The sequence below is a fragment of the Sceloporus undulatus genome, chromosome 4 (assembly GCF_019175285.1).
Source record: "Sceloporus undulatus isolate JIND9_A2432 ecotype Alabama chromosome 4, SceUnd_v1.1, whole genome shotgun sequence".
Taxonomy (NCBI): Eukaryota; Metazoa; Chordata; class Lepidosauria; order Squamata; family Phrynosomatidae; genus Sceloporus; species Sceloporus undulatus.
This window is the reverse complement of record NC_056525.1, coordinates 181,899,268-181,971,356: the sequence shown is the minus strand read 5'-3', so window position 1 is coordinate 181,971,356 and position 72,089 is coordinate 181,899,268. Positions and strand designations below refer to the sequence as shown.

The 72,089-nt window shown below is 41.5% G+C and overlaps 2 protein-coding genes across 2 annotated transcripts in view; one reads left to right on the top strand and one right to left on the bottom strand.

Annotated features, from left to right (window-relative positions):
- Positions 1 to 19,271: 19,271 nt before the first annotated feature.
- On the bottom strand, positions 19,272 to 45,643 carry DIPK1C (divergent protein kinase domain 1C). Its single transcript, XM_042461427.1, has 5 exons — positions 45,416 to 45,643; positions 43,213 to 43,342; positions 29,131 to 29,808; positions 21,585 to 21,749; positions 19,272 to 19,652 (listed from the first exon to the last, which is right to left on the bottom strand). Exons 2-5 carry the CDS (start codon positions 43,333 to 43,335, stop codon positions 19,410 to 19,412), a joined length of 1,209 nt encoding a protein of 402 aa, XP_042317361.1. The 5' UTR covers positions 43,336 to 43,342; positions 45,416 to 45,643; the 3' UTR covers positions 19,272 to 19,409.
- A 23,954-nt stretch (positions 45,644 to 69,597) lies between these two features.
- LOC121929703 (cytosolic non-specific dipeptidase-like) overlaps positions 69,598 to 72,089 on the top strand; it is a 24,065-nt gene continuing 21,573 nt past the window's right edge. Inside the window, 1 exon segment of the mRNA XM_042465543.1 lies at positions 69,598 to 69,774. Coding sequence (XP_042321477.1) covers positions 69,676 to 69,774 — 99 coding nt within the window. The 5' untranslated portion in view covers positions 69,598 to 69,675.

Here is a 72,089-nt window from a genome sequence, read left to right as displayed (position 1 = left end):
TCAAAAATAGGCCGGCTGAGCAAGGCTTTGATGTGGGATGCATCCAGGTGGTGGCATCCTGGATCCTGAATTCAAGCTGGAAGAGGTAAGCCATTTTATTTGTTAATGAGATATGATCCTGGGTGTGACATTGTGCAAAAATACATTCCAGCTGCCCTTGAACATCCAGCAAAAAAAGAACAGTCTTAACATTGAGGACAGAGGCTGTTCCTTCCCCAGCCGGATAGCAGGTGGAACATGCTTGGGAAAAGTTTCATCTATTCAATGGCTAGGATAATGCAGCCACACCTGGTGAATCCTGGCTGTTCTTACACACTGGCTACAAGGGAGTTGCTCCACCTCTTCAAACAAGTATGAGTATTGCAGAGTTTGCAGAATGTAGGCCTGTGTCATATTCTCATGCTGCAAGTGAATAATCTCTTGGGGTTTCATTAAATCATGACAAGCTGTCTCACCATGTTGAGACACCCTGTCTTATTGAGAGCACATAATTTAACAACATGTCTTCATATCCCCAGGGCAGGGCACTATTTAGGGAAGACCAGAAGGAAAGTAATGCCTCCAGCTGTGTTTCAGATTAAGAGTGCCTCTCAGAAAATTATTTCCCTTTAATTATGATGTGTTATAAAAAGCAACCACACAACCAGTAGTCTCAAAGGGCATTTAATCTTGAATATACCCAGAGCCAAGCAGCAGAAGCATGGTAAGCAGAAGGGACTGATTGGCAAAAAATATGCATCTATATATGGTAGATGTTCCCTAACCTATGGGAAGGCAGATTTTGAATGAACATTGGAAAATCTTGATGGTAAGAGTAGTTTGGAAATTAAACCAATTACCTAGAGAGGCTGTGGGCTTTCCCGCACTGGAGTTCTTCCAGCAGAGACTGGGCAACCAATCTGTCAGAGATGCTCTTAACTCCCGATTTCCTGCATCAAGCAGGTTATTGGACTTAGTTCATAGAGATGGGAAAGGAATTTGTTGGATTTGCATTTTAGAATGCAAATACTCATTTCTCACCTCTAAGACTGCCAACAGAATGCAACACATCTTGCCTTGGAGATCTGTGTTTTTCCAAGGCTTGCAATGCTATTTGGAGAAATCACTTGTGCACAAAGATGTAAATATTTGCATGTACTTGAAAAGTCAATACAAAACAAGTGCATAAAAAAATAAGACAAACATAATACACGTTCGTTACAAGAATGTACATAAAACCCTGACTACTTTTCCATCAGGAGAATGAAATTATAAATAAAATAAAACAAAACAAACAAAAACAATAAAATAAAATAAAAACAACTACAACACAACAATAATCAATTTTATTTCCTTCCCACCTCTCTTCAACATTTGAGGCTGGGTACAACATGATAAAATACATATCACAATTCAAAAGAAAACGCATAAAACCAGCAATTAAAATACAATACTAAAGACAGATGGGCCGAAAGGTGTGTGGCAGTGGCGATACTAGGGTTCCGGACCATGCAGCAACTGCACGGTCCACAACCCTAGTATGTAATCACAGCAGCTTGATGGTGGTGTCCCATCCGCATGGCCACCACCATTTTCATGTAATGGACACATAGTGTCCACACGTCACAGCACATCCATTACGTAACCCAGGCGCTGCTAAAAGAACCCAGAGAAACTGGGTTCTTGTTATTCTGGAGGGTCGTCATACGGTCTAGTGGCTGCACCGTCCCTCTAGAGTTAAAATGGGTGCCTTCAGACTGCTGTTTTCGAGTGGTCTGTACTGCACCTATAAAACCATTAAAATACATTCATATAATTCACTCACTAAAATATAACAATTAAAGATCATGATTTAAATTTGACTGGGTAGACCTCCCAATGTGAGAACCAGCATAGTGTAGTGGTCTGAGCACTGGATTAGGACTCTGGGGACCAGAGTTCAAATCCCAGCTTGGCTATGGAAACCCACTGGGTGACTCTGGGCAAGTTACACTCTCTCAGCCTCAGAGGATGGCCATGGCAAACCCCCTCTGAAGAAACTTGGCAAGAAAATCCCATGATAGGTTCATCACATTAGGGTTGCCATAAATCCGAAATGACTTGAAGGCACAAAACAACAGCAACAGCCTTGCCAAAACAGATAGGTCTTTTGTGCAGTTTTAAAAGCAGTCAGCATACTCTCCAACACTTCACAGATGAAAACTAGGAAATGGGGCCAAGAAATAAAGAATGTGGTCAAGATGGCAAATATTATTAATGAGGAAGATGATACAAGCTAGGCTGCAACAGTTTGCTTTTTCCTAATGCTACTGGGGAGGGCAAGATACCATCCCCTCACCTCCTCTCCACTAAGTTTTCACTTTTAACTGAGTTTTCAGCAATTGAAGCAAGGCAGAATGAAGTGGGAGGAGAGGAGAAAAACTGACCTTTCAAAAGCAGTTGGGAAATAGGAAGATGGAAGATTAATCAGCACTATCCCTGCCAAATCAGGTATGGAATAGATTCAATAGAACAAGAATACTGCTGGAAAAATTGAGAAATCCAATGAGAAAGACTTTCCTACTACAATCACAATCATTATTATTTTATTTTTGCTCAAGGTGTTAACTGCCCACATTTTGCTGCATTTCATTGAAAAGCTAGGATTGAATTTTTGTTCATAAATGTGGTAAGAAGATGTGAGCCTGCACAAATATGCTGCCAGGTGTAGGAGGAAATAGGTTAACTGAGTATGTGTATGCCTTTTAACAGATGTAGTACCAGAGAGACCACTCAGCAGTGGATCTGCACCTTCACACATGTGGGAAGAGGAATTAAGATGTCCAGTATGCTGTAGCCTTGAGGTACTTTTAATGCCTGTGATTAACAGCACCAATTCGACCTTGTAACTCTGACACTCACACCCACACAGAAGCAGAGAGTATTGAAATTCTTGTGGTTTCCCATAAAAAGAAATTCCATTATACCCAAATCTCTGCTTAGCTGTAAAGCTTTCTTGGGTGGCCTTCAGTTCTTTCTCAGTTTAACTCAACTCACAAGTTTAGGGTATGAATAATTGCTTGTAAGTACACAAAATGCTTTCTATACCATCTGAGCAAACTACAAACCCCAGGATTTCACAAAATACTATTTTAAAAAAATTAAAACAAAAATTTTAACATCAGTGCTTTTATCATTTAGAAGGAGAACAGCAGTTCTTTTTCATTTGAACATTAGTATTATATGATTGTTTCTTTCTAATAGAGAGAGAGTTTCTTTAGTATTATATGATTGTCTCTTTCTGATAGAGCAGGGGTAGGCAACCTGTGGCCCACGGGCCGGATGCAGCCCGGCAAGGCCATGGGACCGGCCCCAGCCCGGTCCTGCCGCCGATTGCCACCAGAGCCTTTGGCCTCTCGCGTGAGGGTGTGGGGCCTTTGGCCTATCAGGAGGAGGTGGGCAAGGGGGGCAATTGTCTATAGAAGCCTCCGAAACATGCATTTATATTTTTTAAAAAAGTGTCCTCCATTTGAAAATATTGTCCTACATTTGTCCCAGTTTAAAAAAATCATTTAATTATTTATTTATTGGCTTTAGCCCTCCAGTTGTCTGAGGGACAGCAACCCGGCCCCCGGCTCAAAAAAGTTGCCTACCCCTGTGATAGAGGAAGAGTTTCTTTAGAAAAGCTATTAAAGAAAGTTTTTTTTAAAAAAAATTGACATTCTTGTTATCATCAATAACAACATTTTCTAACACACATGAAATTCTTTATGTGTAAAATATTTGGATGTTTGCATAGGGCAGGGAAGCTATGTGTTGCCAGCATCTGTACAAAATGTTAAGAAAGCAACAGTTATTGCAGAGAGATAGGGCTGGTGGATCAGAACCTGGAAAAGAGTCAAGCCTCCTGTCAAAAGTACAAACTGGAAGTTATACCTTAATCCCCCACCCCTGCTGACAAAGAATTGATTACATTGATAAGAACAGTCAGGGCTTAACTGTATTTTTACCTTCAGTGAATGGAGACTTGTTAAACTGGCTCAGACTGGTACATCCCTCATTGCGAATTACTGTGCACCTTCCAGAGAGGTTGAGAAACCCACCTGGGTTTGAAAGAGGGTAAATCTCTCTATTTCATTGGCTTTTGGCTTGTGTATGCAGCCCATTGTTCTCTACTACCCAGACCACTTAAGAGTCATTATCAACCAGTGCCTGAAGGGCAGGTTAACTTCTGCCCTTTGCAAGCCTTTGCAACATGTTTTTGTTTTTTATTTTCCATAGAACAACATTATCATGTATTTTCTCACCAAAAGGTGTTCTGTGGGTATGGCACAGCATATATATTCACAATCCCTAGATAGCTCCTCCTTTAGGGGCTACATAGGGACCATGAATGTCTCACAAATTCCATTTACTGGCAGTCAGCCACTGGGATTGACAAGTGTCTGTTCCCCTGGTGATCAAGAAGTGGTTGCCTGGTCTTTCCATCCACCCCTTGGGCAAGCAATCTCCGGTTTGAGGGATTTGTGACAGGGATCCTTTTTCTGCTTCTCCTGCTGGAGATCACTCATGGGAGGGGGTAGGAACAACAGGCTGCCACTTCTCCAGCGACACAGGAATGGATCCCTTTCAATACTAGAAGCTGCTTACTGGTAAGTGGGTTTGGAGTGGTGGAATCTGGCTGGAATCCACTATATAGCACCATAAAAACCATGCTGAGTAGTGGGTAGTGGTCATACAGGGCTCTGCTGAGCATCTTTAAACCTTGCAGATTCAGGCTTTGTAGCATAGGCATTTTAAACCTACTTGAACAAGATAAATAATGATAAAGATGAGGCAGTTTTACAAGTTCATGGCCAGTATTGCAGCCACTTGCAATGAACACATAAAGCTGTCTTACACTGAGTCAGTTTTATTATAAAATCTACCACTCTGTTACCTTTTCTGCAGTGATGCATTTTGTATGGTCTAGGGATTTAGCTCAGAAGCTGGGAACAACATTTGTTCACAGTGGCAAGAGGGAATGAAATGATCTAGAAAAACAAACAAACAAACAAAAAATCATACAATAAGAGCTGGTGCTACATTTAAAGTGTATCTTTTGAACAACTTAGTATGATGTGATCCATTAGTCCTGTGTGGGGTCTCTTTTGAACAAGAGAGATAACGATTCATCATGACACCAGGGCCAGCAAAAGTAATCTTGCCAGTTTTAGTTCAAGGCCTTTGGGAAAGACTAAGCTAAGTAGCATTAAAAACATCTTTGTATTTCACATGGACATTAAACACAAAGAAAAGCAAAAACCAGCCTCAGGCAGGATTGGGGGATTTAAACCCAGGACCACATTTGACAGGAGGGAAGAATTTGACACTGCCTTCTCCTGTTACTGTCCTGAGGCTTCTGTTTTCAGAGAGAGAAATCGCTCCATTGGTGCTGGGGAGTGCTACTTCTGGAATTCCAGGATTTTAAGAAACTGCTTGACAGATTTTGCATTCAAGTCAACTCCAACTTGTGACTCCTTACTATGGTCTAATCTGAACTGCAGAAATAATGCAGAAATAGTTTGACACTGATTTAACTGTCATGGCTCAATGTTATGTAAATCTGGGAAGTGTAGTTTTGTGACATATTTTGCTTTCTCTGCCAGAGCTCTGATGCCACAACAAACTACAAATCCCAATATTCAATAGCATTGAGCCATGGCAATTAAAGCAGTGTTAAACTGCATTATTTCTGCAGTGCAGATGCACCCCGTGAATGCCAATGTGGTCTAGTGGTGTGAACATTGGTCTAGAATGCTCAGAGACCAGGGTTTGAATCTCCACTCAATCATGGGAACATAATGGGTGATCTTAGGTGAATCATACTATGCAGCTTCACAGGAAGGCAATGGCAAACCCCTTCTGAATAAATCTTGCAAAGAAGATTGGGTCACCATAAACTGGATTTGAAGGCACAGAACAACAACAAACTCCTTACCATGCCCTTAAAGCTCAATATACATGTCAGCAGCTAGCTCATCTCTGTTTTTGTAACACATTTAATTTAGTTCATGCAACCATATATTCTGGTTATTATCTGGCAGCCTGAGAGTTGTTGGAGGGCCAGGCACACACACACACCTTGCTGCTGCAATGCCATCCTATGCGCCATGGCAGCGAGGTGGGGGAATGCACTTTTTGGCCCCACCCCCTGGAAGCTGCCACCCCCCAGAAGCCCTGCCTTCCCACACCAGTTGACAGCCCCGGACAGGGATGCCTCTGCACTCTTCTCCTCAATCTCTCTTTCACACACATCCATATACATCCATGTACACACACTTACATACTCCTATATATCCCAGGGAAGTATCCAACATGATTCAGCTAATGAAAAGGCATAATCCACTGGAATCAGTAAGGAGAACACTACATCACCTTGTGCATCTCCCCAACTGATTCTGGGGGGGGCTTGAAAAGCCTTCAGAGATGGTTTTCACACGACAGAGGGGGTTGTAATGGGCTTGTTGTTGTTGTTTGCCTTCAGATCATTTCTGGCAACTCAAAGGCGAATTTATCATGGAGTTTTCTGCAACTAAGAAGGTGTCATTCACCCAATGTCACCCAGTGGGTTTCCATGGCTGAACAAGGAATCCAACCCTGATCTACAGAATTGTAGTCCAGTGCTCAAACTACTGTACCATGCTAGCTAGAGCTAGGGAAGGAAAAAGGTTATGGGGCAAATACAAGTGAAACAGTAGGTTGCAGTGATGGCTAGTGGCTTTCATGTCAGTTGGGTGGTGAATCCACTCTGTGTTTTAGTATTAACTTTACAAGAGCAAGTCAACATACTGAATCTGAGGACAGAACTTAGCATCTTGAACAGTTCCTTTGATGTACAGGTTAAAACCCACAGTAGATTCAGTATCCCACTGATATGGAAACTCAGTCTACAAGGGAATCAGGCTTTCTCAAAGGCACCACACATGTGCCTGCACATACACAGACACACACATGCAATGACAATCAATAAAAACAAATGAAACTTCTTTAAAGAGTCATACCATCATTTCTGGCCCAATATTAACAATTGATACCGAATAGCGCTTTCCAGATTATTCAATATATCATATTCTCCTACATTTTAATGCTTTACTATTTGATCAGAGATAGGAAAAAGAAGATTCTGTTTTTTCCCTTCTTATTTAAGTAATGTCACAAAGGTGTTTTGTGTGCATATGCAACAGAACAATATACTTTCAGACCAAATAATACAAAGAGAGTGTAACCAGGGGTGTAGCAGGGAGGAAGGCAAAATGAGACCATTGCCCTCCCAATAAGAATTCTACTGCCTCATGAAATTTGTCTTCAGCCTATACATTTCTAGCATTGTAGTAATTTAAAAACCCCATTGGGCATTTAGAAATACTGTTTAGATACCCAAAGAAAAGGGACTGGCATAGTGACCAAGGAAATGCAAATAAAAGGGTGTGAGCAATTTTCAATATCTTGCCATGCTAGACATTTGGAGACTGGAGGAAAATTTCATTGAGGGGGGCATGCTTCTTCCTAATGAAGTGGGGGATGCCTTCATTTTGCTTGGTGGCCAATCCCTCACCAAGCATTACCACTATGTATTCAAACAATCCTATGGCTCTGGCGCAAAGTGATAGATGTTTGTTTTTTGGCCTTGCTCATCATCTGACACAAGATGAGAAATGTTCCAATCAAAATGCTAGCTAGTCTAAGCTGAACTCTTACAAGGGTGCTGCTGCCACCTCCTTTGTCATTCACCACCATCCGTACTTCTTTTCACGTCCATTGTAATCCTGAACTCTTGCATTCAGTTTGTTCTGCCTTCCAGAACTTCTCGGCTCCATAGATTTTGATACAGCCTCTTCTGAAATTCCTTTTCATTCCATCACCAGATTGGGGGCAGGGGGTGCTGAAGACACTGCAGAGGCCTGAGGTACAACTGGGTTTTTGCTGCTTCAACATCTTTATTGCCTAATAACAATTTCATTATGCACCACTATGCTGATTGAATGCTTGTAGAGAAACTGTACATTTCAAACAGCCTCATATGCACATTTTTGCTATGAATCTGCATTAACCATTCCTCCCTCCCTCCCTCTCTCTCTCTCTGGTTTTGTTTCCATCACAGTAATAATATTAACATCAAAATGGAGACTGAAGAGCTTAGTGCACAGCAAAATAAAGTGACTTACTGCTCCTGATTTCAATCCAAATTCAGGCTGGCCCCTGGTTTTATCACATGGCTTTTGCCCCCAAAACTGTCATCCGGGTGCAGCCTGGCTGCAATAGTGGGCCCTGAACTCGCTTTGGCAGCCATTTTTCAAAGTTGGGAACCAGGCTGTACCCGGATGGTGGTTTTGGGGGCAAAAGCATGTGATAAAACAAGGGGGCAGCCCAAATTTGGCTTGAAATCAGGAGCGGTAAGTCGTTTTATTTTGCTGTGTGCTAAGCTCCATATTCAGACCTCTCCTTTATGCGGCCTCTGGCACTCCTTCCATTGCAGATTTTACTTTCAACAGGAGAGTGATCAGGTCTTACATCATTTGTGGAAGGCACCCCAATTCAGAAACCATCTCGCAAATTCCGAGCTTGGCTGCCTTTTAAAACCTTTGAAACTGGGCAGGCTGCAAAGTTTTTGCATACAAAGCAAAACTGAGCTACAGTCCATCTGAGATCCAGCTACAGGCTGACTGTACTGAGGAATTCTGGGAGCTGCAATTCAAAAAGAAAATGGCCATAATCTTGTATCAGCTATTAAACACCTGATATAATAAGTACTAAACATACTTAACTAAGGCCCATTACAGACGGGCCCTGAATGACGCCCTCGTCACATGCTAGGGTTGTTTCGGGGCGGAGCACCCACACGCCACACAACCCTAGCACCTGACCAAGACATCATCGTCACTAGGACATCATCACTGTGCAGTGCCTTATAGAAGGCGTGCACAGCAATGATGTCACTGCTGCGCTGCGTCCAAATGGAGCAGTGCAGCAGCAATGTGTTTGCGCTGCCGGAGGCTTCTTGCAGCGGCACAAAAAGTAGCCGCTTTTTAATGCTCCTTTTTTGGTGTGGCGCTGCTGCATAGCAACGAATGGTGGCCCCAGCCCGCCCTTTCGGGCCCGTCTATACTGGACCTAAATAACTTATCCTGGCCTGACCTTCCCAAACCTGATGAAAACATTCTCCAGTCAGTGGCAGAATGGATACCTAATCCATAACTGTCTAGTATTCATGAGCGCTACTTGGTCATGATTTTGACACTATGGCCATGACCATAACTCCCCTCCCCCAAATCTACTTTCTGAGGCATCAGCTACATGAGGAGAAGAAGATCCATTCTATCAGTTATGAGAGCATTTGCTTCAGGTTTAGGAAGGCCAGTCCAGAAGGGGTTATTTAGTTAAGCCTACTTTATTGATTACCTGATATAGGATTCCAGCCAGTATTTCCAAGCTCTACTCTTAATGTAAGATATCCATTTAAGCATCCAGCACGTAAAGATGGTGGCGCCCGTGTGTATAGGGCGCTGCCATCTTTACGCCCTCATCACGTGCTAGGGGTCAGGCCGGTGTGGACGCTAGGTCCTCGGCCAACCCCTAGCACGTGACGGGGGTGCCGGAAGGGCCCGACTGTAATGGGCCATGGCTTCTAAGGAGAGTTCAAGCTTGATTTGCTCTAAGCCCTATTTATTAATCCTTTTGGCAGTCCACATTATCTGAAGAACTCTCCTCCAGTCCCACATTTCAGATGAGTTGATTGTCTTCCTATCAGTTTTTTTCACTGTCTGGTTTTTACAACTATATACAGAAACTGGAAATAGATGGACAATCCTGAATTTAGTATTCAATTTTTTGTCTTTATACAGGGGGATCTTGTCTAGTTCCCTCGTGTTTAACTGTATAAAGCTCCATGCATATATAATGATACTCCCTATGCACTTATATAGCAGTCATGCCTTGCTAATCATTATTATTATTCCACTCTTTTTTCTTTTATCAGCCCCTGAAGAAGCTCATACAAAATACTCCTTTGCTAAAATGTATTGTGCTAATTTGAAGACTAACACCCTTTCTTTAATACATCCTATACATTTTATATAGTCCCTCTGTCATGTTAGATCCTTCTCTGTGAGTTTGAATATTTTCTGTACATGAAAAAGGAGAAATGGAGAAGAACTTTGAGAATTAGTAATTATGCACTTTAGGTAGTTCATTGTATTGCTCATTAGTTTCCATTAGCTGTCATTTACTGTTGCAGGTGGGACTGTGGTTTCTGTAAGAAAATGGTGTAAGACCTGAAAAAAATAATCCCCTCTGAAAATGCCTTCAAAAGTAACTGGCAAATGTTTGTTAAATAAAATCTGAATTAATGTCATTTCTTTTTTGAATTCATGGTGCTCTCATTTTTTTTTAAAAAAAGGCAACACATTAGAGGCCAGTAGGTTATTTGAAGATTGTAATTTCCATCTTCTGCAGATGGAATAATTTGGCCCTCATCCAGGAGGACCTACAGGTCAGAGAAGACCTGAAAAGGGTCCATCTACCACCATTCCATGTCAGCAGTTTGGTGATGGCAGGAAGCAGTGGTAGAACTGCAGTGACTGACTACAGGTTTCTCATCATCTTAAATTTCCTCCAAACATCTTTGACCCTTGCCAGAAATTTAAAGTGGCAGGCAGTTTCCCAATTTCCAGACTCAGTTGTGACGAAAAGACAAGTCCAAGGTAAAGAGGGAGGGATCACTTCCAGTCATAGATAGGTGATCAAAAGTGGCCTCAGCACCAATTGGCCTCAATAGGGGGTGTTTATGTCCCTGAGACCCTTCCATCTTACCAGATCCTGGCACTGACCTTCTGTTCTTTCTTAGGCCTTCTTATGTATATGAAGGAGAAATATAAATATTGAAATGTCCTACTGCTGTGACTTGCTTGGTTCTCCACAAGTACAAGTTTCCAATTGGCTTCCAATCCTTTACTACATTGCCTCCAACTGTACCCAGTTTCTCTCTCTAGTAGTATTTCATCAGTGGGTAATGCAGGCATTACTATGGCACTGCACCAACATAGATACTTTGTGTGCCAGGATATCTTTGGTCTCCACCTGTCCAGTTAACATGGAAACAATTATAACCCCAACCCATCCACCCACCGCAGCCAACCAATATATACGTATATTGAGAACAGGTTCATACTGATAGTCTCCCAACAAAAGAAGCTGTGAACTTACCATATATAGCTCTCTCCTTTCAAAGAGAAATGAAAAGCCACTTGAGAAGGTACTAAATTTAGGAAGAATGAATGCTGCATTTTATAAGTCTGAAAAAGAAGCAGCATAGGTGATGATTAATCCTGTACAAAAGTAAGCAAGAGTCTTGCAGCCATATTTTGGACAGGCTTCATATTTAGACTGGGCTACTGTTCAAAAATATCTTTCTAGGAAGTTTGCTCTGCAGGGCACAAATTATATATATATTCTTTTATAAAACAAATAAAACCATTGTGAATGGTTAATAGTTCTGTTCTTCAGCTGTGGAAAAGATCTCTGACTGCTGTAAAAAAATTTTTGGCTCAGTTGCTTTTACTGCCTATCAGGAGGAACCAGAAACGCAAGAGGTTTTGTGTGTATGTGTGTTTATATGAGAGAAAGAAAGAGAAAGTGAGTTGTTTCTCACTGTAACTATGAAAATAATGCTGATGATATTTTGTAAAAGGCTGGGTTGGGTAACTAAATGAATGTACCCAATTCAGAAGAACTGTTAATCAGGAAATTCCAATCTCAAATCTTGTGTCAGGTACAAACTAATCATGTGGCCTCGGGCAAGCACTTATATTTATTGTATGGCTGCTTCTTTTGTTGTTGTCTTAAGTCAATCTCAGCCCATGACAACCCTGTTGAAAAAACAGCTCCAAGACTCCCTGTCCTCTACTGCTCTGCTTAGCTCCTGTAAACTCATGCCCATGATCTCCTTAATAGAGTCCATCCATCTAGCAATTGGCCTTCCTCTCTTTCTGCTTCCCTCCACCTTTCCTAGCATTATTGTTTTTTCCAGTGAGTCCTCCCTTCTCATGATGTGCCCGAAGTATGACAGTTCAGTTTTGTCATCTTGGCTTCCAGGGAGAGCTCTGGCTTGATCTGCTCTAGCACCCATTTGTTTGTCTTTTTGGCCATCCACGGGATCCTCAGCACTCTTCTCCAGCACACTTCAAAGGCATTTGTTTTCTTATTATCTGCTTTCTTCACTGTCCAGGTCTCACATTCATACATGGTAATAGGAAATACAATTGCTTGTATGATTCTAACTTTTGTGCTGAGTTGTATATCATTGCATTTTAGAATCTTTTCTAGTTCTTTCATAGCTGCCCTGCCCATTCTTAATCTTCTTTTGATTTCTTGGCTGCGATCCCCATTTCTATCAATGTTCAACCCCAGGTATGAGAATTCTTTTACTACTTCTATTTCTTCATTGTCTAGGTTAATTTGTCAAGATTCTCCATTGTTATTATATTTGGGGTTTTTATGTTCAACAGTAGGCCTGCTTCTTACTTAAAGATAATTACAATTAGACAATTAACACCCACAGTAAGCTCTGAATGTATACACGTGAGAAAATCCTATGGAATAAGAGTGTCTGCAGATCCATCTCCTCATAGCACCCAATGTTAATTTTTCTACTGTACCCCTGCTGGAAGTGTGTTCCTTCAAGTCATTTCTGACTTATGGCAACACTAAGACAAACAGTGGTTAAATGCTGGTATTGCAGCCACAATGTTGTAAATTCAATCCTAGAGGTGGACTCCAAGGTCCACTCAGGCTTCCATCCATTCATAGGTCGGTAAAATGAGTACCAAGCTTATTGGGGGCAATTGACTTATACACTGTAAACCGCTTAGGGAGTGCTAGTTCACTGATAAGCGGTATAGAAATGTATTTGCTACTTGCTTTTGCTGCTATCATTGGATTATCTTGGCAAACTTCTTCAGAGTAGGTTTGCCATTGCCTTCTTCTGAGGATGAGAGCATGTGACACCATGCTGGCTATGCACGAGGGGTGAATTATTCAGCGTAATGCAATAGGTGTAGCAGAAGTGGAATTGCACTTACAGCAGCATTGTGCATTGTGGTTGCATATTTCACATTGACATTGCATATTGTGTCTGAACATTGTAGTTTTGCATTGTGAAATGGTACCCAGTCATTGACATGTGTTGTACAAGGTTACTGTTCCATATAGTGGCTGTATGGTGTAGCATATCTTCATACGCAGATATTTCCATGATGTTGAGTTGTAGCCAGTGGTTGAGATCCTACATCACACTTGCATAATGTAAATCTACACTCACATAGTTACACAGTGGTTATGTTACATCACCCCTCCTCTGAACAAGGGTGATATCAGGCAACTCAGTGTATATCTGCCACTTGGCCTGCTTTTGGTCCTAGTGTACAATGGGGAATACAGAGTGGATACATTGAAGGCATCAACAAATAGCAACACACCATCTGAAAATGCACAATTACAGGGTTAGCATTCTGCTGGTTAGTGCCAACTAGAGAAGACCTATTGAATCAATTGCTGAACTGTGAGTCAACACATTCATAGATCCAATGGATTGAATGGCTCTACTCCTAGTTGGGAGTGCCAGCATAGTGTAGTGGTTTGAGTGATGGACTACAACTCTGGAGACCAGGGTTCAATTCCCAACTTGACCATAAAACCCACTGGGTGATCTTGGGCAAGTCACATGGATTCAGTTTCAGGCAAACCTCCTCTAAACAAATCTTGCCAAGAAAATCCCATGATAGGGTAGCTTTAAGGTCGCCATAAGTCAGGAACATCTTGGAGGCACATAGCAACAAAAAACTACTCGTTAAGTTAACAGTAATTTTTAGGCCATCTGAAATGGCAACAATATTGGAACCCATTTTATGCAACCATGAACTGAAAACATCATTTGCACAGTTGTATCACAAGTACATCACATCATAAAGGAAGTTCACGAATGTGTATGACATTCACAAGATTCTGCCCATTCTCCTGAATATCTGTTTTGCTATTGAATCCTGGGATTTGTAGTTTGCTGTGGGACCAGAGCTCTCTCACATGGGCTAAATATCTCACAAAGTTGCAAATCCCAAAATTTCATAGCACTGAGTCATGACAGTTGAAGCAGTGTCAAACTGCATTATTTCTGCAGCATAAAAGCCTAAATGAAAGCAGTGTTAAAATCCTTTAAATAAATAAATAAACCTAATCTCTCTCATCAATACTTCATTCCTGTATAGCTCTTGGGACTGGCAGGGGTGAGGTCTGTTTGAGATACTGAGATCTCCTGCCTCCTGAGATGGCTATATTAAACATGAGACTCAAAGGTGTAGCTTTTCCTTAGGAGACCTAAAAGCAGTTGTGAATGCGTGATTTTCAAGGGGAAAAACAGCCAAGCAGGGGAAGGGTAAAGCAGCCCAGCCTTTTCCCATCTCCATTATTTCTCTGCTGGGGAAAGCAAGCAGCCTTCATTCTGTGTCTCATTTGAGCCTAAGTCTGGCTCCTGCCAGATTTTGGCAGCTATTAAAAGCCTCCTTTGCTCCCAAATGTGTGCTGTGCCAGAGAAACCAATTCATTTCAAGAAACAATCCTTTGTCTGGTGGAAAGTGTGACAAAGACTTGGTGAGACTCATCAGCCAAGTCTTCCCCACAGCTGCCTGAAGTTTCCTGTTATATTTTCCAACAGACCACAGATAGGCTTTCTGAGCCAAGCACTCTAGAGATTGCAAAGCCCAAATCCAAATGTTCATGGCTTCTTAAAAATAACCATTAAATTTTAAAGCAAAAGGCTTTTACTTGTTGTTGTTTTAAAGAAAGCTCTTCATTTTTGAACCTGAAGAACTCTTTGCTGCTTGGACTTCAATTATCATAAGGCCTAGAATCTTAAAATAAAACCAAGCTAGGTCAGTTCATATGGCTACATTGGAGGGATTTGAAACCAAAAGAGGAAAGAGAGATTATATTGCATGTGCATGAGATAAAAAGAATCTCAGTTCTCTGAATGGCAGTCCTACTATAGCCAAAATAGCACCAGTTTGCACAAAAGGGAAATACCACCTGGTTTGAGCAAACCCAGATTATTAACAGGTACCCCTCCTACAAACATTTTTTAAAACCCCTAAGGTAAGTTCCCCAAGACCACCTAATGGGGTGTAAGGATGCTCAATGAGCACAGGACATCAATTGTATGTTGTTGCTTGGAAAGGAGAGGGATCAAAAAAAACAAAACCCAGTATATAAGGAAATGAGAAATGGAATGTAGTATTTTGGAGGAAGCCATGCCTGGCAGACATTGAATGGAGCCATTCCATGCTGCAATACATGCCTGTTTCCATTTCAAAATCTGTAAAAGCTTATTTTTTTTTACATGCTTAATCCATTTTAGCCTTTTTCAGCATTCAAGAAACATGCAAGAAAGAGAAGTTCCCTTTTTATTCATTTTCCTTGTTGTCCTTACACGGGGCAGGTATGTCCATCAGACCCAGTTAGTTTGGCATCATTTCTTCTAACATTTTCTTCCACAACAATGCTTTGGCACTCTTTTCTGCACTGCCAAACACTGCCATCTAGGAAGTTTATCACACTGGGGCTAATATTGGCATTAAACAGAGATTAAAGTGCATTTAAAGCATCCCACAAATAAAGCAAAAATGGTGAGTAATTGTGCAAATGATTATCACATGCAATTGCACAAATAAAGTGATATCGGAAATGTATTGTCCCTGAACTCCCAAAAGTAAAAAGATGTACATTAATGCTTCTTTGTGTTCACTTTAATGGCAGGTTTTGTGCGATGTTGTGTGAAATCATTTTGTGTAATTACGCAATTTTTACGGGATAGTCATGGGATAAACTCCTTCGTGTAATAAACTAGCTGGTGGAAGGGGGAACAAGCGATCGCCACTGAACCAACCACCTCCCATAATGGCTGCTGTGTGAATGTGCAAACAATAGCCACCTTTAGGAGGCTGTTGGTAGACATAAGCACTACTTGTCTCCGCTACCAAAGCTCAACACTGCTGTGTGCAGATTCACACAACACTCCTGCATTTTGAGAGGAAGCAGGGACAAGTGATCACCACTCAGCCAAGTGCTTCCAGAAGCAAAATGCTGTGTGAGTGTGCACAGAGCAGCCAACTTTGGGAAGCTGATGGCAACCACGATCGCTGCTCCTCATCCTCTGAAGCTGTTTAGGAACTACAGCAGAGAACATGGGAACTTGGGGAGATGGGCACGTAGAAGAGGAGATGAATCATGCCCATTCATAACCATGTGACTGCCTAAAAGCAGAACTGCAGTGGACAAGACCTATCACACAGAAGCAGCTAGTGCACCAAACTGCAGTGGAAGGGACCTATTGCTCAAATTGAATAGCAGCAAGATTGAGAGCCTATTGATGGGTTTACCGGTCGGTGAAAAAATGCACTACAGAACAAATAGAATGCAGGGCAGTAGCAGGATGGATATGACATTGTGTGAAAAGTACCAGCCCAAAACACTTTTATCCTGTTAAAATCCTGCTTTTCCAGCCTTGTGTGATAAAGTCCCAAGTTTCCCACCCTGACAGCTGTGATTCTGATCCTGACAGGAGCTCCATATGTACACACAATTGTGGTTTTAAAATAGCCATGCTTAAATACAAAAATGCATTCAGTTTAGCATGCAGTTTTTACATGATCTCAGCAAGCTCCTTTTCTAACCAGATCTTATTGGCCTTGAAGCTATATATAGCCACAGAGCTTTCTTAGCTTCTCCTGTGTCCATCTGTCAACAAAGTGAAGTATATCCAAGTCCATTACCAGGGAATTCCAATCTGTTCTTTCAGGTCCATGCACATAATTAACCTGCTTTGTGACTGCTGAGAATTTTCAAAGTAGCCAGGACCATTTGCATGGCCAGAATGGGGGGTGGGATGGAGGGTCCATGCAGCATGCTCCAGATGGACCTACTCAGAAGCAACTCTACAGGTAACTTTGTATAAGACTTCAGCCTTAAATAAATTAGTTTGTGGACCTGTAGTTCATAATCATGTGGAGAAGCGGTTCAGCTTACAGCTTCAGGCCACAGAATACCTTTGCCACATGCAGTTTCATTTATCAAACCTTGTCAAGAACAGGTGATCTCACATGGAACCAAAGATTTATGCCAAGCCTTGAAGCCCTTGTATATCTTTTTTAACAGCTCCAGTATATCTTTTCAGGCAACAACAATAAAGAGTTCAACAGTGTGTTTTTAGGTTACAGTGTATTGAGAGCCGGTGTGGTGATGGTTTGAGTCTGGAACTGTGACTCTGGAGAACAGAGTTTGAATCCCAGCTCAGCCATGAAACCCACTGGGTGACTTTGGACAAGTTACACTCTCTCAGCCTCAGAGGATGGCAATGGCAAATGCCCTCTGAAGAAACTTGCCAAGAAAACCATATGATAGGGTTGTCTTAAGTCAGAAACAGCTTGCAGACCAACAACAACAATAACCATATTGAAATGTATCTTTGTACACTACAATCCAATGCCTATTTCTTTACAAGTGAGCCATTTTGGACTTAAAAGGATTTACTTCTAATACGCTTATGACTGTGCTTTAGCAGGTGTGAGAAAGTCAAGTTTTAAACAACATTAAGCACACTGATATCACTCCTCCACCTAAAGCTTGCAATGTTATTTTTGGGGACTTGCTGGTTGTTATTGTTGTGTACCTTCAAATCATTTCTGACTTATGGTGACCCTAGGGGAACCCTATCACATGGTCACCACTATATCCAATTCAGTCTGTTCTTTGGGGAGTGAAGAGCTATTGGAGCAATTTATTGGATCGTCACTAAACTCCCAAAGGGGTTTTTTTTTTAATTCAGAGAAAAACATGGGTTTGACTTTCTGAGGTAAATTCTATACTTTGAAGGGCAAATTTTGTCCTCTAATGTCCCCCCCCCCCCAAATCTTATAGTGTTACAGTGCAAAAATGCCATTTCCTTGATACACTTATGTACTATGATATAAAGAAAAAAATTTAAAAAGAGAAGATGAAGGACTGATATACTTGGAATTAAAAAGAAACCCAAGGTCTGAACGGACAGGCCAAAATAAAGATGCTTCAGGTCACTAAGGACTCAAGCGTAGCTTTGGTGCAGCTTCTGGCCTCTTAAGATGTGTGTGTCATTTAAACAACATACCTCCAAAGTGACCCAAAGCAGCTTTATTTTGGATTGTCTGTTCAGTCCCTCAATTCAAGGTGGGAATTAAATGTTCGGCCTGGTGCTGGGAATCACCAGGTAACAGGGACCACTTGGGGTGGCTGCAATGCTACACCTAGAGTATCCTAGTCAGTGCAGACAAGACCTAAGATACCTCTTGGCTCTGAATGCCTCGTCCTTCTACAAGAGTGGATTTCCTTAGTCCATACAATGCTGCAGCACCATTGAAACCAGAGCCTGGAAAAGTTAGTTTTTAGGCTACAATTTCCAGAACGGTTACACTGGCTGGGAATTGCAGGAGCTGTAGTACAAAAAAAGTAACTTTCCCATATTGTTATGGAACTTAAGAACACAGAAACCATGACTTGGCCTGAATGGATCATGCTCTTCTCCACTGTCACCTTTGCCAGGGGCCTAAAGGAAAGTTAGCCTAAGTATTTTGACTTATAGTTACAGAGTGGCAGCAAAGAGACAATAACATGGACAAATTTCTTTTAAAACAGTCTTTCATTCAGATATCAACTCACCTTTGTGTTAGTGAATATCTTAGTTATTCTGCACAATCGCCAATGAATACAACATTCATTTAGTTGTTCAACTCACTCCAATTCTTACTTTAAAGCTAAAATTAATCCTCAAAGTAGGGTGGGGTTTTCCCTCCACCTACAAAGCACATTTGAAATTTCAGTGTTTTTCCACCCTTGGGTCAGACATTAGCTTAAGTAGGTTTTGCTGCTGCTTTTTGGATAAACAATATTATCAGCAGGGGAAACAGCATGTGTTCAGGAGTGAAGTAAATCAGAGTTCAACGAAAACAATTTCACGTTTCAGAGAGTATTAATAATAAACATAATACATCTTCAATTACGATTTTCAAATCACAATGAAAATCCAATAAGGAGAGATTATTTCAACTGAATGGAAGCTAAAGTGAAGGCTATTCTTTAGTGAATAATAGTAGAATGAGCCCTTAGTATCTGCTGGGGTTTCGTTCAAGGATCCCCCTGTGGATATCAAAATTCCTGAATGCTTAAGTCCCAATATATACAATGGTGTAGTAAAATGTTGTCCCTTATATAAAATGGCAAAATTGAAGTTTGCTTTTTGGAAGAGTGTGTGTGTGTGTGTGTGTGTGTATTCAAACCATGGATGGTTGAATTGGTAGATGAAGAATCTGTGAATACTGACGGCTAACTGTAAGTCATGGGTGGATTTGATGAAGAGGGTTGCCAGCTTTCTGAAGTTCCTTTTGGCTGGCCCGAAGCAACTGGTATAATGTGGAAAGAGAATCTGGAGAACCAATCTTGAGATAGTCAATATCCCTGGTCCTTGGTTTTGCACATTCATGCACTGCTTTTTGTAACTGTAGCTGCAAAGAGGAGGAGAGCGCAGATCCTTTGAGGTTTAGTGAGAACCAGGGTCGAAATATTTTATCACAGATAACCTGTGGAAAAGAAGAAGAGAAAAATCAGCTTTAGTGTCATTTGGAAACAATGAGAACTTCCAGTTCCAGGAGTCTTTAAGGAAGGGGTGGAAACTGCATAGAAATCTCCAGATGCTGTTGGACTGCAATTTCCAGCATAGCCCATGGTAAGGAAGGCAGGGAGTTGCTGACCAACAACTGCTATTCCCAGACTTGCTATAAGGGAAGATTTTCCCACACAAGTTTTTGTTATAAATGACTGTTCAGTAATTCATTCAGACACTTGATCAGATTCAGTTTCCTCCACACAGGCATCCTTTAGAGGTGTAGAATTTCAACTGTGATTCCCCTGCCATTCTCAGGAAGCATGACAGGGCCAGGTGATGGGAGTTGTAGTCCTGCCTATTTGAGACCACTGTGTAGGAAGAAAGGATGAACTTGTCAGCTAAACCAATGGCAGAGCAAGAAGGCATAATGACAACGTGGATTATCTCTTTGTAATGTGACCAATTGAAGGCCCCAGTTGCATTTGTAGTAAGGAATTATGGCCTAAACTTACTCAAAGTTCTAATTAGAGTGGGTTCACTCAGTCAATAGGAACTTGGTAAGTCAACCATTATGGACCTTCCAACATTTCACAAATGAAAACCAGAGCATGTGGGCAGGTAAAATCAGGGGGTGGTCAAGATGATAAAAGTTATTTATGAGGAAGACCACACAAGCCAAGAGAGGATAAAGCAGTTCACTTTTGTCTTAGTCTAAAGGGAAGTCAAAATTCTGCTCCTTTCTCTCTTCTTCCCTCCAGCTGAGTTAACTGAGTGCAAACAACCTTTGCACTTTGAATTCAATGTGCAGCAATTGAAGTTAGCTGAGGACGAAGGGAGAAGATGGGAGGAGGAGAGAGAAACATTTTAAAAACAGCTGAAAAAGTAGTACAGCAGATTAATCAAGACTGTTCCCACCAAACTGGGACCAGTTGGAAGGTATGGCATTATGTAACTTCTATTGATTCAATTGGTCTATGTTTGGATTTAAATCTAAAAGTATAAAAGCTAGCTGATTTTTTATAAAAAAAAACAGAATACTTAGTTGAAGGACATGTTCACACACATCCCTTGATTTTTCAGCCCTTAACACACAGTAGGTCTACTTATTATTATTATTATTATTATTATTATTATTATTATTATATCTTCCCACCTCTGCCAATGGATCAATTACACCTGCTGTGTAAATGCTACCTCCCAATGGCACTCAGATATGCAAACCCATAAATTGACCTTAGGCAAGTCACACTCTCTCAGCCTAAGATGAAGACAGTGGCAAGCCATTGCTGAGTAACATTTGTCAGAAGGTCCTATAATAGGATCACCATAAGTCAGATGTGATGTGAAGGCACATAACAATATCTAGTGGGCAACTTGTAATTGTTGAACTACAAGTCCTATTTAGTTACCATAGCTGATGGGGACAGATAAAGTACATTTCAGTCCAACAGTACCTGGAGGACCATGGCTGTTACCCACCCCTGGCCCACACATACTTGCAAAGTGATGCAGTGTCATCATATTATAAGATTTCCTACTTTCTGTTCAACAATATTGATCACCACTGAAATAGCCAGGGAATGTAACAAAGCCCTGATACCACATTAATGTGGTGAATATTACTGGATGCTACAGCAAGGAGCAATACCCACCTCTTTAGATTCTGATCATCTTCACAGAAAAGCATTTTGCTTTCACTTATATGGTACGAAATTCTGTTTCTGGCAATTAGATCTGTGACAGCTTATTCATATGAGAAAGCCACCACATCCAGTGATGTGTAGGCAGATGTGAAGAAGCCCTTAATGACCGACACAGGTTCATTTATTCTGATCTGTGCAGTAATGGGTATTTTAAAGGAGAGGCATGCACTGAGTAATAGATAAATAATCCCTTGGTCACTCACTTGAAGGTTATTATTGGCTCTTTCTGCTCCGCATTTTCTGCTCCTCAGGTTGCACTTTGAAAAGCAATCAAAAAAATTACAGTCTTGGTCTCCGGTGCAGTTTTGTTCAAGGATGTCTCTCATTTTCGGTTCAAAAAAAGCCATATCTACATCAATAGCAACCACCTGCAACCACAGCAATACATTCAAGGTTACACACTCTTGAGGCAAACCACCACACAAATTGCCACTTCTCTTTGTTTCTGAGTCCTGTGACTGCTGATCCAAGCATTCCTGAGTAAATGCAAGGGAAAATTAGAAATTACAAGTGGAAGAGCTTTTACTGATGAGCTCTGCAACTCCAGGGCTGGAAATAAAATTGAAACTGTTATGGCTGATAGTTGTGTGACAGCAAAGAGCAATTTTGACTGGGAGATGGTTGATCAAAATGTCACTCTTAGAATAATATAATTCAATTGTCCTCAGAAAGGATTTTTTTCCAGTGAGGATATACATTGTTTCTTTTATTCTAATCAGACTCATATAAACATATCTCCAAATACAAGGACATACTACCAGCAGTCTCACAACATGTTATCCCATACTATGGCTTGTAGAGCAAAAAAAGTCTTGGCACTGCCAGTTAAAAGTACAAGCATACCATAGTTTAAAAAGCATCTGACAATCATATTCCTTTTTACAGCCTTTTTATGCCTGCTGAGCCCCCTTTTCTTCCTCCTCTTTTGACTACCTGGAACTTTTTAGCAGCATTATCACTGAGAAGATGTAGGAGAAACAAGGATTTTTCAACTTTGGGTCACAGTGGTGTGCCTACAATAAACAACACAATAAAGCCTAAAGTGGAGAAGAATAGCATTCAGCTTTAGCTAATCCTGTTCTTGTCAATTAATGAGCAAGAGACATGTGTGGTATCTGTAAAAGCTAGGACTGAGATGGCAGCCTTCCATATCATGAGAGGGTCTTGGACATATTAGATGATCACCTCCCTAAGCTTTGTTTAGGTGAACCTGGCTGGGCTAAAATAATTCAAGACTTATTATCCTCTAAAACTCTTTCAACATACAGTATATTTTTATCTTTCCCAAATTAAAAACAAGCTGGTAGAAAGGATCTATAAATGATCAGGACAAATGATCAGGACTCAGGCCTAGTATAGCCCACCTGTTTTCAGCAGCCTGGAGCCAATTCTAGGGCTGCAGAGTGTGTAGCATCCGCACGCCCCGGAACCTTAACATGTGATGGTGGCACCATCTTTAGGCACCGCTGTCCACATGGCACATGTATTGATGATGTCACATGTCTGCCATGTCCAAACAGCATAGCACACACATGACATTGTGATGCCCCAGGGTGCTTACGGAGCCTTGGCGGCATCGCCGGAACAAACTCCATTTTGGAGCTCTTTTTGATGCAGATTGTTGCCACGGCCGTGCAGTTTCCCCTTTCTTCCAGTCTGTACCAGGCCTTAGTTTCAATTAAATCTTCAATTTTTTCCTATTGGTATAATATGTTGAAATCAAATCACATAAGAAAGCAAAACTTACACTTACCTTTGCCTCTCTGAGAATAGCAGTTACAGAACTAAGGCGCGTTACAGATTGCCCAAAAGCAGCCTGCCGCTGCCATCATTAGCTGTGCTGAGAAGCCCCAGCGGCCAGACCGCGAGGCTTCCTGGTGCAGCTAAAAAGAAGCTCCAAAATGGTGCTTCTTCTTGGCACCCGGAAGTGGCGCCATGAGGCACAAACCACGCACTCCCAGCGTCACTTCCGCCATGACACATCCGGACGCTGTGCGTCCGAGACGTAAAGATGGCATCGCCCGTGTGGACGGGTGCTGCCATTTACTACGTGCTCTGCACATACTAGGGATGGGGCCAGTTAGGAAGGTAAGACCCTTCCTAACCCTAGCACGCTCCTTTCTAACCCTAGTACGTGCGGAGCGCGTACTAAATGGCCGTTTGTAATGCGCATAAGTTTCCAAACTATGCCGACGTCTTTCTTGGCATAGATATAGAAATGTTCTGAGAAATATAAAGCTCTGTGTTTGTGATGTGGTAGAGGATATTTTGCATTATTTAGTCTATTGCCAGCTTTATCAAAACCCCTGGAAGAGATTATTGGGACAGATTTTGACATCCTGACAGGGTGAGAACTCTAACATGAAACTATGCTGGTTATTTTCAGACTGTGATCCATACGTTACACATAAAACAACCTTCTTTGCTAAAGTCGCTAAAACTATTGGTATTGGTTACTTGAAAGATATTGCTGTAGGCCGTGCAGAGGATTCATCAATCTGATTTTTTGTATGGATGTACATGTATGCATGTGTTCTTTTACTGGATTTTATTGGCTTTTAGTCAAATGTAATAAATGACCAACTGACTTAATGAGTAAGCATTAATGATTTTTGTCTTGCATTGGATTTATTTTTCATCCTCTTTTTGCTGACTTATCAGGTGCTGGTCTTGCCCCTGGCATTTGATTCCCATATTCCCCACCTGAGGTTCTCTGCTGTCATGACAGAAGCACAAGTGGCATTCCACCAAAATAGCTCAGCTTCTGCCTAGTCTTATATCCCAAGGCAGAAGGACTTGAGGGTTTGATAGATCTGCTTTTTAAAGAAAAGCTGCTGCACAGAGACCCAGCAATCAGAGCCTGACACAAATTATAAACTCTATGAATTAAAGCATCCTCAGCCCAGAAATTTTGTGAATGCCAGAAATGAACAAAGCTTACAGTCCTTTTGCACATACACAAACCAGTTCTGTCTTTTTCTCTGGCAGTATAATGAATGAAGGAAAATTAATTTTATTGCTGTTTGTTTTAGATAACTGAGGATCAGAAATCCTTGCTGATTGACTGCAGTATAAATAAGGAACTGAAAGCACGTAGCCAAGCAGCAAACTTCTCTATGGTCTTGTAATTTGGAGAGTGTTTACAACTCCTGTGATTTGTCTCAAAGGGTATGTATTACTTTGTTAAGATTTGTAAGTTTGTATCATAATTTGATGAGAGTTGTCCTATGTTTTTAAATATTTATTTAAGTGTATTTATATTTGTTTTCACCTCCTGAAGAAGGCCTAGTGTGGCCAAAACACATTGGGCATTTTAAACCAGGGGTAGGCAACGTGTGGCCCACGGGGCCGGATGCGACCCGCCAAGGCCTTGGGACCGGCCCCCGCCCGGTCTTGCCGCCGATTGCCGCCGGAGCCTTTGGCCTCTCGTGTGAGGGCGTGGGGCCTTTGGCCTATCAGGAGGAGGCGGGCAAGGGGGGGCAAGCGGCAGGCAAGGGGGCAAGCAGCAGGCGAGAGGGGCAATTGTCTATAGAAGCCTCCAAAACATGCATTTATATTAACATTTTTAAAAAAAATCAGCATTTTTTTTAGGTGTCCTCCATTTTTTTAAAAAAAAAGTGTCCTCCATTTGAAAATTTTGTCCCACATTTGTCCCGGTTTATTTATTTATTTAATCTTGTTTAAAAATATTTAATTATTTATTTTTTGGCTTCGGCCCCCCAGTTGTCTGAGGGACAGCAACCCGGCCCCCGGCTCAAAAAGGTTGCCTACCCCTGTTTTAAACACTATAAACACTCCATGGGTCACATGGAGCTTGTCTCCATTTGGTTGAGTGACTGCAGTACATACAGCTATCCATTGCCAGTGGACCCAGAACTACTTTCTAGCCATGCTGTAGCCTTTAGCCTCTGTTATTAATATTTACTCATCACACCACAAGAAAGAAAGAAAGAAAGAAAGAAAGAAAGTAAGTTGAGGCTGATGATGATAATTGCCTACCAAATTCATGTTCACCCCATGGGAGATGTGACCAAAGAATTCTAGTCTCTCGGCTGTTAGGACAGTATTCTCTTTTGTGACCTTGCTTTTCACTTTAAAAATAACAGTACTAGAGGGAAGGCAGTTTACACACCACAGCAAGCTGTCTTAAAGTATATCACTCCAAGCATTTCCTTTAGATTTCTTTGAAAGCTTCAGAAGGCTGACATGCCCTGAGGCCTTTCACAAGTTCATGCATGCAGTATCAGACACATATCTGCAATGCACTGTTACTTCTTAAGAGTGTCTGTTTCCTTAAGAGAGGTGCAATGGGAGGGGGTGCTGTTGTTGATGAGTGTTTGCTTTGATAGAATGCGCATAAGTGGGTCAGATCTTAATTGTGTCCCAGCTGTCGTGATCTGTATGTGTAACACCTAAGCTGCACCCAACATTTCCCAGGAAGCTAAAGAAAACAAAAATGAAAGCAGAATTAGAAGAATAAAATAATCTGTTCCTATTATGTCCTGGGTGTTTTGTTAGTTCACACATGGAGCAAACTGTATTCTAGAAAATAGTCAAAAACAATGAGTTTAGCAATAGTAGCTCATCAGTAGTTTTGCATTAGTGCTAGTATGAGCATCCTAAAACTAGGAGTGACCTCCATTCATTTTCCCACCAACTGCATGTTCTACATGCATTTAATTAAGGCAAAAAGTGAGATACTGGCACTCATTAGAATGAGATTTTCATGTGAAAGATTTCTTTCCCAATTTGTGCCAGCACTATAAAGTAGCTGAATAAAAACTGAAAAAAGGGGACAGACTTAGAATTTCTTTGGGTTTGGTAACAAAATGAATCTGTTTACTTTTCCTGTGGTCCCTGGAGCAATGCCAGTCTTTGAACCAGTGGCTGCTGGACCATGGAGAGTTTCCAGGAAAGAAAGAAATGGCTATAGCCAATGGGTACAAATATGGTAACATTCCCTGGCATATTAAAAGAAAAAAAAATGCTGGTTCCCCAAATCAGGTAGCCTGAGAAATGTTGCCCTTCAGCATTAATCTATTAGTTTCACAAGGATGCTGCTTGTGTACTGTAATAATTTATTTTTGGAGTAAATTACTTGTTTGATTATTCTTAGTTCTTAGGGCTGTGCTCTATGTGTGTTTGTGTGTGTATGTTTCACTAGGTCAGCTCAGTTGCTGGTTGAACCAAAAACCATCAGCATGTGTTGCTCAGATGAATGTGCATGATTAGAAATAGGTAGGAGACAGAGCTAGCGTATTGTAATGCCTTGAGCATTGGACAACAATGCTGGAGACGAGGGTTCAAATCCTTGGTCGGGCACAAAAACTCACTGGATGACCTTGGGCAAGTCATACTCTCACAGTACAGAAGGAGGCAAAAGACAACCCCTTCTGAACAAATCTTGCCAAGAAACCCCTGTAATAGGTTTGCCTTAGGATCAGCATAAGTCAGAAATGAAGACACACAACAACAAAGCAACAACAACAAAGGGGCAGTTCTATCAGGACCACATAGCCATGACAGTATCAGTGCCATATAGGTGCAGAATGCTGCTGGGTAGCAACCCTACTAAATCTGACTAAACATGTAGCAAGCAAAGCAGAGGCAGGAAAATTCTCCACTTAATAAGTCAAATCTTCTTGTGCTTTTTTGCTTATTCCCACTCATTCCCTTGGTTCTAATTATCCACCTGAATAAATATAAAAATAAACTGGAGAGTGAAAATAAGCCTACGCCTTTAAGTGACTACATGCTTAAACTTTGCAGAGCACTTTTAAGTATGAAGTTCTTTGTGCATACTTAATAAATACTGAAACTGTTGGCAGCCCCACTAATGAACAGATTCTACTTTCACTCTGTAGGAAGAAATTAATTTGCTCTAAGTTAAACTGAAAGCATGATTTGAAGACCCTTCTGTAAAAGTCTTTTCTTACCAAAACTCTAGCTGAGATTAACATTTACTTGCATTTCTATTCTTCCTGTCCTTCAAAGACTCATGATACATGAAATGAATACCAAAATTACTGAAAACTTATTCAGTTTCAGGAATAGCCTCTTCTCCTATCCCTCTCTTGAAATCCAACAGAAATAAAAGTCCAGCAGAAATAAAAATATCCTTTCTGATAACTAACTCTGTTAACTAAAGGCAAGCTTAAGTACTATGGTTTTGCAGGACTTCTACAGAATTCTCAAGTCTAGAGTTAATGTCTTCAAGACAACACATCTCTACAGCTATAATCATAATTCCCATCATCACCACCATTATCAATACCAACTCCATTTCCAATACTGAGTTTTTACTGCCATTAGATATGTAGAACAAAATGAAGGGCTGCATAATTGTAGCATAGCGCTTCCACTTTAATGGCCATGGTTCCATCCTAGTTTGGTAAGGCACTAGAACTCTCTGGATCAGAATTCTACATACACTTCCCTAAACCGCAAATCCCAGAATTCCAGAGGACAGAACCATAGCAGTTAAAGTGTATTTGCAGCACTATAATTGTGCAATTTAAAAGGGTCTCAGAAAAGTCATTTTTAGAGTACAGGCAGATTCTTGGAGCTGTAATAATAATAATAATAATAATAATAATAATAAATAATTAAAAATCACATCACAGCCACACAAAAGAGAGTGTCAGTATGCTTGTGGGCATCCCATGGTTCTCAGAAATACCGAAGGTCTTTATCAGGTGGGGGGAACCCAAAGCAGGAAGACAACCCAGCACAGACTGAGTCTGCTCTTTAGCTACAGAATGCTCACTAGCCCTAGTAGAATGGTAGTATAGAAAATCCAGAGGAGGGCATGGTTGACTGACAGGGGTCCAAAATACACTGCAGAAACAATCTATTTTGAGACCCCTTTAACTGCCTTGGCTCAGTGCTAGGGAATTCCTAGGACCTGTAGTTTTGTGAGATATTTAACCTTCTCTGTCAGAGAGCTCTGATGCCACAATAAACTGCAATTCCCAGGATTCCCTAGCACTGAGCCAGGCCAGTTAAAGCAGTCTCAAACTGGGTTATTTCTGCAGTGTGTTTTGGACCAGAGTGAGCAGGACTACTCCACTTTTCAACAACTTGTTAGAGGTCATACTTTTATATTTTAATTTCAAACTCAGTTCTGGATATCAGTTTTCACATGTTCAAAAGATGTATCCATGCACAAGAAGGTTTGGAGGAACCCCACAATCTGCACCACAAGATAATCTTTAATGGAAGAGAAAAAATACTGTAAGGAGAAAAAGTCTCCCAAAAACTGAATGAGGACTTTACATATTCAGTGACCATAGAACACTGAAACTCTTTTGGGGAGATGGAACTAAACTTTGGGTGAGATGGAATGGAAGGGAGTTACCGAGAAAGGGCCTGGATGGTTGTCTGAAATGCCAAACAGGAGAACTCCATAATAAATTAATCGTTGCAGAGTCCACTTGTTCAGAATAGCATCATTATTTGAGTTTGGCACGTAGCCTGAACGTTCAGGAAATATTTTGCTGTGATCATAATGCAGCAGAGGAAGTATTTAAGTTCTAGAGACAAGTGATTTTGATTACAAAGTATGCCAGTAACAAATTTCTACATCAGGCCCAGATTTACAAATATATATCTGTAACACTTTTGGCTCACAGCACTTTGCACATGTGTTATCAATTGGTCTTCTTAAAATGTCAGTTGTACTCACAACTTTATTAATATGAATCAAAATGAATCATAAATTTCATCACCAAGACCTTGGTGCTTACTTACTGTCAGGTCATTTCTGATGGCAAAATTTTCCGGTTTGATGTCACAGAGATGAAGGCGATGAGAGAAGTCATTGTCAAAATGATTCACCATATCCAGGAAGCTGATTGCAATTTCAGTGATGGCCTTAGCATTGCTTTTAATCCCAGAGAAGGAGGCACCAAGAGCATCTTCAACTGAAAATAAGGTTTTGTGCCAGGCATGTCCTGCAGTCAAATATTCCACAGCGTAGAAGTGACCACAAGAGCCAATGACCCTTAGGACATGTTTACTGAAGTCCTGCAATACACTAAAGTAAATATATTCTTCTTGTTGGAGTAAGGACCACATACTAGCTAGCTGTGCTTTCCAGTGTGGACCTCTCCTCTTAGTCCACAAAGGTCCCACTGTGTTATTAGGAAGTTCTAAGCCCAGAACATTCTTGATCTCCAAAGCCACCATCAGAAGCAATTCTGCCTCTGGAATACCCTGTGATTCCAGCTCTTCCAGGAAGCCAAGATGGCAGTAGCTTGAGAATATTTCATTTTTGGATTTCAGAATGACCGGGCGACCTCTCCAGTCGGCTTGGATGACTTTCTTACCTCTGTCGTAATAAAGGCAGCGCTTGTATATCAATTTCTGTGCCACACACAAGTCTTCACAAAGATCCCCTGTCAAGGCTCCTTTTCTGTAGTCAAGACACTGGAGAAATGTGAGAGGAAACAACTGATATCAGAAAAGTATAATTTCCAGCCACTCTGAGAACTGGAGAGAGAAAGAATCAATTTAGGAACCTTTATCTCTAAGATTTTGCAGTTCTTTCTGATTCATATAAAAGTACAGATACAAAAGAAGACAGGTCTGAGAAGGAAAGCTTACCCAAGTAACTTTTTTTATTTCCTACAGAATAGATAGGTTGTAAGAGCCCAGAGAACTGTGACTCAAGCCCACTGGTTGGAGCATGGCAAGCTTTGCCCCCAAATGGCAAAAAACTACACTTTTGCTCTGGATTGGGAATTCAGTGTTTAGATTTCCTTTTCTATCTTGCCATGAGCCAAACCTGTATCTTAAGTCTTCTCTCTGCCATACAATAAAGGTTCAGAAAATACCATACTAGTATCTTTCCTGTGCATCAGCATGTTTGACTACAGACGGCTGGTGCCTCCCATGTCAGTGGGGGAGCAAGTCTGCTTCGGGTTTTAGTCTATACAGGAGCTATCCAAGGTTCTGAGCTCTATCCCCTAAATAGCTTTAAAGCTCACACTAAACCAAAAGTGTATTCATCCCCCCATTGACATGAAAACCAGTATCCACCACTGTAAGCAAATTTCTGCAACAAAACAATAGCATAAATTTCTGCCAGGCAGAATGATACCTTGCCTAATGTCCCACCTCTCAATCCACCTTTTTCATGCTGTTTCTCTTCCTGACACAACCTTGTAGCAGTTAATGTAAAGTAAAGAAGTCACTGAGAAGAGTCCTGATTAAAGGCAGATGCACAACAAGGATAACACCCTCCAGGACATCCAAAGGATGCCTTCAAGGTCCCACTGGATGCAACAACATTGTGCATCTCACTGTAGGTACACAGCAAGATATTGATCAGTTTTCCTTTGCTCTCTACAAGCCACTGCTTGACTGTTCAGAAGGTTTTCCAGGGATGTTGGTGGCTGCCTGTGTGTATCAATAGTTTTTTGAGAGCCAACATGGTATTATGATTTGTAGGTTGGACTAGGACACTAGGAAACCTGGGTTTGAAACCCCAATTCAACCATGGAAACTCATTGGATAACCTTAGATAAGTCATACTCTCTCAGCCTCAGAGATAAGCAAGGACAACCCCTCTGAACAAATTCTACCAAGAAAACCCTATGGTAGGTTCACCTTAGGGTCACTCTAAGACAGAAATAACGTCTAGGCACACAACAGCAACAACAACAACAACAACAACAACAACAAACATTCATTTGAGGTTTCAAATCAATGTACAAATAGCAAAATGAAGCCCTCATTTTTAAAAAAAATACCTTTTCTTATCAGGTGCCTCTCTGTTGTTTTACAGGAGACCATCCTATTTGCCATTGTCTTCTATTTCAGTGCTTCTTGGGCTAACTGAACAAGGAGCTGGCATGTTTTTTTTCCCCTTAACATGCTAGGGGTGGGTACCAAATTTTTGCCCATCAGTTACACTGTTCCTTTTTTTTTCCTTGGAAACTTTCCATTTGAAAGACTGATGGGTCAAAGTACAGGTTAAAGCCAAACAACAATGGGAAGGGAGAATAGCAGTCAGCTTAAGTTGTTCATACACAGCTGGCATATGAAAAACAGACTGAGCATGATCACAGTTCACCTGATCACAGTCATCCTCACTATGGTGAGACATTTTGTATTTGTATTTAAATTATAATAATTATTTCTAAATCTGCCTCTATACAGTACATATAAATTAACATATACACCTTGTATGCACATTTGTGTCTTATTTTGCCCTGGAGAAAATGTATTTCCACATTTCTAGCCAAGTGTAAGTTGGCCATCCTTATTTCTTCTACCATGTTTAAAACTAGCTAGCAGAAGGAAAATAACCAAATGCTCTGATGAAATGAAGTTGGAAATATAAACAGTACAAATGGTAGTAAAAAATTAGTGCCATCCCATTTAGTAGTGAAAGCAACAGGTAAAGTCTTCTGTTGCACACACTGAAAAGGAAAATTGTGAACACACAGAAGTCAGTGGACAGTCTTGTGGATTTTACTAATTCATGACAGAGGTTTCAAAGAAACAAAAGTAAATTGGAACTAGTCTGCCTTTTTGGCCATTTTAAGATGTAGCATCAGTAGACTATTTGTTCTCTACCAAGATGAAAATATGTAGCATTTTGAAACAAAAAGAAAAAAAAATGCCACAGTTTACTGCAATGTTAAACATTCTCTTCACTAATGTTATTAAATACCTGAAAATTTCTAGAAAAAAAATTGTTAGAAGTAATATATATATATATATATATATATATATATATATATATATATATATATATATATATATGAGAATATTTCTGGATGGCTTGTGCAAATCAAATCTAAAACTGAGATTGGTCCTCTGTACTTATGCGGTCATCTTAAATGCATGAAGGCAAGAATAGGATTTCCCCTGTTGATCTGTTCCTCCACCCATAATTGTTTCCATCCCTCCATTTCTGAGCATGTAGGAAGTCTGCATAACTGCTTCCATTCAGACCTTCCAGAAGTGCAGCTGTGAAGTGTATTCTGGGCAGATCTCTGGAGGAGATGATGATCACGGACATGGAGTTAGAGTGGAAGATGCCAAAAACTCCACAGAGAGATGGTGGCCTGGTAAAAACTTCCGTTTCAATTTTACTAACTCCTTCCACCCACCTTCCTCCAGATAATGATTTCCCACATTGGGCTCTCTAAGAAATGCTGGACTCCAGAAACTACTTTTACTCTTTGACTTTAGGGTACATCTACACTGCAGAATTAATGCAGTTTGACACTGCTTTAACTGCCATAGCTAAATTCTATGGAATTCTAGGATCTGTAGTTTTATGAGATATGCAGTCTTCTCTCTCAGAGAGTTCTGGTACTACAATAAACTACAAATCCCAAGATTCCATGGGATGGAGCCATGATAGATAAAGCAGTGTCAAACTGCATTAATTCTGCAGTGTGGTAGCCATCTCAGCTTGCAGCTACTGAAGTAAACTGAGGCCAAAGAATGAAGGTGGGAGAAGGGAGAAACTGAAAAGAAGAAGGCTCTCCCTCTATCCACCATCATCCTGAGGGAGAGATATGGGAAGGCCAACTCCAGGCCTTGCCTGAAAAAGAAGAAGGACGCTCCCTCCAGTCCATCTGCCTTGGTCCAGGCTTCAGAGGGAGAGGTTTGCTGGACTTTCCCCCTTCCCCACTTCCATTCTCTTCTCCTTTTGTGTCTTGTCTTTTTAGATTGTAAGCCTGAGGGCAGGGAAATGTCTAATTTAAAACAATGTAAGCAGCTCTGATAATCTTTTGGCTGAAGAGCTGGGTATAAATACTATAAATAAATAAGAAACTGGGACATTTGAAAACAGCTGAAAAAGTGGGATGTGTAGAGGATTAATTTGGACTATTTCTGCAAAGCCAGGACAGTGGGAGGGTATGTCTCTGACAACCATGACTGTGTATCATTTTGTTGTTCCCTTCACAAAAGGGCATCCTGGCTAGGAGTGTGGAAGCAGTCCTCTGTGTTTGGTTCTGAGAGGCAATTGTGGAAGAGCCACCAGCAAAGAGGAATCATATGAGTTGTTTTCAGTCTGCTTCCTGGCCCTTTCACCATGCAGCTGTGTTTTCAGATGTGACCAGAAACACCAGGGGAGAGCAAGCCATGTCTTCTTCCTAGGTTTCTCAGCCATTAGAAAGTGTTTCATTACAGACAAAAAGCCAGTCAGCAATATATTTTATTATAGCATACCACCACTGCATGCACATCATCAGATGCATCTCCATAACCTTCAAATGTCCCAGTTTGGCAGGAACTATCGCAGGAACCATCCCAGTTGATCCTCTGTCAGTTTTTGAGTTACCTTTAAAATGTCCTACTCTCTGTCTTCGCCTCCCACTTTTCCTTTGTCCTCTTTACCTAAGCTGCTGCAAACGGAGTTCAAAGCACGCGCAGCAGGATGAGAGGAGAGGTGGAATCTGGCCCTTCCCTGTAGGCTCAATTTATTGGGGTAGGTAACATTAAGCCTCCAGATGTTTTTGGATTGCAACTTTCATCTTTCACCATTGGCTAAGAAAGTTGCTAGAGGTTGTAAGCCAAAAACATGTGGAGGGGCACATCAGCCTATCCTGCCCTACATCATGTTATGTGATTCTGGATTCTTATTTCCAATAAATACAGTCTCTCTGAGTACAACAGAGAGCAGCTAACGTTCTCTAGAAAATAGCCCTATCTTGCATGAGCAGAGGTGATTTCTGTTAGCACAAAGTCACCACTAAATACAATATTTTGGATTTACAACAAATCCTGTCATTATTCTCAACTAGAATAGCCCATTGAATCAATACAATTACCAATATAAGTGACTTGTTATTCATCAATTGATTCAATACGTTTACTCTAATTGGGATTAGCCAATAAGATTCAGGCCAAAGCCTTCTACGTTTTTATCAAGCACCTTCTAGATCAGGTACTATGCTCCCCTTTCATTTCTCCATCTCTAGCCACTCGCAGGGCTGGCCCAAACATTAGACAGAATGAAGCCTCTAGGTAGTAGATCTGGAAGCAAATCATGAGTCACTTAATTTTTTATTATTGTGTGTGCTTGAGAAAGAAGCCAAAAGGAGTAACTAAGGGCCTGAACAGACAGGCCAAAATAAAGCTGCTTCAGGTCACTTTGGAGGTATGCTGTTTAAATGACACAAGCATCTTAAGAGGCCAGTAGCTGCGCCAAAGTTGTGCTTCAGTATTTAGAATAGGAGCTTGGCTTTGGCATGGCTTCTGGCCTCTTAGGACACATGCATAATTTAAACAGCATACCTCCAAAGTGACCCGAACAGCTTTTTTTGGCCTATCTGTTCAGGCCCTAACATCCAAAACACACTGCAGAAATAATCCAGTTTGAGACTGCTTTAATTGCCCTGGATCAAGGCTAGGGAATTCTGGGAACTGTGGTCTTGTGAGACGCTTAGCCTTCTCTGTCAGAGAGAGCTCTGGTGCCCCAATAAACTGCAGTTCCCAGCATTCCCTAGCACTGAACCAGGGCAGTTAAAGCAGTTTCAAACTGAATTATTTCTGCAGTGTCGATTGAACCTAAGACTATTGCGCTTTAGACACATCATGAAACAGCATGACTCATTAGAAAAGATGGTAATGCATGGTAAAGCAGTGGGCAAAGATGAAGACTGTATTACAGGTGAATAGATTCAAATCAAGGATACCATAGCCCTGAAATTGCAAGTTTACCAAGGCTGTTAACAGTGTTCTGGAGGTGCTGTTGTTATGTGCCTGTAAGTCAACTCTGACTATGGAAACCTTTTTCCTGGGATTTTTTTTTTTTTGCCATTGCCTTCCTCTGAGGCTGAGAGAAGGTAACTTGACCAAGGTCATCCAATGGGTTTTCATGACGGAACAAGGCTTTGAACCCTGGTTCTCAGAGTCCTTGTCCCACACTCAAACCTCTGCACTACACTGGCTCTATTTCTTCATAGGGTTGCCACAAGTCAAACCTGATGTGATGACAATCAACAACAAGGGCAGAAATTGGGAGAGGTGATTTTGGGATTTCCTGTCTCAAGTGCCAAAGTATCGTCAGGCAGCTCCAACCATGTCAAATGCTATATAAATCTGTCAAACCTAAGGAATGTCATATGTTACCCAAATGTTGCCAGTTGTGAAACATGGCCTCACATATTCCCCCCGCTGCCGCACCAGGAATTCGTTTGTATGCACTACCAGTTTCCAGAGTCATGAAGGTCTCCTACGGTCATGAAAATCTACAGCTAAACCAAAGAATATGAATAAACATAATGCATAACATTTTAAAAGCCTTTCCTATTTATGCCTGTGCAAATCTCTATGTATAGACACACACAAAAAAACCTGATTGAAATAGTAGCAGTGATTTTGCCTGAAGCTGCTCACTGATGCAAGTAGTCCAGCATGAAGCATTTGAGTAAATATATATTTGAGTAAATGTCTGAACATCTGTTTTAGACCCAATTTCTAAAGCAAGCCATTTCCCATTGTAATAACTGCTTATGTTTCCTTTGTGTGTTTTTTAACCACCCAGTGCTTTTCTGTTGTAAGTTTTAAAAGCAATGAACACTTTCTCAAAAACAACTGAATGACTAGCAAGCACAAAATGTCAAACTGAAGTTACAAATGACTCCAACCCTCTCTTTTTAAAAAGCAAATCCAAAGAATTTAGTTTGCTTAACAATTTTGAGAATAGGCCTGCGAACACCTTGTATGATTCTGCCATGGATTCATCCAAAACCCCTCCAATTGGGAATTCCCTTTATTGGGAAGGCAGTTTAATTCCTATAGGGATGAGGTGGCTTAAATGCAAAAGTACTATGGTTTACCTGGTTTGTGGATAAGGCTATAAACAACTTTTCTGCTTCTGGAATTCATGTTAGGTCACAGGCCAAAGAGAATAATGTGAGTGAGATTCTCAAAGCTACGTCAGATATATCACAATTATTTTGAACTTCCAGCTTTGCTCTGCAGGAAGTGGAAAATATTCACTATTTCAGAGGTATCCAAGCTTCACAGCTGCCTGTCAGAAGAAAAGAATTCAGTCCCCTTACTCTTTCCAAGAAGTTGGCAACGCTGCTACACTGCTGCACATAATTTGTCTTCGTTTATTATGCAGAATGCAGGGAAATTTATAGTCATCAATAGCTTGCTGCAGTAATAGATTATTTAATTTCCATTAAGCTTCCTTTCCCATTTAACAAAAGCTATTTTTAAAAAAATAAATAAAATAACTCAGCTTGTTGTTTAACCCTTTCTATTCTCCTTAGAAACTAATCATTTCTGTTAAGGTACATTCAAGAACATTAACCACTGTGAAACACAGATGTATAAATGTTTTTAGTATTAAATGTCCATAAATCATACTACAAATGATGATGAGATTATCCAAATATTCCACTTATATTTTTAAGCTCACTGAATAGATGATCTATATCTTTTGACCAAAAGGATCATTAATGGACAATAAAAGATTTCCAGAAAGACATTCTCATTTATTAATATTTTATTGTTTGTTACATGCTTGGGAAGAAAACTCTCCACAGATGAAATCATGGAAAATACTGTACTCACTTTTCTATTTTACAAATGTGTTAATGTGTATTAAACCTATTTCAAAATGGGATTCTCTGTTTTAAAATGCATTGTCATGTGTTATGTCACAGTTTATTACAGATAATACAGAACAACTCTTTTGCTGACTAATTTAAAACAGTAACTCATCTTTTTAAAAAAAAAAACTAATCACAGTAAAGAGCTGAATATGGACTATAGATGTTTAATCTGACCAGCTTAACATCTACCTCCAAGGTGTCCTTAAAATCCACTGGGAAACAGAAATCCCACATTGCTGTCTGTCTCTAGCATGTTTTATCTCTTACACTCAAAAGTGGAAGGCTCTGTCTTATATAACTGACAGTAACAGCTGCCTAAAAGGTGTAAAACGCAGTCATGGTGGCAAATGCTTTGCAAGCAGGTGATTATTTTCCTTAATCAGCATCTGGCTTCTTTTATCCCCGCACCCACCACTACTCCAGTGTGAAACCCCATCAGCATGGAGAACTGGTCTCCTAATGCCTTCCATGTCAAATCATGCACATGCCTCTTATTCACAACCTCAAGCATGTAGTGGCTCTCATTAGGCTACAATCAAAAGACTGGTCCTTTATCATATATAGGTCACAATTCAGCATGGGCTGAAAGTAGCCCATTAATTGGGATATGGCTCAGTGAAAGAAAAGAAATTACACAGAATGGCACAACATTTCAAACAATGGCAATAGTGTGTTGTCATGCCATTTACTGGTTGAGCACTGAGGTACTGTGTTTTGTTGCAATCTAGAAGCAATCAATGAAAAGCTGACTTACTTTCCCAAGGCAGTGCATCCCTACCCTGTTCTTCCAAAATGTGTCCACACTGCATAATTATATCAGTTTGACACCATGTTAATGACCCTGGCTGCATCCTTGAGAATCCTGGGAGTCACAAATTGCTGAGATACTTAGAATTCTCTCCCAGAGACCTCTTGTGCCCTTATCCAAACTACAGCACATAATTCTAAGTACTTCACAAAACTAAAAACTCCAGGATTCAAATTGGATAGGCCCATAGTAATTAAAGCAATGTCAAAGAGCTATCATTATGTCGTGTTTGTATACCTCAGGACTGAAGCACACATCTCTCTTGAGTTAAAAAAGAAGATATGGCTATGAGGTTGTAGTGATTTGCTAGAACAAGGTTACAAATGATGGGGTATCTTCCATCTACTATGCAGGGGTAGGACAGGATCAATATTTATACCCACCCCTAAAACAGGGATAATTCAATGAAAGCAAAGTATAATTTCAGGGAAATTTTCAAGCACTTACTGTAGCTTTGGGCTAAACTACTTGCTATTCTCAATGGTGACTCATAGGTTCCATGCCAGCAGAGCAAAAAATCTGTCTGAGATTTAGAGGAACTATCCAGGGTACTAATTAATCACTAGCCTCAAATTAGGGCTAGCACCATGATTAGCACCTTTAAAGTCTGTGGCCTAAATTCACCAAGGAGTCACTAGCCACCCCTGACTAGCTTGTGATGTAGTTAACGTGGTTTCTGAACTGCACAGTTTTGGGCTAGGTACATTATCTGGGTGCAGCGTGTTCAACTAGCTGAAATTTGTGGGCTATGTTCAAGGGCAGTCTGACATAATGCGAGACAGCCACACATGACATAGTATGTGTCTGTTTTTAAGTCTAAATCACATCCATGATGTGTGTGTGTGTGAGAGAGAGAGAGAGAGAGAGAGAGAGAGAGATCAAGACATCTGCATTAGGACCATAGTATAAGGGAAAGAGGGGCTGAATTTCCCTCCTCTCATTGCAGTGTTGTTGAAAACTGCGACACACACACACACACACACACACACAAAATCCTGTTATTTGGCCTGAGAATGCACCATTGGCAAAGGGATAATCCCATACTGTGCATACCATACTCACAATCTTTATTCCCCCACCAGATGTTCTCTGAAGAGGAAAAATTGAAGTACTGTAATCACTCAGTTAGCATAACTTCTTATTAAGCTGATTATATTGATTCTCCATTGCTTTTCCAAGAAACACAAGGTGGTTCACATGATTCTTCCTGCTTTCCGTTTTCCCCTCACAACAGCCCTGTGAGGTAGATTAGGCTGACAGATAGATTAAATGCATGGTTACCTAGTGAGTTCCACAGCTGAACAGGATTTCAACTCAGGTCTCCCAGTTCTAATCAGCCATTCTAAAAAAAGCTGCACCAAGATGGCCTGTGCCACATCTTGTTGTTGTTGTTGTTTTTAATACACCATTTAAAATTATTAGTAAAGATCATTAAATATTTTTCCACATTTAGCATGTTGTCACAAGCTTTCTATGTCTCTCTTGAGACTCATAATCTCTGTTACAGGGTTTTCTGGTAAGTGTACAAAAATATCTCTTGGATTGCTCAAAGGAGTCTGCTGTGGAAGCTTCTGCTGTCTGACTTCTCAAGGTTTTCCCATATTAATTTAACCTAAGAATAGTTTAACTCAGTGATTCCCAAACTTTGGTCCTCCAGATGTTTTGGACTTCAGCTCCCAGAATTCCTGACAGTTGGCCAAACTGACTGAGGGCTTCTGGGAGTTCTAGTCCAAAACACCTGGACTCAGAGTTTGGGAACCACTGATCTATCTGTATCAGAGAAAAGCACATACAGTTCAGTGTCCTGCCTCCTGTGAGCAACCTACAAGCTGGGTGAAAAAGCAGTGGTCCTTTCCCATTCTTATCTCCTCCAAGCAACTGGAATTCAGTGGGACATTTTCTGTGAAATTAGAATTACTGTGTTGGAAAGGTTCTTAGAGATAATCTACAATAGTCTAACCCTCTTGGAATGCAGGCTCTGCACTACTGAATGCAACCACAGCATCCCTGGCAGAGGGCCATTCAACTTCTGCTTAAATGTCACCAGTGAAGCAGAGTCCACCATTTACTGGGGCAGTTTCTCCCCACTGCTGAATCTGTCCCACAATTAAGAAGTCTGACTTAATGTTCAGCTCACTATCTGCATCTGTACACCTTATTTCTGTTGGCTGTAGTTCTGCCCTGTTGAGTAACAGAGAACAAATCTGAAAGCCATTCCATTTCTCATGGTCAGCATAGCAATAGCATTTACATTTCTATACTGCTTAATAATAAACTCAGCGCACTCTAAGCGGTTTACAATCTGTAAGCCAATTGCCCCCAAACAAGCTGGGCACTCATTTTACCAACCTACGAAAAGATGGAAGGCTGAGTCAACCTTGGAGCCCTGGGATCAAACTGACGTTGTGGCTGTGGTACTGGCATTCGACCACTATGCCACCAGCGCTCCCTTTGCTATCATGTTCCCACGTGCTATGAAATATTTGAAAGAATACTATCATATTTCCTCTTAACCTTCTCCAGGCTACACATAGGCAGTTCTTTCCACCACACTTCACAGAACTTCATTTTCAGACTCCTCACCATCCTGATTTCTCTTCTCTGGATCTGCTGGAACTTGTCAGTATCTTTCCTGAAATGTGCTACCCAGAACTGGACACAGTACTCCAAATAAAGCCTAACTCAGAACAGAGTGAAACTATTACTTCTCATGACTATGCCCCTATAAAGGCACCCCAAGTCTGCCCCATTTTTTAACAGCTGCATCCATTCCATTTACTTATTCATGTAGTTATAGCCAAGAGTGTTGAAAAATACATTTTCTATGTGTGCACACATTCCCCCAGTAGCCTCCACTACCTCTTGTAATAATAAATGCCAAATTTCATTCATGAGAACAAGTACTCCCTTTGTCTGTCCTGTCATTGATGAAATTAATTGTGTGACGCTGATTTGTAATATATTTACAGTCTTTCAAAAAAAATATTCAGCTGGCTTACACTTTAGAACCCATGTTAGTGTGTCCATTTGTAAGTATAGATTAGTTCTTCCTTACACGATAACAGAATCAAGAACATTTGTTTGACCTCACTTGGAAATGGGCTGAAGCACCCACAATGAATGAATGAATTGTTAAGGTAAAATAAGGCACATCCATACTCTGCTTCATAAAAACACATAAATAAATATTTAAGGGCACTTACAAATAGATCTAGAGGCTGTATGATATTTTTAAAAAGCAAAATACAATAAATCAAATACTTGGATTCTCTAACAGCCAACAGAATAAAACATCTCTAAGGGCCTGCTTAAAAGGGGCCAGATGAATTTAATTTAATGGAAAAGACCCTCTTTCATCTCTTATTCTGCTGACAGTGACAAAAACCTGAGAGTAGGCTTTCTCTAAGAAAAACCAGTTCTCAAGACACACAGGTCCCAGACCATTTAGGACTTTAAAGGTCAATGTCTTAAATAGAGTTCAGAAACAAACTGGAAGCAAATGATCTTGTCTCACAATTAGTTTAGTATGGTTTGTCCTGCTGATCCCAAACACAAGCTTAGCTGCAGCATACTAAGCCACATGAAGTTTCCAGGTTATCTTTAAAGGCAGGAATGAGAGTATTCCAAGAAAGAACAACTGTGATCCTCCAGATGCTTTTGGGCTGGAACTCCCATAAAACCTCACCATTGGCTATGCTGGTTACAAAATGATGTGAGTTTGAGGCTGATAACATCAGGAGGGCCACAGTTGTTCAATATTGCAGCCATCCAAGCTGGTGATACAGTAACTAAGGAATGGACTGGAATTCTTTTTTTGTCTTATAAGTTCCTCTATGGATGCAATTAGACATTTTGTCTGATGAGAAACAGCGGTATTTAGTTTAAGGCTGTGGATGGAAGCAGATTTGCACATGCAGAAGTGTATGGGACTGGGTTGCACATTCAGTTGTAGGTTGTGCGTTGTTGTGCAAAACATATGTCACCCAGCATGATCAATGTATAACTCCATACGTAGAGATTTAAATTAGTCCACCCTCATGTAGGTTCTTGCCATAGATAAGATTTTTCTAGGAAAGGGTGAAGCTGGAGAACCAGTAAAAGGGATTCTTGGCCACTGAAAAAGTAATTGTTGACTGTTGGGAAATCCACATGTGGGGATGGAGCCAGGAGAAATCACAAGTTGTAAACTTGTTGCTTTAGGAGTGTTGCATACACCTCCTAGAAATGGAACTGGTTGCTTGCAAAGATTTTTTGGAATTAGTAATATGGGAAGCTGTTGTAGTGTCAACTCTGACTAGTGGTGACTTTTTGGAGTTGAGGCAGTTATGTTCACCTAGCTGTACATGGTCTTCCCTGGCAGTCTCCCATCCCAGTATTTACCAGATCTGGCTCTGTTTAACTTCCAAATTTAGCCAAGATCAAGTGTGTTCAAGGACATAAGGTAGTGCAGGTAATTTGGGGATGCTTGAAGCCCCTGGGCAACAGGTTGCCTGCTCCTGTTTCACAGTCATAGCAGTGAGGAGAACACATCCTATCCATCTTCTCTGCAGCACATATCATTTTTAAAACCTCTCTTGTATGTGTGATACACCACCACAGAATGTTTGTAGAATTCATAACTGTGTTAGTCCCAAATAGTAGTATGCAAAGGGATCTTACAGCACCTTTGAGACTAACTGTGAAAATGATGTTATAAGCTTTTATAGACGTGGTCTTGCATCTGAGGAAGTAGATCAAGTCTACCAAAGTTCATGCAACAACTTCTTTCGCAAAGTTAGTCTCAAGGGTGCTGCAAGATCCCTTTGCATACAGAATGCTTATGTGCCTCAGATGCTCTCTACCAAACTTCCTACCTCCTTTAAAGGCTGTGCCCATTATTCTAACCTTGAGAGACACTGGGCACAGTGCTGGCCAATGGCTTCAGTGTTATTGCGACACTGCTTCCAGTCTGGGATTTAGTCCAAACTTTAAAAGAGCTATCAAAGAAGTTCATACTATAACCCAGACCAGAATCACTGCCCTTCTGCCATGGGAACCACCAACTGCTAATGTAATATCCTAGCAAGATTTCTTCTTGTAACCATCAGTTTCTCCTCTCCACACTGAGTTTGCATTCAAGTGTTCAGTACTTAGTGGACAGTGGATAGGTTTCTAGTAAATTCATATTGGTGAATTTCAGCAATTAGATGAACATAAAGAGTGCACTCCTATACATATCTATTCAGAACTATTTCCTACTGCATTCAACAGGGCTTACCTCCAGACATATTAATATTCAACTACATCTGCAAATATATGCACACTTACTTGGGAGTAAATGTCATTGAATCCTGTTATTAAATGCCACATAATTCCAAGTAAACATAAATTACTCCTAGTATTTTAATATTTTATGATCTGCATTCATTTAATTTAAATACATTAGTATACCTTTATGCCTCTTGCATGCAGCCCAAAGTTTCTAGACTTCACAGAACATGTAGACAGGCCTTTTCCTTGCACTGCTCTGATGACATATTCAACTTCCAGTATCTGGTGCTTAGGACTTTTCATGCAAAAACTATGGAAAACCCCCAGATTATTCTTGTTTTATAGACTGAACACTGAAACTGTCCTCAGTGACAAAAACTGTGTGACCAATTTTTTTGCAAGAATATTAGTTCCCTCCTATCTTTAAAAGAAGTCGTTCATCTGCCTGCAAAGGTTTTTCATGTGTCTGCATTTCCTCCTTGCTCTCTCTTCCTCTCCTGTTAGTTAGGCTGAGACTTCCAATTTGCTGCTATGGATGTTTACTCAATAATCATTGTAACATACTCAATGACTTTTCAGCCTCAGAGGAAGGCACAGGCAAAAAACCTTCCAAACAAATCTTGCCAAGAAAACCTCACGTGGGTCAGCATAAGTTGGAAATGACTTGAGGGCACACAACAACAACAAAAATAGCTCACTCCCACAGTAACCTATTTAGCAGTTTCATATCATACTGCTGGAACCCTATGCATGCATATAGCAGCCTGAACAAATAAGGGATTTCATCTCAGGTTTAAGCACTGGACTATGAATCTGGAGATCAAGGTTCAATTCCCTGCTCAGTCATGGAAACTCATTGGGTGACCTTGGGTGACACACTCTCAGCCCCAGAAAACCCCTTGACAGAATTGTATTTGGGGTGACATAAGTTGGAAATGACTTGCACACAGCAAGCATCACCACTATGCCCAGGATGAAGCTGTTAGTTTAATTCTGAAACTGTATCAAACTTCAGTTCAGTATTTTCTGCACCTAGACTTGAGCAGCAGAAAACTAGCATGGTTTTTGTGGTGTCAAATTGGGACTGGAGAAACCTCGGCAGTCGTGGCCAATACCTTCCAGGTCAGTGGGGCTGCAAATTTAGTGCTCCACACGATTTAGTCTCCAAGGTGCTGAACCTATTTAGAAGGGACAGGGTTTACAATGGAAAACTTCTTTAAAGTTCAATACAAACTCAACAGCCGATTCATCACTTCACTGAAACCGGAACCACTGGCTACCATAGGACCCCAGTTCAAATTCCTCCTCCGCCATGCAGCTCACACGGGTGACCTTGGGCCAGTCATGGCCTCTCAACCTGACAGACCCCACAGGCTTCTTGCAAGGATAAAATGAAGTCAACAAAGTCAACAAGCCACTCTCTGAACTCGTCATTGGACTGCTGCTCTGGAGACCAGGGTTAGAATCCCCATTCAGCCATGGAACCCCGGCGGGTGATCTTAACCAAGTCACACTCTCTCAGCCTCAGAGGAAGTCAAAGGCAACTCCCTCCCCCTCAAACAAATTTTGCCAAGAAAAAAACAAGATAGGTTCGCCATGAGTCAGAAACAATTTGAAGGCACACTGAAACAACACAACAACATGACACTCAAACTGAATTGTCTGGCTCACTCACAGGACGGAGCCTGTGCAAACTAAAGCTCTACCACTAAGAATATTGGCTGACAGAAGCCAATGAGAAACAGGCCCAACTTAAGTCAGCCCTAATATGGGGTTTTCTTGGCAAGATTTGTTCGAAGTAGATCTGTCACTGCCTTCCTCAGAGGCTGAGAATATGTGACTTGCCCAAGGACCCCCAATGGGTTTCATGCCTGAGTAGAGAACCAAACCCTGGTCTCCAGATAGTCCAACACTGCAACCACTCTGCCAGACTGCCTGGTTCCAAAAACCGACCCTGCGGTCCAAGGGAGTGCCTTGGACCACGAGACGCTCCTAGCAATGTCAATTCCTGCTTCTTAGCCAAGTTCCAAAGGGAGGGCATTTTGGAATCCCTCCTGGACAGTAGCTGAAAAGGGAGGGCATGTCTTGGAAAAGGAGGACCTCTGGTCACCCTGAAGAAGGAGGAGGAGGAGGAAGAGGGGAAGGGAAGGATGAGCAGATGCCCTCACTGCAAAGGAGGACAAGACACTACCAAGTGCAGGGCATTCGAGAAAAAGGTGGGCCATGACCCAAGCTCCACAGCCTCCCAGCCTGAGTCCTGCTCCAAAAGGGAGGGCGTTCTGGACTCCCTGCTGGGCAGAAGGCTGGGATGGAGGACGTGTCCTGGGAAAGGAGGGCAGACTGGCTCCCAGGGAGGAGGGAGGGCAGCAGGGGGGCCACCTACCAGCCTGGCCAGGATCCTGTGGCTCTGCTCGTCGGTGCATCGTCCGGAGAAGAGTCCGGGGCCCCCCCCGAGAGAGGAGCAGCAGCAGGAGAAGGGCGCCCCCTGCCGCCCAGCAGCAGCCCAGCAAGAGGCAGCGAGGCAGCCTTGCTCTTGCCCTCCGCCGGCGCCCAGCCCAGAGGGGCCTCATCCTCATCCTCATCCTCCTCCCTTTGGAGCCCTCCTGGCAGCCTCCCTCACTCCATGCTTGGGCTGAGGCTGCTCCAAAGGGCCCAAGACCCAAGAAGGGGGGGGGGGTCTTCTAGTGATGCTCCAAAGGAGCCCCAGGCAAGCCCAGGCAGCCCTCTCTCTCCATGCTCTCCTCCGGGAGGGAGGAGGGTCCTTTGGGGGAGGACGCGTCCGGGAAAAGGAGGGCGGCCCGGGCTTCCTTCCTTCCTAGCTCAGAACTGCTCCAGAGCGAAAAGCTCCTGCTGGCGATCCTTTCTGATCCGGCTCCAAATGGGTCTGATCTCCCGTGTTCCCAGGGTTTCTCATCTGGCTCCAAAGGAGCAAAGCTCTAAACTCCCTCCTCTGCCCAGAAATCAAGGGAGCTCCCTGCGCCTGAAAGGCTGAAAAGCTCCTCCGCTGCCAATGAGTCCTGCTCCAAAGGAGGGCGCTTGGGGGATTCCTCCCGGACTGGATTGGAGGACGGTCCGGGAAAAGGAGGGCGGCTGGCCCACTCTGCCTTCGCCCTGCCCTCCTTTCCCTGCTGCAAAGAACTTGGTCTCCCAGGAGGAGAGAGGAGGAAGAGAGGCAGCCCTAGGTCTCTCTCTCTCTCTCTCTCTCTCTTTCTCTTTCTCTCTTCAGGCTTCTGGTCTGGAAACTCCCTCTGCCCCGGATCTCCAGAGGGAGCGGAGATGATGCCCTCCTCCTCCTCGCTGCCAAGGAAGACGAGGAGGACAGGGCACCACACGCAGAACAAGGGAGGACATCTCCAAAGAAAAGCTCAAGAAGGGACCCCAAAGGTCATCCAGTCCAACCCCATTCTGCCATGCAGGAAATCACAATCAAAGCACCCAGACAGCCTCTGCTTAAAGACCTCCAAAGAAGGAGACTCCACTACCCTCCCAGGGAGTGAGTCCCACTGTCAAACAGCCATTACTCTCAGGAAGCTCCTCCTAATGTTGAGGCAGAACTTTTCCTGGAGCTTGCATCCATTGTTCCGGGTCCTATTCTCTGGAGCAGCAGAAAACAAGCTTGCTCCATCCTCAATGTGACACCCCTTCAAATACCTAAACAGGGCTATCATATCACCTTTTAACTGTCTCGTCTCCAGGCTAAACATACCCAGCTGCCTAAGTCTCTCCTCATAAGGCATGGTTTCCAGACCCTTCGCCACTTTGGTGTCCCTCCTCTGGACATGCTTCAGCTTGTCAACATCCTTTTTGAGTTGAGAACTGGATGCAGTGTTCTAGGTGAGGCCTGACCAAAGCAGAACAGAGTGGCACTGTTACTTGCCTTGATTTGGACACTCCACTTCTCATGGAGCAGCCAGCAATGCAGCCTAGAAGTCAGGGACAACGTTTGCCCTCCTCCAGTCTGCTGGGACTTCTCCTGTTCTCCAGGAGTTCTGAAAGATTATTGCCAAGGGTTCCGATATTACATTGGCCAGTTCTTTTAATACCTTTGGATGCAGTCCATCCAGTCCTGGAGACTTATATTTATTTAGATTGACCTCTTTACTTATTCTGTGCTGCATCTCTCCTATTGTGTCCTCTGCTCCATTTTCTTCAGGTTGAGCATCTTTTTCCTTTTGTGAGAAGACTGAGGCAAAGAAGATGTTGAGTAGTTCTGCCTTTTCTCTGTCCCCTGTTAGAATTTCATCATCTACTCAACATAGTGGCCCTACCATTTCCTTCTTCTTCCTTTTGCTACAGACATACCCTCAAAAGCCCTTTTTATTGTTCTTAACCTTTTTGGCTTTTCTGACTTTACCCCTATATGTGCTTGCTATTTGTTTGAATTCCTCTTTGGCAACCCCCCCCCCTTTTTTTCCATTTCTTATACATGCCCCATTTAAAACTTAGGTCAGTTGAAAGTTCCTTAGTCATCCATCCTGGTTTCTTGAGACACCTCCCATTTTCCCTCCTCATTGGAACTGTTTGGAATTGTGGCTTTAGTCCCTCCCTTTTGAGAAACCCTCGTCCATCCTGAATTCCCTTCTCTTTTAGTATTCCTGACCACAGGATCACCCCCACATCATAGAGTTGGAAAAGACCACAAGGGCTATCCAGTCCAACCTCTTGCCATGCAGGAACTCTCAATCAAAGCATCCCTGACAGATGGCCATCAAGCCTCTGCTTAAAGACCTCCAAGGAAGGAGACTCCACCACTCTCCAAGGGAATGTGTTCCACTGTTGAACAGCCCTTACTGTCAGGAAGTTTCTCCTAATGTTGAGGTGGAATCTCTTTTCCTGTAATTTGCATCCATTGTTCCGGGTTCTGTTCTCTGGAGCAGCAGAAAATAATTCCCTGTGGTGGTACTTCCAGGGTGCCCTGCACTTTCCTTAACAACTGGCACCACTGCATTTCCACATCATCCCTGATAAGGGAGAGCTTCAAATCAATTCTGCAGCTGCAAGTTTAAAGAATGATCCCCAGTTTCCCTACTTGTGTGTGTCACATTTACCTTGCAAGACCATCTGTTCCATTCTGTCTAAGAAAATCTCTTGCTCCCTAATATGTTGAAGTGTACATAGCTGGCCTCCTGTGCTTGACCTTCTCTTCCAACAGGGCTACCAACTTGCACCTGGTGCAAGGGAATTTAGTCACATCCATAGGGAAGAACACAATCTTGTGGCACCTTGTTTTATCTGGCCGACACCTTCCTAGACTTGTATCTGAGAAAGATGCAAGCTCAGTAGTTAATAGCCTTTGAGGTATCACTACTAAAACATTATCACATGGGGAAAATTGGGGGTTTAAACAGGCATTTTCTGGGGACAGTCATGCAATTGTGGCAAAGCTTTTCACACGATGTTGCTATTAAAGAGGAATTACCGTATCCCAGGAAGAACCAGGGATGCTCCAGCAACAAATCATTCATGGAGAAATCCCGTGAATGATTTATTCCTGGAGCATTCCTGAATAAGTCCTCTATAAGCGTGAAGTGTGTGAAAATCTTTGCCATGATCATGTGACTGTCCCTGGAAAATGTCTGTTTAAACCCCCAATTTCTCCCCGCATGATAAAGTCCCTAGTCTCTTGGTTGCATCTGATTGTATGGGAGTTATTACTGATAAACTTGAAAATCCTGCTGTGTTAGACACAGGCTGATTTTATGTAAATCCTCTGTGGTCATTATTTTTGTTTCCTTCATGTTTAACATTAAGCTTCCCTTTGTGCTTTCTACTTGGACTACCTCTGAATCTCTGATCAACCATGGAAATCCATAGGGTAACACTGGGCAAGTCACACACTCTCACTCTCAGAGGAAGGTCATGGTACATCTCCTCTGAATAAACCTTGCCAAGAAAACCCTACAATAGAGATGACATAAGCCGTCAGCAAATAATTGTTTTGATTATATAATGTAGATAGATAATTATAACATTATAGTGAACGTGTGTGTATTACATATTATTTATTATATCCCACTATATATATAAATTATATAATAATAGAGAGCGAGTAAGTGTAAAAATAAATAATAATTCTGGATGACCTTTTTCATCACCTTTAATTGTAACTGCAGAAATACACTGCAGAACTAAAGCAGTTTGACACCACTTTAATTGCCATGACTCTGTCCCTTGGAATCCTGGGATTTGTAATTTAGTGAGGTATTCATCCCAGTCTGTCAGACAAACTACAAATCCCAAAATTCCTCAGGATATCATGGCAATTAAAGTGGTGTCAAACTGCTTTATTTCTGTTGAGTATTTCTGCAGCTGCATCCATGAAAGCCACTAGCTGGCAGTGAAGGTGATGAAAAGTGACATCCAGACCTTTTATTTACTTATGACCACAAGGGCCATCCAATCCAAACCTCCTGCCATGCAGAAACTCACAACCAAAGCACCCCTGACAGATGACCATCCAGCCTCTGTTGAAAAACCTCCAATGAAGAAGACTCCACCACTCTCCAAGGGAGTGCATTCCACTGTCGATCAGCTCTTTCTGTCAGGTTTCTTCTAATGTTTAGGTGGAATCTCTTTTCCTGTAGTTTGAATCCATTTTTTGTTTTAGTTTCTGGAGCAGCAGAAAACAAGTTTGCTCCATCCTTAGTATGACATTCCTTCAAATATTTAAACATGATTATCATGTCACCTCTTAACCTTCTCTTCTCCAGGCTAAACATCCCAGCTCCATACTCCCAGACCTTTCACCGTTGTGGTCACCCTCCTCTGGACATGTTCCTTTCTGAATTGTGGTGCCCAGAACTAGACACAATATTCCAGGTGAGGCCTGGCCAAATCTGACTAGAGTGGTATTATTACTTCTCTTGATCTGAACATGATACTCGTATTGATGCAGCCTAGAATCACATTGCCTTTTTAGCTGCCACATCACATTGTTGACTCATATTCTGCTTGTAGTCTGCTAAAAAGATTCCTCAATCCTTTTTGTATTTATTGTCAAGCCAGGTGCCATCCATCCTATATCTGTGCATCTCCATTTTTTGTCCCTAAGTGCAGCATGTTACATTTCTCCTTCTTGAAATTCATTGTGTTAGTTTTGGCCCCACACGCTAATCTGTTAAGATCGTTTTGAATCCTGATCCTGCCCTCTGGGGTATTATCAACCTGTCCTAATTTGATGTCATCTGCAAATTTTATAAGCATGTCCTGTAAGCATCTAAGTCATTGATAAAGATGTTGAAGAGCACAGGGCTCTTCCACAGGACAGAACCCTGTGGCATCTCTCTAGTCCCTTCTCTCCAGGATGAAGTAGAGCTGTTGATGAGCATCCTTTGGGTTTGGTCCATCAACCAACTGCAGATCCATCTAACTGTAGTATTCTCTAGCTCATATTTTACTGGCTTTTTAAATAAGAATATCTTGGGGCATCTTGTCAAAAGCCTTACTGAAATCAAGATATTTTACATCCACAGAATTCTCTTCATGTACCAAGCTTGTAACACTATAAAGAGAAAGAGAGAGGGAGGGAGAGAGAGAGAGAGAGAGAGATAAGATTAGTCAGGCATGACTTGTTTTTGAGAGCCCCATGCTGACTTTTAATGATCACGACATTCCTTACTAAGTGCTTACAGACTGTCTGTTTCATGATCTGCTCTAGAATCCTTCCTTGTATTGATGTCAGGTTGACTGAGCAGTAATTGGACTGGACTCCCCCTTTCCCCCCTTTTTGAAGATGGGGACAATGTGTGCCCTCCTCCAGTCTGCTACTAATTAATCTTTTATTTAAAATGGTTTTAGGATGCCTTTTGTATAGGCTCAAGCTTTCCCAAGGCTTCCCCCTGAAATTTAAAAAACAATATGCATACTTTATTATTATGAAAACAGTCTTATTATTTATTTATTGCTTATTATTATGAAAACAGCCTTAAAAGCATATACTCATAGTACTCTTGAAATCTAGCAATTCCATTCCACAAAAGGTGATCATACTGACACGCCAGGATCGCTTTTCCTGCTGCCACATGGAATTCCTGTTAAGCAGATTCAGTAGTGAGCAAAGTTTCTCCACAGACAGTAGAAACCTATACACTTCAGCCCAGAAATAAGTAACATGTTCCACCATATATGTGGGGCTTGTTCCTGAGGAAATGCAGCTAGGACCAAGTCTGAATGTATTTATACCAAGGATGGAATGTAAATGTTCCCATTTCTTTCCCTCATAAGCAGGAATTAATAATTCCCTCATTATTCTTTCCACTGTGCCAAAATATGAAGATATTTACAGTCTTTAAGTAAGCTTTGGGAAGACTTGGGCAAAAATAGGCACGTGTGGGGTTTGGATTTTTTTTTTTCTGCACAGAAAATACATTTCAGTTCAGCAAACATCTTTCCTTCACAAAATTCACTGTTCCCTGCTTTCTATGCAGGAAAAAACACATGTATTTTTGACCAGATAAAGACCTCAGGGCTTCTGTTCTTCTATCTGAAAGGGTTTCTCAAGCTCTCAAAAGAAAAATAAAAATTAAAAATGAATATTCTGTCATGCTCTCAATAGGAAAATGAATTCTTAAAAATATATATTGGCACTTCTAAACCAAATAATCTATAAAGTCAAACCCAGTGATAGTTGGTGGCTTCCATGTCATTATGAGGAGTCCATTCCAGATTTTAGTTTGGATTTTAATAATAATTTAATAATTTGTTTTATTTATATACCGCTATTCCAAAGATCATAGCGGTGAACAGCAAGTAAGCTAATTAGCAAGTAAGCTGATTTGCCCCCAACAGTCTGGGTACTCATTTTAGCGACCTCGGAAGGATGCAAGCCTGAGTCGAGCTTGGGCCCTTTTGCTGGTCTTGAACTCGCAACCTTGTGGTTTCGAGTGAATTATCCAAGGTGCTGAAGCATCTGCATTAAGTCCAACACCTGGAGTAGATCTTTTAAAGATAGCTCCTTCAAAGGTAGCTACTAAAATTAAAAAAGGATTCATAATGTCACTGCCTTGGAAGCTACCAACCACCATAAGTCCAGCCTCTATAGCAGTGATTCACAAAGTCTGGCCTTTCAGGTATTTTGGACTTTGGCTCCCAGAATCCTAAAGCCAAGATAGCCAAGGTTTCTGGGAGATGAAGTCCAAAACACCTGGAAGACCTGAGTTTGGGAATCACTGCTCTATAGCCTGAGCATTAGAACTGCATCATGCAGCCTTCTAATGGTTATTAGTTCCTGGCTTCATGGAAAATCCACAAAACATTGATAACCAAGATGCAGAAAATACATTGTACAAGCTTTTGAAATTCCATTAGCTTCTTCATCGGGCAAAGGTGTTAAAAATAATACAGGAGAAAGAAAGAAAAATGATGGCACTGAGTCATATTTTGTCAAGATGTTATTATTGTTGTTCTCAGTTAAGATGATATGGAGGGATATACATATAGGGAGAGGCTATTTCTCCCTTTCGGCTATAGGGGCTCTGGGAGACAAAATAGTTGTAAAGTCCAGTAAATGGAGTTATGTATGTGACCATCACCATTTCAATGATAGCAAATGTCATTCAGCAACTGTGCTTGTTGTCATTAGAATAGTGATCTTCCGACCACAGTTAGCTGCAGGTACTTTACATACTGTTGTTATTTCCATGTGCCTTCAAGCTGTTTCTGACTCACTGTGACCCTAAGATGACTCTATCACAGGGTTTTCTGGGGCTGAGAGTCTACGAGTCACCTAAGGTTACCCAGTGGGTTTCCATGGCCAAGCAGGGAAGCAATCCTTGATCTCCAGAGTGTCAGTTCAATGCTCAAACCACTACACTACACAGGCTCTCAATATATACAATCACAGTATTACTTAAACAAATGGCAGTCACTATTGGGTAGGATCCAATAGCTGTTAATCCACTGACAGAATTTCTTCCATCTGTGGAAACAGGAAGAGAAAAATCCACCTCTCTCTTGTGCTTCCTTTTGTTGTTGTGTGCCTCCAAGCAATTTTTGACTTACGACAAACCTAAAGTGAACCTACCATAGGGTTTTCTTGGCAAGTTTCTTCAGAGGGGACTTGCTATTGACATCGTCAGAGGCTGAGAGAGTGTGACTTGCTCAAGGTCACCCAGTGAGTGATCCTGATCTTCAGAGTCATAGTCAAAAACCTTGCTCTCCAGAGTCATAGTCCAAAAAGGAGAATGACTGTTTAAACATGTAGGAAGCTGGCAAAACAAGGGCTAGAGAAGAAAGTCAAATAATAATTGCAAGTAAGATCACATTTAGATGTTCAATAAAAAGATAAGTGTTGCCATTAAAATACCATTAAAAATATAATATTCATTTAAGAAACAATATTCATTTTAAAAGACAATACTGATTGTCTTTCCTTTCTAACTTACACTGGTATCAAAAATCATTTGCTTACAGGACTAGATTGGAATCAACATTATGCCCTCAAACCAGGGATATAGGGGTTGATGGAATTTATTACTGGCTTTTAAAAGGCATGATATGGAAACAGGAGGAGGTGGGGGGGAGAAAACGTTTTGTTTTTTTTCACACGGAGGTTTAACTCTGAAATTGGTGCTTTTGGTTATCAGGAGACAACAGGCCACCCTTGGCTGAAATTCTGCACTTCTCCCCTTCAAAGCTTGACTTTTTCCAGCTCTGAAATATTCCATGAATAATTTTTAATCCTGTTTTAAAACCACTGGATCTTTGTTATGTGAAAAGTCATTATATGTGTGACTTCTAGAAAATGGTGGGAAGTATGTGCTTGCCATGTCTTGAAGACATACCTTCAAAGCTGTGTCCTCTCTCTTTCAGTATCATTTCTGGTGGTTAAGCTTGAAAGATCCTTCCTTAATGTGGGGTATGGGGAAGGTGTTTGGGGTGACACTGCTTCTCTTTTGGAGGTGTGCAGTTATATTCTTTCTGTATTTCTGTTTGTTAGGAAGGTAAAAGACACCTTAAATGAGAAAGCATGGAAAGTACTGGTGGTTAAAATATTTTTAAAAGATTGAAAGAGCCTACAGATGGTGCATACAACTTAAATCATTTTATAAATAGCTGAAAAGGAGGGACACCAGAGGATTGATCAGGACTGTCCTTGCCAAATCAGGACAGTTGGAAAGTATGGCTCCTCATGCTTTGAAGTGGCAAAACCTCGGTACATGAAATTAACCACCCCATACACTGGACACACATTTGCTCAGCGCCTCAAGTAGCCCTTAGTGCCACACTCACATGCTTAGTTCCAATGCCTTGGACACTATAGATTCTGCTGTTTTAAAAAGAACTAGTAAGATGTAGGTTCTGAGCCCCCAATTATCCAGGGACTCCTACACTTCCTTTCAGTTGCTGTTAACCACATGTAAACAAAACAGATGCTTAAACTAATAGAGAAGTTCTGGCCAAGCTCATCATGAGTCGTATCTATTTATTCCATGTCTTCTACAATAGTTGTTCAAAACTACAAGAACAGACAGAGCTAGAGAAAAGAGACTCTTGGCCACTACAGTTTCACACACTCTTTGTGATATTATTTCTCTCTTTGTGACAGATGGTGGTTGTTGCGTGCCTTCAAGTTGTTTCCTAAGGTGAACCTATCACAGGGTTTTCTTGACAAGATTTGTTCCATGTGGGTTTGTGTTTGCCTTTCTCTAAGGTTGTGATATTGCAATTTGTCCAACATGAACCAGTGGGGTTCCATTCTGAAACTGGTCTCCAGAGCCATAGTCCAATGCTCAAACCACTACACAACACTGTCAGATTGTTGTTGTTGCTGTTGTTGTTGTTGTGTTCCTTCAGGTCATTTCCAACTTCTGGTGACCCTAAGGTGAACTTATCATGGAGGTTTCTTGGCAAGATTTGTCCAGACGAGGCCTTCCCCTGAGGCTGAGAGCAGTAGGTTTCATGGCCAAGCCCAGAATTGTACCCTGGTCTCCAGAGTTGTAATTCAACACTCAAACCACTAAGCCACACTTATACTTCTTTACAAAACTGAGTGCACATGACAGAGGCTACTGATTCAACAGATGTTCAGTATCAAAACCAGAAGTGCAGAAAGCTCTATGACCCAAATGCCTGGACAAAAAAACAAGGTGAATCCCAATAGCTGGACTCCTGAATCTGGAAATGTTAACCAGAGATTGATCCTATCTGTCACTGCCCTGAGGAAAGAATTTCAGGGAACTCACCAAAAAAACCTACCATCTCATCTGAACATCTAAGCGACCAGAGGAGACTGTCTGACAACCCTTGACCATCCTATTAGCTACTGGTGAGAAACAGTAACTCTAAATGTTGGTAGATTGCAAATTCCCTTATCTCTCACCATTGGCTTTGCTGGCTAGGCCTCGTGGGAGCTATAGTCTATTAGCTTCTGAAGGACCACACATACTCCACTGCTGCAATAGATTACATCGACTTCTTTCATTCAGGAATGAAGAGACTTGGCTTACTATTCTTCCATGCAAGTGTCTTGTGTTCCAAGAATGCTTTACCCAATGCTACTCTTTTTGCTAGTACCTCACTCCATCTTGCCCCATCTAACTGTGCATACAGGAAGCTTCCATCATAGGAGTTTATCACACTAGCGAGATTCCATGGGAAAATGGGATTTAAACGAGAGTTAAATTAGAGAAAACCCTGAAATGCCCGAAGTTTATCACACGACGTCACTGTTAACGTGAAATAAGTCAAACCAGAAAAAAACAGCAGCTTTTTACTTTCAGAAAATTTCAAAAGTAAAAAGGTGACATTTTTCTCCAGTTTAACTTCGTTTTAACTTTGTGTCATTTCACTTTAGCAGCAATTCAGCGTGATAAACTTCCCAAATTTGCAGGTTCTGTTTAAATTCAAATTTAATTTAATTCTCATTTAAATCCCATTTTCTCATGGGATCTCGCAAGTTGAGAGTTGGACCAGAAGGGCCATCCAGTTCAAGCGCCTGTCATGTAGGAATACACAAAGCACTCCTAACAGAAGGCCATCAAACCTCCATAAAAGAAAATTCCACCACACTTTGAGGCAGTGTATACCACCATCAATCAGCTCTGAAATTTGACATACAGAGTGTCTAAAGTCTACAATTCAATGAAAGACCATGGCTTAGTGGTCCTGTAGATGGATCACCCAGCAACAACTAAAACAAACAGCACAAGTGGAGTGATAATATATGTTTCCTGTACTCATTTCAAAAATCCCTTTCAAAAACACTATACTGAAGAATTTATCTTCATCTTTCTTTCAGTTTTCAAGTGCAAGATTGTTTTTTCTATGTTCCCAGAGACTTTAAGATGTTTGTTTGACTCGTCCCATGAGATTGTCAGTATTTTGCAGTCAAGGGGGATTTCTGGGCAGTAAAAGTTTTTTCAAGCAAAGGATAAAGAAACAGCATGCGATCATGGACTAAGGGATATGTTCTGTCAGCCCACTATGAGCAACTGCCTTGGTCTATTGATCTCATTGCTTACTAGGTTTTCAGTCTCATTAGTCATAAAGCTCCAGAGCTGGTCTTTGAAATTGTGGTCTCTCCTCTCTCTTATTTGCATTTAGAACTAATGGCTCTCTTGTTTACATAGAAAGTATATGAAGCTTTTTAAAAACGCACTGGGAGGCAGCTTTCAAAAATACATTTTAAGATATAAATATTTCTTTCTGATATCCAAGAGCCAAGCTGAAACATCACAAGGTTTGACAGATGTTTGAACATGGAAGTTGGGCAGTGAAATCTTTATGAACAAACCATTAAAAGTCCAAGTGTGTCTTTCTCATTAAAGCACCTATTAATGCCTTCCCCATTAATGTCCCTTTCCTAACAGCTGTTAGTAAAGCTGTTCTGCATCCTAATGAACATATTGTTTCATTAGGAAAGCAAAGGGAGAGGTGCAAATAAATAATTTGCTTAAAAAATGAATGTGGGGGAGGAGAAATAAGCTGGTTTGCTTTCATTCATTTTTAGTCAGTGGACTAAATGGTATTCCTATGAAGGTTTTACTGCACAATGCAAAGCAAAACACATGAGTTTTTGGACAATAGCCCAGAAAATCAGAAAGAAACTAGATGGTTTTTAAAATATGTAGAGGTTGTGTCTTCCTTATCCAGATGTCTGAAACTCCAAAAGCCAAAATTGTCCACCTGGGTGGCTGAGATAGTGACACCTTTGCTTTCTGATGGTTCACTATCCAGAAACCTTGTTTCATGCACAAAACTATTTAAAATAACATGTATAAAATCACATTCAGACTATGTTTATAAGCTGTATAAAAAATAGAAATGAATGTCATGTTTCGACTCGGGTCCTATCTCCAAAATATCTCATTATGTGTACACAAATATTCCAAAATCTGAAAAAGAAAATAGTCAGAAATCCAAAATACCTCTGGTCCCAAGCATTTTGTGTGCATCTGTGTGCACATGCACATGTACATATGTTGACAATAAGCAATATAATCACTAATGCCAATGTGGAAAAACATACCCTCATATGGCTTTTGAATAGGTGACAAGTAGATGGTGATATGCAATTGATGGCAAACAAGATGAGTTAGATGAGACTGGCATGTACAAGTGAAAGGAGAAGTATTCAAAAGAGTAAGAAGAGAGTAAACTATGATCTGAATGCTGAGCAGGGAATGTGATGAAAGGCGTCACTCTGGGCAACAGAAGGGATCTTCTAAGTATTCAAGCTTTCACAGTATTCATCCTCGTAGGCCCTTTTCAAGTTGAGGAGACTAGAATTTAGATTCAGAATAAAATATCCAGGCTCACTTAGTTGTTCTGAGTGTACTTCACACTACTCTGTCTGTCAGCTTGTTGCTAATATACATTAATCTTATCTATTTCTTTAGCAATCAGACTTCAATCGAATGTTCTGCACTTGGGAAAAATTATTTTTTGGACTACAACTCAAAAATCCTTCAATTTGCACTGTAGAATGAGGAGGATTCTGACAGATACAGCCAAAAAGTTTTATATTTTTCCTCATCAAAATGTATAATCAGAGAAGGCACTAGTGGTGCAAAAAATTGTAACAGCAAATAATGTGTTTGCATATGCTCATTTATTTATTCATTCCTGTAATTTATGAAGTAAGGGCTTCCGGCAGTTGCTGACTATGGATCAGGTTATAAGAAAGATAGTAGGATTCAGCGCTTAAAGGAGGGGGAAAAAATCAGATTTGTGTTGTAGACTGCTACCAATAGAATGCTATTAAAGTGAAGTCTTTATAATGCTGCAAACCAAATTGATTTTATCAGCAGCAGCAGCAGCTGCCAACAGAGTTCAACATGAGAGTTAAAATGTTAATATCTTATTATAAAATCATGTAGCAAGTAAATATATCCCATCTTTCTATTAGTTTTAAGAATATATAAATATTTATATTTACACAATACATGAGTATTTCTGTCTCTGAACTCAAAAGAGGAGATTGAAAATCAGAATTATTTGGGGGTCAATTTTTAGAGTAGGTGCAAGTCGCCACCTTGTGGACAGTTCCCATTATTACATGCTTCATATACTGTATATATGTTTTTTTAAAAAAGGAAATTTTTAATAGTTGCGAGGTGCTTAGTATAGAGTTTCACTTTTTAAAGACTGCATTTGAATGATGCTTTAAACTTGGCAATCAACTACTGAGAGTTTTGGGGATCACTCTTACTATTATTTACTTTTAATAATTGCTTTGGTGGTGTATCTCTTTTTGTTTAGTTTCAAGGTCTATTGCAGCGAAGCCAACATTGTGGTACTTTAAAGACTATTACTTCTCCTTCTTCTCTTCCCAGAGATTAAAATATCATCATGGCTGAACTTACTTTGAGTACAGTTACTTTTAAAAAAGAAGCTGCACTATATCCAAACCATTCTCTTAAGGGTTTTCTGCCAAAATGTTCTAACTACATTTCTTTACCATTATTTGATCTTTAATAATCAGCTGTCACAATCAGTATTTTTTCATGTCTCATTATGTGACAGAAATAGCCTACTTTTCTGCATTTTATGTGTTTTATCATTCCTTGGGTCTTTATACATTCATTTTAATATTACATAGGGCTGTGCTTGCAAAATGTTCAGAAGCTGCAGCTAATGCAAGATGCAACAGCCAAACTAGTGTCAAGTGTGCATTTCATAGACCATAGGGCACCAGTTTTTCTAGAACTGCACTGGCTTCCAATGTACTTCTCAATGTACTGGTGTTGACTTACAAAACCCTAAATGACTTGGGGCCAAGATACCTGAAAGATCAGCAAAAATTTGAAATCTTCATAGGAGGCCCTGTTGCATGTCCCAACACCTTGAGAAGTTACGGTTGCTAGATAAAAGTAACTGGGCTTTTTTGGTGGCTGCACATCAACTGTGGAACTCCTTATCTAAGGAAGTTAAGCTGGTCCTATCTCTTGTAAGGATCCCAGCTGCATTCAGTGTTGTGAAATTGTTGTTTTAACTGTTTCAAAATTGCATTCTAGCATTGGTTGTAGACTGCTTTCAGGTGCTTTGAAAGAGTATTAATGTTTTTGGAAAATGCTTTATATTTGTGTTGTTTTAGTTCATTATTTGCTCATTGCCTTGGGAGGCATGGTCTGTGAGACAATGCAGAAATACTTAAAATAAATAAAATGAATACTTCGTTGTTCATGCTTTCAGTCTAGCACATTCTTCACATGCTATAGTGAATCCACATTTTGCAAGCTTTTTCTCTCTTTTAATTGTAGCTTTTGTTAAAGTCTGTAATATTATGCCATATAGTCAAGCTGGAAACATATGGCACTGTACAAAGCACATCTTTGAGGTCAATTTTAGGTTTCTGCAGCACATTATATTTTCACTTTTTAAAAAGCTACCCCAGGCCATCACTTTTCTAGTTTTTATTGCAGGATTACAATTCTGTTGTTCGTTCATCTATGATTCTAGTCCAAGATATTTATGTTAGCCAGCACAATTTCACTTTCATTTTGCATCTGTAACTGTATTTTACTGGGCTGCTTTCTTTTTACTAGTTACCATGAACTTGGGATTTTAAATGTTTTTTAACATAGTAATTACTGCACAGACTTTTCTTCACAAGTAGGCTTGCCATAACCCGGTTGCAACCGGGTTTTTCCCGGTTTTGGCTGCACCTGCCCGGTCACGGCACGGGTGCAGCCAAAAACCGGGAAAAGCCCGGTTGCAGTGGGGTTGCAAGGCAACCCTGGGGCCTCGCTGCCCTCCTCCTCCTCCCCCGCGCATGGTCGCGCGGAGGAAAAGGAGGGCCACGAGGCCTGAGGCGGAGGAGGCTGCAGGGAGGCGGCGCCTCTTGGGCGCAGCCGCACCAACCTCTCTGCCTCCCTGCAGCCTCCTCCCTCCTTCCTGGCCTCCACTGGGGCCAGGAACGAGGGGAGGCCCCCGCGAAAGCCGCCAGCCTCCTCCCCTCCTTCCTGGTCCCAGCCGGGGCCAGGAACGAGGGGAGGCCCCCGCGATCGCCGCCGGCCTCCTCCCCTCCTTCCTGGTCCCAGCCGGGGCCAGGAACGAGGGTAGGCCCCGATCCTGGCCTCCGATCGCAGTGAGGCCCGGGGCCCAGGCGGGGAGGGAAAGCCTCCTTAAGTGGAGGCTTTCCCTCGCCGCTTGGCCTCTGCTCCCCGCCGCGATCACCAGGGAAAATGTAGGACAGAATTTTGAAATGTAGGACACATTTTTGTGTCCTACATTTGAAAATTTTGTCCTACATTTTCCCGGTTTTGAGGTCCAGCGCTATGGCAACCCTATTCACAAGCCATCTTAACTTGTCAGGTAGCAACAAGATATTGTCTGCACATCAGAGGCTATTGGTAATCCCTCCATTAAGAATGATGTAAGCCATCTGAATCAACAGATACTTCTTTAGAGCTGTTCTAGGAGTACAAATTAAAAAGCAAGGACAACAGTATACATCTTTGTTGCTGATGTTGTTGTAAGTCATGGTCACCTGGTAAGTTTCTCTGGCTGAGCAGGGATTCAAACCTTGATCTCAATCCAACACTCAAAACACTACATCACACTGGCTCTCAATATCTTCACTGAATTTCTGTTCATATTTGTATTTATTTTATTTATTTATTTAGGTATTTAAATCCTGCCCTTCAGCCCTAATGGCTCTCAGGGCGGCTTACAATTATTATTTTTAATCAGACAGTTATGTCCTCTATCATCTGCTTTTCAATGTTCACTGCAGGTTTCTGTTGCCAATACAAGCTTCCATATACAGTGCCTTGATGCAGTATTCATTCTCCTTTGGAATTCCAAACTGAAGGATGTTTAGCTTGTGTTGTTGTTATTTCTTACCACTTCTCCTCATGGATTGAGGTGGGAAGCAACAACTGATTAATAAATACACAACATCAGTTAATAACACACATCAATTCAAAAGAACCAGTAAGACATATATATATTAAAGCAATCTACATTTAAACATAAATCATTTAATATTCACAGTTTTAAAATCATCTGGACAGGCCGACCAGAAGAGACTGATTTATAATGCTGTTTTTAATGCTGAACAGCATATTCAGCTATTCAATCTTTTCTGCCAGGCAATTCCAGAATGCAGGGGTGGGTAAAGAAAACGTCCTCTGGCTGACAGTTGCTAACCTAGCCTTGGCTGACTGGTGTAAATGTCACTGGATGATGTACACAAAAAACACTGTGAAGGCATCAAGTGTTTTTATAATGGCACACAAGTGAACAGAGATAAACTGGTACTTGTTGAACAAACTATGGGTGAATTATCGACAACCAGTGGCTGGCAACCTTTCATTGACATACACATGTGTAAGCTGAGCTACACAAGAGGGGCAAATTATTCACCATAGTGAAACTGACACATTCTACTGAAAATGGTGGAAGAGGAGTTGCAATCACAGCAATGTTGCGCATTGTGGATGTGCATCACACAATGGCACCAACTCATTAGCATTTGTTGTGCAATGTGTAGTGTTGATGTAGCATATTTCTGTATGTAGATCCTTACATTGCTGTTTTGCTCGACTTCAGCTTAAGACAACCCTATGAATGATAGACCTCCAAGTCCCCCTATCATCAACTGCCCTGCTCAGGCCTTACAGACTCAGGAACATGGCTTCCTTGATTGGTGTCCTTCCTTTTCGTGATATGGCCAAAGTGCAACAGCCTCAGTTTATCCACATATCTGCAGAACCCAGAACCATATCTCAAGTGAGTTGATTCTCTTCCCATCAGCTTTTTTCACTGTCCAGTTTTCAAAGCTATACACAATGGAAACATTACATTGAGGGTATATAGAACTGCAGCCAGTAAATTATAGATAAATAGCAGGCAAACAGTTGGATGATTTACAATCTGGTGCCTTCCAGATGTTTTGGATTATATCTCCCAGTCTTCTGGACATGTTGTTTGTATGGGAAAGGAGCTGAAATGCAAAGCATCTGGGAAGTATTAAGCTGTGGATGGCTAATCTACACAAAGCAGGAATAGCCAAAAGCACACATGAGTCTCCCAACCTGCAGCAAAAAGCCAAGAGCTTGAAGTAATTAGCTAGTAACAATTCTGCAAACTAAAAAGAAGGCAGTTACTATTGCATTATTTCTCAAGATTAACTACATAAGTCCCTTTTCAGAAAAAAATAACTAGCATGCAGTACAAAATTAAGATAGCTATGTACACATTACTGAAATTAGCAAAATTAACAAAAGTACAGTCACAAAATTAGAAATGATTTTTATAATTTTAATATAATGTAACTGTATTTCTCTAAGGTTGGAAAGACTGCCTGCTAGTTGCTGGTTGTTAATGGGGACCATCAGGTACCAGTCTCACTACCTGACAGTTCTCTCCTTAAACTTGGACGTGATAGCCATCAAATGGAGGGCACTTGGCAGCCTTTCAAATAGAAGTCTGCAAAAGAGGCAGTGTGGTCAACCTATACCAACACAATGTCCTTTCATCTTAATTTGTTGTCATCTCAATACCCAGATCAAAGTGAGAGCCTCAGAAAGAGGACAAGCCAGCACTAGAACCATGTCATATTCCTCCTCCATGATCTAGTGAGGCCACACCTGTGTAACTATGCAGGTAAATTCCAAAGGTAAAGCTTAAAAGTAACTGTACAGCTTTGATAATTTACAAGTGGGTGAGAATCATGTGGTTCCAGCAGCCCTTGCCAACTGAGCCAATGGTAAGGAATGCTGGAAGCTGTAGTCGATTAGCTGGAAGGCCACATGTTCCTGCCTATGAGCTACAATAATATTGTACATATAGTTACGGCTTTGTTATTAGAAAAAGAATTTGTTAAAGATAACTAATTATCTATGACTCGTTATGGATTTATCCTCCATGAGTTTGTCTAACCTTGCTCTAAAGCCATCTATACCAGTGACCACGACCACAGCTTGTAGCAATGAATTCCAATCATTAAATTATACTTCAAGTCTACTTTAAAAAAATATATTGACACTCCTTCTAGATTAATGGGATAACCTGTGGTTCCAGTGTTATAAATGGAGGAGAGGAAAAACTTTTCTTCTCTTACTTTTATGGACTCTACACTTTAAAAAAAGAGCCTATCATTTTCACTTATTCCAAACTAAATTGCTCTGGCTATTCTAACATAGCAGACCCAATCATACTGGTTGCCCTTCTCTGCATCTTTTCCAGCTCTACAGGATCCATTCTGAGATACAGAAACCAGAGGTGTTCACAATTTTCCAAGTGTGACTGCACCACTCAGATTTACACTGAGCGAATAATGAAATGTACTGATGAATTCCAAGATAAATTTAATAAAAAAAAAAAAATCTGCCACATCAGTGTTTTCATAGAGCCATGTACCAGAATCCCAAGATATATTTTCCATTACTCACTGCTAGTTCAGTCCCTATGTGACATGAAGGGTTGTTGTTTCTTTGCCTCGTTGTGCATAATCATTTTACATTTCTATACCAAAAAGAGCATTTGCTATTCCTTTTGCCTAGTTTAGAAAGCGCCTTTTGGAACAGACTGCTTCAGACAATTTTAACTCCCCCATATAACACTGGTGTGATCAGCAAACTTGGCCCTCACTACCAGATTACTCATAAACAAGTTTTAAACACTCAAAATGCGGATCCTCATGGGAATTCATTGTTAGAACTACTGATTCCTCCTTGTAGCTTCCTCTTCTTTATCTAGTTATCAGATCAAAAAAAGATTCACCCTCTCCTCCCATGACTACTGTGCTTTTGACCAAAAGGCTTTCCAAATCATTTCAAAGAATACAAATTACTGAATCAGCCTTTTCCATTCTCAGAAGTCTTGACAATGCCTGTAAGACATTCAACCTTCAAAAGCCATTCTGATTCTAATTCTTCTTCATAAGAGGACATGCTTTTCTGTGCTTCCTATCGTTTATCTTTTATATTATTATTTTTTTAAAAGAACACGCATAAAGCTAGCTCACCTGGACAACTTTGCAGTTTCCCAGACTGCCTACTGCAGTGGTTCCCAACTTTCCTAATGCTGCGACCCTTTAATACAGTTCCTCATGTTGTGGTGACCCAAACCCATGAAATTATTTTCATTGCTACTTCATAACTGTAATTAAATAGGTGTTTTTCCATGGCCTTAGGCGACCCCCATGAAAGAGTCATTCGACCCCCAAAGGGGTCCCGACCCACAGGTTGGGAACCACTGGCCTACTGAGTATTATATTGTTTCTTTCTCATTCCCTTTATAAGTAGTATGCAAAGAGATTTTGTGGCACCTTTGAGACTAATTTTCCAGACTAACATGGCTATGTCTTTGAATTCTACCTTTATAACTAGGCCACTTTTAAGGACACATTTTCAGCCTTTTAAAAAGACCAAAAATGTCACCTTTGAGTCCATTACAAGCTCTAAGATACATGAAACCCACACACTTGATTTTTCCCTTTATTAGTTCAACTCATAAATTTCTCTCATGTTAATTTAGCTCATAAATTTAGCTCCTGTTTGATTCAGTTCATGACCAACTCACTACCTTTAAAAGACAGTACAGGCCACAGGCATCTGTCCATCATTTTTTGCACTGCATTTTTTGCACTGCAGATCATTTATTCAGCTTCTCTCTAACCTTTCTATTTTCCTTTCATTCCCTAGTCACTTAATGGTTCAACCTCCTTTCCAGGCTGTGTGCATTTTTTCAAGATGTCATTCTTGTGCTTTTTTCCCTCTTGCCTTATCGACAACTTCAATTTTCTTTGCCAGAATCTGCATCCTGTGTCGTTCTCCCCTTTGGGGGAAGACTTTCATTTTGTAAAGGAAGCGTTTTTGCCTTTGCTCTACATCTTTTAAAGTTCCACAGTATTTTTCCTAATATGTAGCATGCATTCACAAAGAGTTTCTGTTTAACTCCGTCAGGGGAGAAAGCGCTTGTCTTTTAGGCAAGAGATTATGCAAACTGCTAGACCTTATCACACCAGACTCCTAAGGCACCACAATGCAAACATGTTGGGGACAGTCATTATCACTAAAACCTTCCAAACTGCGATGGTGCTATTTCCATCCTGGCCTCTGTCTTCCAAATACCAGCCTCCACAGTTCCATTTCCCTACTCTATGCCCTTCCCGGCATACCTTTGAGTCTGTGTTTATTTTTATTTATTTTTATTTTTCGTGCAATTGCATGGTCATGGCAATCCATTAATTAACAAAAGAAATAAATGAAATTGGAAAACAAAAAACAAAAGCAGCCTGCTTGTGAATTGTGAAGGGGAAGGGAAATAGGGCAGAATCACACCCATTTACACCACGTGACGCATATCACAACTGCTTTGGGAAGAACGTATCACACATAAATCAAAGTGGAAAAGCAGTGACATTGGGAGGCATTGACAGGCTTTTCTTATCAGTGAGAAAGAACACTTCAGTAATGGATGGACAGCAGTCCAGCTACTGGACAGTCACAGCGTCATGTAATAAGGTACAACAACAGACACTACTATCTCGCTCTATTTCCATTTTTCAAGCCCCGTGTGATAAAGTCCTCAGAAAGTTTATGAAGTCTTCACTTAAAGAGTAACAGATACCAAAACCAACTTCACTAGTAATCCTAATAATCAAGCAGGCAACTAAGGTCCATTAGACACTACAGAAATAATCCAGTTTGAGACTGCTTTAACTGCCCTGGCTCATTACTAGGGAATACTAGTAATTGTAGTTTATTGTGGCACCAGAGTTCTCTGACAGAGAAGGCTAAATGTCTCACAAAAATACAGTTGCCAGAATTCACTAGCATTGAGCCAGGGCAGTTAAAGCGGTTTCATACTGGATTATTTCTGCAGTGTGTTTTGGACTGAAGAAGAGCTTCCTCCATTTAATAAGCACCAACAGAGCAATTCCATGTGTTCTGAATCTCATTAACCATTGCATCGTTATTATTATTGTCATTGGTAATTTGTTACACATGGCAATGTATTATTTATTAGTATTTATTCATTGAGGAACTTTATCTCACGGGCCCTATAACGGGCCCATTGCGTTCCAAAAAGGGGGCGTGGTGAGAATGGGATGGGACAAAGAACGCATCTTACCACACAAGGGAATGCTGCTGCTGTCGCTGGACGTTCCCATTGCGTTCTACATCCATCCCAGAGGGGGTGATTTTTGAGAACTGTTCAAAAGCGTTCTTGGTGTTAGGTTTTAACAATCAACAATAGAGCATTCAATTTATTTTCCCTTAGTCAGTGCATGTTGCCCAAATGTAACCGTAAATGATACATTGAGCAGAGGAAGCCATAGTTCTTCCTAGCAGTTTCCCAGCAGCTGCAACAACGGTATCTGTAACATGCCAGGCTGGCCAAGGTCAGTTCCCACTCTTGCTAGTCTGACCCCCACCATCAATATGGGTGAACTCTAGTTTGCTAGTGATCATCAACTTTGGGCATGGAAATGTGAAAATGTCTTAATTATAGCAAATCATACCTTCAGAGCATCTAGTCTGACCCCAACTAAAAAGAACTTGGGAATCTTGGTTTGAACTCTTATATACTATAAGTCATTGAATTACTCATAGGGTCTCAGGATTCAGCTTACAGTATGTGAAGAAATTATGCAGAACTTCTGAAACGCAGTTTTAAACAAAGGAGCCATGTTAGTCTCTTTCACTATAAAAAGGAAGATGGGAGGAGATAGGGGGGAAGAAATGTGACAACATCTTTAAGACACACCCCCCCCAGGGTTCCATGACGCCATGTGCCGCTCCATACAGTGTGCAGTGTCATGGCGCTCCTCTGGTGCTGTGTCCATTCAATGGAGCACCACCAAGTCATGGCAATGCAGTTTTGGTGCCCTGGAAAGGCTGGATCCAGGTCACAGCGTGTGGTTGCCACAGCCCTCATCCGGTGCAAAAAGGGGTGGCCTACAGAGCTCCTTAATCTTAATATTCTTAATATTAATTCTGTCCTCGTCTGCCTGGCCCTTTCCTCAAGAGAAAGACGAGCAGTGGAGGAGCACTGCAAGTGTTCACCCATCCTCATCTTCCACCTTGCCTTCTCCTCAGGCCGTATATTGTGCAAGCCTGAGATAGAGGGAGGCTGTTGCAGCAAGGAAAAAGAAGTTGGCAGCATGAGCTTTCCTAGACTAAAGTCTGCTTCCTCAGATACCTTTGAATTTCTACTTCCCGAGATGTATTTTATTATTACGTTTGTTGTTGTGTGCCTTCAAGTTCTTTCCAGTGAGGAGAGGCTACATTTGAACCTTCTTGTTCAGGAAGAAAGTCAAAATCTCCTCCATTTTGAGCGTGATGAAATAAGAAGCATGGATTTATATTAATAATTTTTTTTGTTGTAAATAAGGATTTATATTAATGTTTTTTAAAAATATTATTATTATTATGCTTTATTTATATAGCACTGTAGATTTACATAGCGCTGTATATACAAACAATAAAATAGGTAAATGTAAACCTGCCCATGGGGCACATTCTAAGAAATAATAGCATAATACATATAAATAACACATAACAATTATTGACGTTTTTGGCTTTTAGTTGGTTGCACCCTCCATTTTTCTTGAGTGTCCTACATTCTGGGCAAATTTTATCCTACATTTTGTCCTACATTATTTTCTTCCTACATTTAGTCCCGGTTTGGTGGTAGCAAATTACGGCAAACCGAGATTGATATTTTTATATCTTTATAGATGCAGTGATTCCCAAAATCTGGCCTTTTTTTTTCTTCTGGACTCCAGAAATCTCAGAATCCCAGAGCATTGACCAAGAAGGCTGAGGCTTCTGGGAGATGAAGTCCATAATAACACCTGGAGGACCAGAGTTTGGGAATCACTGGTATACTATAGACAGTATAGGCTAAACTAGAGCCTACAGCGCCTGGGGGGGGTATTGCTGGTCGGTCTCCCATCCAAATGCCAACCGCGGCTGACCCTGCTTAGCATCCAGGATGATAGGGATTCCTGGCTCCTCCCTCTGTCTCTCCAGTTCCTCCTTTCTGGGCGGCCAATGGGAGGCTGCTGCTCTGCCTGCTGCCTGGCCCTTCTCAGAAGGAGGAGGAGGAGGAGGCTCAGAGTCAGAGGGACCCAAGCAGCAGGGGCTCCTTCCTAAACTGCTGCTGCTACTCCTGCTTCTTCCTTCTCTCCTTGAGCCAAGGCTCCATTGCAGAAGGTGAGTGAGTAAGACCCACAAAGCTTGCAGGCAGTGCATTGGGACTGCAGGGATTGCACACGTGGCAGCATCACTAACTAACACCCCCCCCCCTCCCCTCTCTGGGAGGTCCCCACCCCCCCCCCCATATTTTCCCTTTTTGAGCAGGACTCTCAGAAAAAAGCATGCCTTTTTATATTTGTAGTAGCAGTGTTTTTGGGTCATGTTCCAGCCTAACTCAGAACTAGCATGCATTATGCACCTTGACATTTCTAGGGCCGCGGTTTTTAATTTAATTTTTTGAGCTTTCCTTTTTGGGGGGGAAGAGGGGGAGGGCGTCCTCTTTTTCCCGGACGCGTCCTCCTCCATTTTCAGCCTTCTGTAAAGTGTCCTCTTTTTTGGAGCAGGACTCTCGAAAAGCATGCATTTGTCTTTCCAGGAGAGTTTATGTTTATTATTATTATTATCATTATTATTGGCTTTTTGGGGAAGGGGTCTTGTTGTCCATTTTCGAAAGGCCTTCAGGGTCCCATTATGGCCAAGGAGGACTTGGAAGAAATGGAGGACAGGGCCAAGGAAAAACCTCCCAAATGCTGCTAGAAATGCCAATGCATGCTTCATATTCAGAGGCTCCAAAAGGGAGGAGGCTTAGGAACAGAAGAAGGTGGGAACGGAGGGCCAGGCTGGACTCCCCCTCCCCAAGCGTCCTCCTTTTACCGGACCCGTCCTCCATTTTCATTTCCACATGCAGAAAGGATTTCCAAAAGCGTCCTCCCTTTTTGGGGGAACATTTTTACATTTCTAGTAAGGAGTGGTTTTGAGCTTTTTGCTTTGGGCCTCAGTCCTCTCTTTTCCCCCTTCGCCCTGGAAATGTAGGACCCCCAGAGAAGGCGTCCGGGAAAAGGAGGGCGCTGGGTCCTAGTGTGCCCAGAGGGGAGGAGGCTTGCCCAGGGCTTTCCCTGGTGCCCAGATGGCGAGGAGGAGCCTGGGGGATTTGCTCTGCCGCCTCATAATCCCGGGGCCTCGTCCTCCAAAGGCCTGGGCCTAGGCAGCCATGGCGGCGGCCCTCATCCTCTCCCGCTCCTTCCTCCGCCGCAGCAGCAGCAGCTTCCGAGGAGGAGGCCGGAGGTGGAGGGCAGCCCCCGCCCGGAGGGTGAGTCCCTGCTAGGCCTCCTTGGAAGGAGGAGGGAGGACAGGGCCCCTCAGGGAGCCTCAAGAGACATCCCTCCCTGGAAATGTCAAGCTAGGCTCCCTGCTCAAGTTGGAGGACACTCTGAGGTCCCTCTTGGGATGGAGGACCCGTCCGGGAAATGGAGGACGCGCCTGGTCACCCTGCTGGGCCCCACAGAAAAGCTCAAACCACTCCTGGAAATGCCAGAGCATGTCTCTTAGGCTCAAATTGGAGGGCATTTTGGGATTCTTCCTGGACAGAAGCTAGGAATATAGGACTTGTCTGGGAAAAGGAGGACCTCTGGTCACCCTGGGTAGAAGAGCAAAAGCCAAATTGGAGAGGGTGACCAGATGGTCCTCACTGCCATGGAGGACCAGGCACCCCAGAATGGAGGACTGGCGTTGGAGAGGCTGGGATGCTGCAGGAGAAAGCTCTCCTCTGTTGTTCCCTTTTCTGGGCCGCATCCACACTGCAGAAATGATCTGGTTTGGGAAATCTGGGGGCTGTCATTTTGGGAGACATTTAGCCTTCTCTGCCAGAGAGCTCTGATGATTGCCACAACAAACTACAATTCCCAGACTCCCATGGCATTGAACCATGGCAGTTAAATTGGATTATTTCTGCAGTGCGGATGTCACCATGGCAAGTTCTGAAAGGGGGATGAATGTCCACTGCTAAAAACCAGAGGCAGGCACAGAAGAGCTATGCAAGACTGCACTGAAAGAACCCCAAAGAATCAAGTGTCCTCCTTGAAAACAAATATTTCAGCCAGTGTATTGTAATGACGCAGTGGTCCCCATGCTGTGCCCTTTAAAAGATTTTGGACTTCAGCTCCCAGAAGCCTCAGCCAGGTTGGCCAATAGTCTGGGATTCTGGGAGCTGAAGTCCAAAGTCCCTTAAAGAGCACAGTTTGGGGACCGCTGGGTTAGAGGATGGAAGTGGCTCTTGAGTGATGCAATGAGTTAAATCATCCCTTTATAAAAATAATCCCTGCCTTTCTCCACAAGACTAGAGGTGCATCTGCACTGCAGAAATAATGCAGTTTGGCATTACTTAAAGCTCCATGCTACTGAATCCTAGGATGAGTAGTTTTACAAGGTCTTCAGCTTCCTCTGCCATAATGCTGGTGCCTCACCAAACTACAGATCACAGGAATCTATAGGACGGAGCCATGGCTGTCACAGTGATGACAAAATGCATTATTACTATAGTGAAGATGCACTCTAAGAGGAGTCAGTTTCAGTCCCCATTGATTCATGAAACTCATGTATGTGTGTCATTATTTTCTCTTTCTCTCTCTCAGCCTGGCCTACCCAACAATGTTGTTGTGAGGATCAGATGAGAAGAAGGGGGGCTATGCATTCTGCATTGAACTCATTGGAGGAAATACAGGGGGTACATGTAACAAATAAATATATTGCATTGCAAAGAAAAGAAAACAGGAATTTACTAAATCCAGAAACCTGCTGCTTCAGGAGCGCTTATCTCTGCGCAGTTCACCTTTTATTGGGAGTTTTGCTTTCAATTTGTATTTGAGAACTGACCTTTCTGAATTTGGGAGTTGTCATTCATACCTTTACAGTAATTACTTCTGATCCCTATGCCAGCCTGTTTCTTGTAACTTTCCATCCCCTCTGCCTGCTTCCAGTTTCAATTCTCTTTCTTCTTGTTTCCAGTTTTAATGCACTTTTGCTTTCACCTTTTGTTGCAATTCTGTCCCTTCCCCAAATGATTTCTTCCCTTATGACTATAACAGATCTTTAGCATTTGGCTGGTTTTGTCAGTGCTGGCGCAAGTGATCAGATAGTGGGTTTCTTGTGTAAAAGTTTGTAAAGGCCCAGTGCTCCTCAACTTCCCCAAAAGTTAGGACTTCAGCTCCCAGAAACCCCATCCAACAGCAATTCTGGGACCAAGTTTTGAGAACTATTGTCTAGCCTGCCTTACAAGTTGTTTGAATATTTTTCCTCTGTAAACTATTTTGTCTTTTCAGCAGGAGAAAATAGCATCATTAGTGTGACATGCAAATAATAATAATAATAATAATAATAATAATAATAATGTGGAGTTGAAAGCTTTCACGGCCGGCATCCATAGTTTTTTGTTGGTTTTTCGAGCTATGTGGCCATGTTCTGGAAGAATTTATTCCTGATGTTTTGCCTGTATCAGTAACTAATACAGTAATAATAATGCCTCTATGTTTCGCATTGCCAGGTATGACTGACTATATAGAGTTTCAGAGCATCAGTGATTCAGATTCTGTACAGAAATCAAGGAATCCAAGAATCTTGGAATCTAGG

What these genes read in the sequence shown, in the direction of transcription:
- DIPK1C (XM_042461427.1), bottom strand. Translation starts at nt 43,335, where the DNA reads ATGAAAAGTCCTAAGCACCAGATACTGGAAGTTGAATATGTCATCAGA. An exon ending in CCATCAGAAATGACCTGACA is followed by an intron (nt 21,750 to 29,130) that starts GTAAGTAAGCAC and finishes CTGTGGTTGCAG; the next exon opens with GTGGTTGCTATTGATGTAGA. An exon ending in GAGCCAATAATAACCTTCAA is followed by an intron (nt 19,653 to 21,584) that starts GTGAGTGACCAA and finishes TCTTTTCCACAG; the next exon opens with GTTATCTGTGATAAAATATT.